The sequence below is a fragment of the Actinia tenebrosa genome, unplaced genomic scaffold (assembly GCF_029948245.1).
Source record: "Actinia tenebrosa isolate PJP-AT-01 unplaced genomic scaffold, QUT_ActTen_1.0 PGA_scaffold4__44_contigs__length_22323623, whole genome shotgun sequence".
Taxonomy (NCBI): Eukaryota; Metazoa; Cnidaria; class Anthozoa; order Actiniaria; family Actiniidae; genus Actinia; species Actinia tenebrosa.
In genome coordinates, this window is record NW_028292581.1 from 15,791,698 (window position 1) to 15,863,527 (window position 71,830).

The 71,830-nt window shown below is 40.9% G+C and overlaps 4 protein-coding genes and 1 non-coding gene across 5 annotated transcripts; 1 reads left to right on the forward strand and 4 right to left on the reverse strand.

Annotated features, from left to right (window-relative positions):
• Nucleotides 1-3,497: 3,497 nt before the first annotated feature.
• Nucleotides 3,498-6,033, reverse strand: LOC148907239 (E3 ubiquitin-protein ligase TRIM45-like). The gene has a single exon (XM_089037080.1). It carries the CDS (start codon nt 5,828-5,830, stop codon nt 3,692-3,694), a length of 2,139 nt encoding a protein of 712 aa, XP_088893206.1. The 5' UTR covers nt 5,831-6,033; the 3' UTR covers nt 3,498-3,691.
• Nucleotides 6,034-7,616: 1,583 nt separating this feature from the next.
• On the reverse strand, nt 7,617-31,428 carry LOC116298171 (structural maintenance of chromosomes protein 2). The gene is made up of 33 exons (XM_089037072.1): nt 31,195-31,428; nt 30,163-30,312; nt 29,806-29,928; nt 28,745-28,783; nt 27,704-27,814; nt 27,129-27,173; nt 26,588-26,680; nt 26,420-26,497; nt 25,902-25,964; nt 24,818-24,871; nt 23,613-23,708; nt 22,790-22,979; nt 22,153-22,207; nt 21,932-22,052; nt 21,358-21,416; nt 20,982-21,041; nt 20,820-20,877; nt 20,439-20,519; nt 19,920-20,066; nt 19,671-19,793; nt 19,124-19,205; nt 18,451-18,586; nt 17,203-17,327; nt 16,740-16,825; nt 16,119-16,226; nt 15,609-15,674; nt 14,944-15,021; nt 14,354-14,419; nt 13,672-13,800; nt 12,443-12,643; nt 11,544-11,669; nt 10,784-10,935; nt 7,617-8,926 (listed from the first exon to the last, which is right to left on the reverse strand). The coding sequence occupies exons 1-33, from the start codon at nt 31,360-31,362 to the stop codon at nt 8,542-8,544; spliced, it is 3,654 nt and encodes a 1,217-aa protein (XP_088893198.1). The 5' UTR covers nt 31,363-31,428; the 3' UTR covers nt 7,617-8,541.
• A 482-nt stretch (nt 31,429-31,910) lies between these two features.
• Nucleotides 31,911-31,983, forward strand: Trnat-agu (transfer RNA threonine (anticodon AGU)). The gene has a single exon. It is a non-coding gene; the product is annotated as a tRNA-Thr (tRNA).
• A 3,742-nt stretch (nt 31,984-35,725) lies between these two features.
• Nucleotides 35,726-36,804, reverse strand: LOC148907240 (uncharacterized). Its single transcript, XM_089036827.1, has one exon. It carries the CDS (start codon nt 36,245-36,247, stop codon nt 35,726-35,728), a length of 522 nt encoding a protein of 173 aa, XP_088892953.1. The 5' UTR covers nt 36,248-36,804.
• Nucleotides 36,805-64,562: 27,758 nt separating this feature from the next.
• Nucleotides 64,563-65,822, reverse strand: LOC148907241 (uncharacterized). Its single transcript, XM_089036828.1, has 3 exons — nt 65,649-65,822; nt 65,088-65,348; nt 64,563-64,958 (listed from the first exon to the last, which is right to left on the reverse strand). Exons 1-3 carry the CDS (start codon nt 65,820-65,822, stop codon nt 64,563-64,565), a joined length of 831 nt encoding a protein of 276 aa, XP_088892954.1.
• Nucleotides 65,823-71,830: the final 6,008 nt, after the last annotated feature.

Genomic DNA, 71,830 nt, shown 5'->3' on the forward strand with positions numbered 1-71,830 from the left:
GTTTTGCCCGTTGTATGGTCACCTCCACGGCTTGATGGATTCTGCGCATAGCGAGTTACTGTAGAGACGCCATCGACGAACTTGGTCTTGAAGAGAACGTTGGCATTGTTGAACATGCCGTCTTTGAGTGAGACTACGATAAACTGGGAATGTTTGAAGTGGGATTTCACCATTTGACCGATGTTCTGGGTGTGTGAGAGATCGAGGGCTGCGTCTACCTCGTCTAGGATGTACAGTGGTGCGGGTTTGAAAAGTAGAAGAGAGAGAAAAAGAAAAAGAGCGACCAGCGATCTGAAAGAAAATGGAAATGAAAGAATGGAAAGCGGGAAGGTTTTTCCTATTCAATAGACATTCGTCTTTTTTGACGGTTGTGCACGAGAAGACACATAAATATGGTTACGACTGAAACAAAGAAACTTATTCTGAAGGGAATGGCATGTCGTCGGAAATTGGAAAACATTAAACCGAAGCTTTAAGAGTCTATTACCTACAGCTTTTGCCATGCTCTGTGCAGTAATACCGCACGCTAAAGGTGATGAAAGCGCGAAAGAATAAACCATTTATAATGATACGGCGGCCATCTTGAATTATGGAATGCCGAGGGGGCAAGCACGTGGATTATTTATAAAGTATAGAGTGGCGTGGTTATGTTTTCAAATAATTTGATGTCTTGTTCAATTGGTTCTTAGATGTGCTTCTCATTAAAAAGCGTAAAGTCTTATAAAAAGACACCCTGACAGCTTAATTTAAACAATAAAATTCAAGATGGCCGCCCTATCAGAAAAAAGGTATACTACAGAGAGAAAAACTCCAGAAAGCCCGGCTTCGTGCTAGGGAATGAAGTCAGCACCGCGCATTGCATTACTTGGATGCAACCGCCCCAATTTTAGAAATTCCAAATGAATGAAGTATTTGAGGATAATATGACACAATTATGATCATGAAAACTAGATTAAAGAAATATTTTAGCCTGGGAACCACTTGCAGATGAGAAATTGTGGTTTAAAATTACAAAGAACAATAGGGTTGAGTAAATGACGTCATTTTCTCACAATTTAGATGTTGAATAAAACTGATAATTTTTATCCGTAACGTTTTACTGTTAAGATAATAAACCAATCGTAGCAATGTGACCAAATGATACACAGAGATTATCACATGTTAAGAGCTCGATATGGCTTTGAACTCGTATACTAACACTTACAAACTTCTTGTTCAATAAAGGGTTGAATCAGCTATTTATATCAGGGCATGAAATCTCACTGTTCGATGTGGGATGATGTGTAGCACTGAGCGTGCTCACTTTAGCACATAGCTTTACCTTCGGATTATGTATATCGAAAGAATAAAGGAAAGATCGATGCAGATGGCATCAGATAAAACGGAAAATAGACTCCTTAACTAGAGAAGAATACTATAAATAAACATAAGAAAAGGTAAGTTTAAATTTCTTGAGAACGAACTGAGAGAAATTCAGTAAATATGGTATTAGGAAATGATAATGATGGGCTACAAGCAGGCTGCACACAGGTATTCTCTAACTTTTCTCAAAGACATTTCAAGGAGCTTTACAATATTTTCAAGGACAGCAAAAGCCCCTTTTGTCCAAGTTTCATCGGGAAACGGACCACTGAGCAGAAACACTCAGGAAAATACTAAATATTCTATTCACGTCGCAATCTCGTACCCAGAGCCTTTATGCATGCGCAGTAAGAGATAAAGGCTCTGAGTACCAGATTGTCCACGTCGCTGGAGCACGCGTATTGAGCCTGCATTACTCCCGGTCTGCGGTTTCACGTAAAACTCATTTTCAGTCTCCATTGATATACTAATAATAGTAATATTATCAAATTTATTATTTAGTAACATTATCAAATGTATTATAAATGAATGAAGAAATAGAGAACGCGCATGCGTGCTGTGTGTAGTTATAAAGTACGCGGGGGTTGGCAGAACACGAGAGAAGTGTTAGGAGAAGCACGACGCGTAGCGGACTACTTAACGACACTTCTCGAGTGTTCTGTCAATACCCAAGTCCTTTATAACTCCACACAGCACAGCAAGTTTATTATTTCTTTCATAAAATACAAATTACAATAACTGTTATTTCAGATAGGAGTGACGCAAATGAAAGTACGTGCACGTGCTGTGTGCTCTCATAAAGCATGAGCTCCCAACCAATCACAACACAAAATTTAGAGCAGTTATTTTCAAGTATGTTATAAGTCTTTACTAAACTTCATTAGCTATTCGTAAACTGGCTATCTATACACCTATCGATAAAAATTCGAAGCTCGACTCTTCTCTACGATAAAGCCGCTATTTCTTGTTTTTAAAATCTTTCCAAAACAACATTAGGGAATAGAAATGGAAGATCTGATTATATATAATCTTTTGTATCCTTTCATTCTACACTTTTTTGTTATTTATTTATTTAGTTTCCTTTTCTTTTTTCTTTTCGTATTCGATATATGAATACAGTAAAGACCCGCGTATAAGAACCTGGGTTTTAAGAACCTGTTAGGCTAAAATTTTCATTTTAAGCCCCTTCCACATAAGAACCTATTACAGCTATTATAGTACACTCAACAAAATTACTCGACTCTGATTGGTCGAAAGGAGTACAATTATAGCGTTAATTGTACTCCGTAGGAGTACCGAATTAAGTCGCTATGGCAACAAGGCCAAAACAATTATAAAACAATTATTTTCTATCATTTTGTACTTAAAAAACATATAAACAAAATTTTAAAGCCGTAAGAACTAATCTTTTTTATGCATTTCAGTTGCGCGATGGACTGAAAATCGGCCGCCAAATAGACAAAGATGAACGGCCTCGCTACGTATTTTTACTGAAATTTTGTTGAGTGAACTATTAACAAAAAATCGCACGATCTTCTCGTACAATTTGGAATTAATAGACACTCGTAATGTTTTGAAATTTGTTTAATTGCACTCGCCTAAAGGCTCTTGCAATTACAAGAACTTTCAAAACATTACTCGTGTCTATTGATTTCCAAATTGTACTCAAGATTGTACGATTTCCTATACAAATTTCAAGTTAGGTTCTTATCAGTGGAGTTACTGTAAAAGTGTATATGATAATGGTAGAGAAACTGAATTAAGATCATCATCTGATTATATTTAAACTAACTGTAACTATAACTTTACATGACATTTTTTTTTTTTTTTGCTTTCAAGCCAAAATACTGTGTTGATGTCTATTGTGTTAGCCATTCAAATAATGTACTACTAAGAGTATAGAGTACAAATATGAATATAAATTATTTATATTGTATTATGAGATTATACTTATAAAATATTTCAATGAAATTCATATGGAAATACGAAAACCTATTTTAAGAACCTTGTTAGCCTAAATTTGATTTAAGTACCATTTCTCTAAGAACGTTTTTACTGTATTCGATTAAGAAGCTAAACTGAAGAAAAGAAAAAAAAAAAACCAAAAACAAAAAAAAAACAAAAGAAAACGAAAAGGACAAAACAGCAATAACAGAAAAGTGAAGCAGTGAAAGGAGACAAAAGAAACTAAACGGAAACAAAAGTAAAAAAGAATAAAAACCGATATCAAATGTATAAACTGTGAATGGTCATATTTTAGCACATGTCAAACTCAGTGATATCACTCAATATGTCATATCGATCAAATATTGAAAATTATTAGCCAATTCTACTTTATATACCAGAAACCAGAACCATACGTACTAACTAATAACTGACCATCCTTTAAAACAGTTATATGTGTAGGGTTCTTGATTACGTCACAAGTCCTTCCTATAAAACGACCATCTAATGTGAATTTTTGTACGCGGTTATTACCAAAATCACACACCAGTAGATGATGGTCATTATCAATAGCCAGGCCCCATGGTCCATTCAGCTGACCACCAGCACTGCCTTTACCACCAATCGTCGATATTCTAGTCGGTACGTAACCTTTCTTCTCAAATACATGAATGACGTGATTATTATAATCACTGACGTAAAACAGTCCATCATGTGTTATCACATCTCGTGGATCAAACTTGTCCTGTGTTGTCAAACCAAACTGATATTGATAGTCACCGTCTCTTGTGAAGACTTGAACACGATGATTATCACGATCACACACAATGATGTTACCATCGTCATCAACGTGTACACCCCATGGATGATAAAACTGTCCATCCCCGTTACCATGGTTACCAAAGGTTTTTACCAATGTCCCTGTTGTAGTGTTCACTATACATATTCTATCATTAACACAGTCTGCTATGACTAAATCTGTATCATTCAGAAATGCTAAACCTTGAGGACCATACAACTGTCCCTGTGCACTACCGTGACTACCATACGTGAATAAGAGATCTCCATCAGTGGTGAACACATGGACACAGTCGGAAGAATCATTTGAAACAGCGATCCTGCTGTTGTCTCTGTTTACTGCTATACCACTTAAATGACTAGATGCTATATTTATACCTTTCACATTAAACTGTCCTGTTGTTCTCATCTCTTGTGGCTTGACATTCACCACTAGTGGACTGTTAGATACATGATTCCCATTCACTTGAACCTCTGCTGTCAACTGACCAGCTACTTTAGCCATGAATTTAACTTCTACTTTACCATCAGTTCTCACATGTTTCTTTTCTATTTTCACATTTTCTTCAGGCTTGATTTGAACGTCTATAACATCCCTTGGATCATGATTGAGTTCTCCTGCCAAGGTTTTAGTCGTAACTATCAGCTTTTCTTTCTTTAAAGCTTCCGTCCCAGATTTCACCTGAATAGTGCTCTTAGTATGGTCTGTTTCTAAAGTGTGTATTTCTCCCAGCCCTGAATTCACTTGTCGCATCAGCTCTGCATTAGCAACATATTTAATTCTAGAGTATGGTGGAATATGGTTGAAGATGAAGTTCTGAGAGCATTGTGTCTGTTGGATGTTCATCATTTCACTTGGCAGTCCTCTTTCCATCACATTCTTGATGTATTCCTTGACGGCTGGAATATGATGAATTATATTCAAGTTGGTTGTGGCTGTGTTCAACTTCTCATCGATTTGTCTCAGCAATTCTCGTTCGTTGTCTTGTAGTATTTGGATGATCTTCTTGGTTTTGTCTTTGACTTCTTTTTTTGCCTTTTCTCCTTGTTGTTTGATAGTGTTAGCAATCTTTTCTTGTTGCTGCTTTTTCTTGTCATCTAATCTCAACTGCTCTAGTACCTGCAGATGCTGTGACAATTCAGCTTTCTTGATCGAAGCAAACTTATCTAATAACATTGTCTTGTGATCCTTGTGATCTATCAAGCATGTTCTGCAAATCATTGCATCACAATCGTCGCAGAAGAACTCTAGCCTGTGATGAGGGTGACTTGTACAAGGATTTTCTCTTGATATTACGAACTGAATATCTTCTTTCTTCAAATCAGCGAAACGGACGACCTTGTGATCTTTAATGAAGAACGAATGACTCTTCTCGCATTCTTGACACAGTGAATGATCACAATCAAAACAATACCAAGAAGCCGAGGAATGACTCTCAGAAGCAGAACAAGCCTTTTCTCCTTCTACCAACGTCAGACCATTCGCGATTCTTGAATGTAGTAGACTTGGCTGTAGATCTTCAACGCTGCTTAGTTCTGGTAGAGAAGTCTGTGATTTGCATCGAGGACATTTGAAGATGTTGATTTGGTGGACTTGCTCGGCGTGTCGTTTGACGCAAGGCTTACAAAATGTGTGGAAACAAGACAAGATCTTTGGTTCAGTGAAAGTATCATTACACAGGGAACATTGGAGTTCCTTCTTAAGATCTTCAACAAACGATTCCATGTCTTCAGGAGTTGAGACGAGATAAGGGAGTTGTCTGAATAATGTTGTTTGTCAGTCTTTGGTCAGGCGATTCTTGGAAATGAGCGTGACCTTACTTCCTTGAAATGATGTCACGCCATGAATGCATATTTTTTTCGGTTTCTTAATAGTTAAGCTATTGAGCGATTCTTGGAAATGAGCGTGACCTTAAGCTGATGTTACACGGAACGATTCGCATGACGATTTTTCGCAATACGACTTGTCGATTTTTGTTATACACAAGTCAACTACTCGCGCAAAGTACGTATTAGAGCATTGAACTGCAATTTAGAGGTTGTGCGAAAAATCGTTGATGAAGCTCTTACACGAATCAACTTTCAAAGAGTTCGCTATTCTCTATGCGTTGCGAGTTTTCGGAGCTGAATCAAGAACTTCCAACATGTTGCCGAATCTTTTTTGTTGCGGAGCATTTAATGTAGAGATATTCGCTTGTTTAAGGTAGTACCGGATCTTCAAAATTCTTCTATAAACTTTTTTTTTTAAATTCTGTCATTTGAAGTTTATTGTTAGGGCATTCAAACAATAAAAAAAGAAGGGGGTCCCCGTATTGGTTATCGAGATATAAGGCGTCAAGAAGGTGTGATTTTTCAGTTTTCCGCGCGTTTTTGCCGAAAATCTGTCCCCGCCAATGAATTCGAATTGCTCGATTGGATTTAATAAAGAAAAACAGGAAACTGTTTAAACGATAGCTGTTGAATCTAGGAAACATACCTTGATAAAAAAAAACCATGCAATCTTTTGAAAGTGGCGTGAAAATTAAATTCTAGAAGCGAAATTGCTTGCAATTCGGCGCAGTTATATGCGTGTGTGGTTGTAAAAATGTTGAAAATTCATGACAATTTTAACTATGAATTTTTTCTTCCCGCACTAAATCCAAAGAAAATATCTAGGTTTAAATAAAAAGAAAAAAATTGGGGGTCAACGTACTAATAGACGAGCTATGAGCGACTAAATCCAAGGTTTTTGGTGAAAAAAACACAAATCTTGTCCGCGCGGGACTGGGTTCTTGTACATTAACCTGTCCGAAACGTGTCAAATCGTCTTTGTAACCTCCAGAGAATCTAAGACGTATTTCGAAGTGATTTTGAGAATAACATGTCAAATTCAGTTTTTGTTACTTCATTTTCATAAAGTTATAAAGTTATATTGTTTTGAATCAAGAGTGATCAAGTCAAGCAATGAAAATCTAAGCATGTTTTGAAAACATTTCATTTTTGCCTCAAAACTTCCATGAATTAGCGAAATACTTTGTTAAGTTATAGAAAAGGATTCAACTTCTGACATTATTTAAATCAATTTTCAACGCAGCGAAAGTAAAGAGTAAAAAACGAGATGCGCGAAATAGATGCGCAGTAGGAAGGGTCCGGAACTACCTTGATAGCAAAGGAAAATTTTCTAGGACATAGAAATTTTTGTGGCGACATAAGGAGCTCAGAGAATTTTCTAATTATCGAATTTTGAAAGTTTTTCGAAAGATTTCGTGTGCAAATGGTGGATGACAATGCAATCTACCATCGTTGTCTAATCCATTAAACGGTCGTTTTTTTTGCCCTTTACTTTTGGATTTATTAAAAACCCGTGTTAGAAGATAAAGAAAGGAAAGCAAAGGGGCAAAAAGTAAGCAAGAAAGGAAAAGAGACGAAAGGACGAGAAACGAAGGGAAAAGAGAAAGAGGAAAACTTTGATCTTATGAAAATGTTTATTCTAAAAGTACCACAATACAAAAGAAAATACTGAAACACCAACATAACATGATATATATACAAGTTGTACTGTATCTTTAGATTTTGTAAGGTAAGGAATTGTTTATAAAGAAATCCTAGCTCGTTTAGACACAAGTGACTGAATTACTTTGGATTAGAAAAGGAACCCATCTCTGGAAAGCGCTTTAAAAAAAAAAATTCTTTATCAGGCTAATATGACTTATCGGACATTATAAAATAACTGTTATGAATGTCGCGTTTTGATTGGTTTGGAGCGCGTGCTTTATGAGAACACATTGCACGCGCGCGCACTTTCCGTTGCGTCATTTCTATCTATTATTGTATTTTATAAAAGAAATAAAAAACTTGCTTGCCGTGCTGTGTGCTGTCATAAAGCACTTGGGGATTGGCAGAGCACTCGAGAAGTGTCCAGAAGCACTCCGCTACGCGTCGTGCTTCTCCTAACACTTCTCTCGTGTTCTGCCAACCCCCGCGTGCTTTATGACAGCACACAGCACGCGCGCGCGTTTTCTATTTCTTCAATTGTTTACAATCAATATTCTTACATATGTTTGTGATATATTCCAAGAAAAAGGTATTTTATATATTATGACATCTCCTAGCCTCTAAGTTCTCTGTTAGAGCAGGGCATTATATGTTACTCGTATGATGGTGGGGATTTCCACGTGCCTAGAGAAACAGATTAATGGCGAGTCACGAAAAAATGTATCAAATAAATGAGACATTGTTAATCACGCGCCCAAAGAACTCGATCGCACACTCCTGATATGACATCATAGTCGCCATGTTGGATCGGAGGTATCTTCCAACATGGCTGCCGAGTCTCATTTCCTACCGGAAGTGTTTTACAACCCAAGAACTTAACCAACTCAAACCATGCTTAGCGGGTTTTTTACAATATATTTTAAGACATTATAGATCTTTGTATACGGTCGCAAAGAAGTAGATCTAGGAAGACGTTAAAGACTGAGTGGTGGTCAGCGGTTGTGGCGTCGTATCTATCCTAACTCTCTTAGATCTATCTTGACCCTTCTTGGCTGTGGTTTTGCCCGTTGTATGGTCACCTCCACGGCTTGATGGATTCTGCGCGTAGCGAGTTACTGTGGAGACGCCATCAACGAACTTGGTCTTGAAGAGAACGTTGGCATTGTTGAACATGCCGTCTTTGAGTGAGACTACGATAAACTGGGAATGTTTGAAGTGGGATTTCACCATTTGACCGATGTTCTGGGTGTGTGAGAGATCGAGGGCTGCGTCTACCTCGTCTAGGATGTACAGTGGTGCGGGTTTGAAAAGTAGAAGGGAGAGAATGAGAGAAAGAGCGACCAGTGATCTGAAAGAAAATGGAATTGAAAGAGTGAATAGTGGGAAGGTTTTTCCGATCCAATAGAACCATTTATATTTGGCTTAATGTTTTCCCATTTCAGACCACATCTCATTCCCTAGATTATCATTTCTTCGTTGAACGGTTGTATATGCGAAGACACATGAATATGGTTACGACTCAAACAAATAATTTTATTTTACATTTTTCAAAGTGAGGTGTACCTAAAGAGCTCACCCCGCTAGAAATAATTAATTAAATATTGGTCGACAACAACGCTCTCGGACATTCCACAATGTTAACTTCGGGACAGGTTCGGCAGAATATCTGCATAAACACAATGACATTGAAGATGTCGTTATGCAAATATTCTCCTGAACTTAACCGTGTGGAACGACCGAGAGCGTTGTTGTCGACCGACGAGGTGAGCTCTTTAGGGACACCTCACTTTAAAAAATGTTTTCTCCAAAATTTGGATAGGACGAGCAGTAGAAATTTCACTGCCATCTAGATAAAGCTCTGGTCTATTGATGTAGGAAGTTTGAAGGAAAAACTTGCAGCCGTTTTGAAGAAAACGGAGAAAATGTGATTTTTAGCAAAACTCTCATTTTTGAGGTTTACAGCGATAATTAGTAAAAAAACATTTATTCAATGAGTTTTTAAGATTTGATGCTGATTTTTCGTAAGGCTGATCCGCAATACTTGGAAATAAATATGTGAAAACATCAAGGCAATCCATTCAATGGTAATGTTTCTGCAGCGCGATGTTTCATATGCTTCAAATTTTGGATCGAATTTTCAAGCGGCGTCATAACTTTTTTTCTGCCCAAGACTTTCGATCCAAATTTATACACAGGCTGCAATAGTACTAGATGATAAGATTCTGAAACTTTCAGAAAAATCGTACCTGGGGATGAGGAGAAAAAAGCCAAAAACTAAAAATAGCACTGTTTGATTTTCGACCGTAATAGGCTAAACATTTAAAAAATCTTAAAATAAAATACACGGTTAGAATCTAGGATAATCCATTATATGAAAAATACAGTTAAATTGACGTAATAGCTTTGCGAAGGGAATAAAATTGTCCAAAATTCGCTCTGAATTAGTTTGGTTCCACTTTAAGCTGATGCTACACGGGACTATTCGCAACGGCGATTTTTCGCGATACGACTCGTCGATTTTTAATACAAGTTACAGGAGCCAACTTTTCGCGCAACGTTCGTTCGTAAATCAACCTGCTACAATGAAGAATCTTAAGCGATTTTTAAAAGTAACAACATCGTCCTCAGTCCTCGCGTAGTCTCTTTCAAAACCGCCATCTTATTTGTTGACATCGCCTCGCTTGTATTAGAGTATTGAACTGCAATTTGGGTATGCCTTGTGCGAAAAATCGTTGATGAAGCTGTTACACGAATCAACTTTCGAGGGATTCGCCATTCTGCATGCGTTGCGAGTTTTTGGAGCTGAATCTAAGACTTGCAACGCGTTGCCGAATCTTTTGCGAATACATAATATAGAGATTTCGTGTACAATGTGATCTATTGCCTTGTGACAGTTGTCAATCAATGTCACTACTAAATTATCAAAGTGATCGATTAGGGGTGTGGCTGCGTATCACTTGTGGAAAATTAATGTCTACGCATGCTCTTTCGCCGTTAGTTGCTGACATTCAAGGCTCAGCGCCGGATTAGGAATTAATCGGGTGGTATTAACAAGAAAGTTCAAGATGCCGCGAAAGATATTTCTTTTATTAACGAGTTCGCCAAAGGCAGTTTGATCATTGACGAGTTTCGAAATCATATCGCGAACAGCGATTCCGCGAGAGTTGGTCGCCCTAAAAACGCGTAATGAAATAATATATTGTACCTTTGTCCTCCACTGAGTTCATTCAAGCTTTCTTTCCATACTGTCCCAAACCCGACCTTGACCTCTAGACCGTCCAGTTCAGTCTGACCCTCGGGTGGAGCGAGTTTAGCCGTAGCACCGGGGAGTAGGGTGGAGAATATCGAACCAAAATCCTATAGAACACAATAACCAGCATTTTAATATAGAAAAGCCTTTTTTATATAGTGCATTTAGGAAAAGGAAGGGAGGAAATATCCGTTTGCATTATCGCGCCATTTTAATTTTGCCAAGAGCAAATGACGTCACTGAATGCCGCCATGTCGAATATTTGTCTTTTTTTTTTTATATTGACCGATATGGCGGCCATGTATTTTTTACTTTTATTCTCAAGATGCGCACTCCATTTTACGATTTTCACGATGCTCCGTGAATTTCTTACTTATTTACACGATTGTTGACTCATGACAATATTTTGACGAGGCTAAAATGAGGACAACCTTGAGTAAAAAGTCTGTAACTAATGAAACACAGCAGTATTTAACGAGTTATGGACTATTTCTAAATGTTTCGCGATTCAGAGGCTATTGCTTTCTTGATCCCCCCGCTCCTTTAACCCCCCTCCGCCACTTTGCTGGACATAGACCTTTTTTAAGATAGCGAACATGGTGCATGGTGGTCTAGCTTAGGTACAAACAGCTTGCCTTATATGGTTTTGCTTGTACCGAATCTAGACCACAATGCATCCTGTTTATCGAACTCAGAAAAGGCCTATGTAACTTACCTTGTTGACTTTAACCCAGGCATTTCGCAAAGCCTCGTTCTTTTTCTCGTCGAGTTCTTGAATGACCGCTGCGATCTTGTCTTTGTCGTTCAACACGATTCTTTTCTTCTTCATCAAGTCATTATACTGCACCGAAGGAGAAAATGAATATGAAATTCAAATGTTGTCTTGCAGTTCCAGTGAAGGCTTGGATTTTGGTTAACGTTTTATCAGAAAGTGAAAAAGATTACCAAATTCGATGGAGAAGTGAAGGCCGAAAAGCGAAGCATCGCGAATCGATAGACCCCTTGCACTCATTCGCAATCTGCGGGCCAAAATATTTTAAGCATTCCCTTCTCTTGAGGATTGAAATCTTTTATGATCTTAATATGTTCAATTGTTTTGACCCCCAGGTAGGGGTTTAGTGCAAGGAGTTTATACCGATATCTCAGTGAGGTATTCCATCACTTCTAAATTCTTAGTGTAAGTGAGACAATAGACATTCTTTATCCTTGGACGTCAAGTTTCTCCCATTTCCGACCACGTGTCATTTTGAGTTGTATCCATATTTATATGTCTTCTCATGCACAACCGTTAAACAAAGAAATGATACCTTAGGGAATGACAGGTGGTCTGAAATAGGAAAATATTACACCCAAGGTAGAGGTCTATGAAGTACCTTTCCTTCTGCTTTTTCCAGCAGGTTCATAGCTCTCATGGTTCTTACATTCACTTATTACAACAGCCCTAATCTGACCACTCGCCATTCCCTAGAGTATCATTTCTTTGTTTAACGGTTGCCCATGAGAAGACACATGAATATGGATACGACTCAAACAAAGAATCTTATTCTCCAGACAATGACACGTGTTCTGAAATGGGAAAACGCTACGCCCAAGGTCAAGAGGTCTATAAAGTACCTTTTCTTCTGCTTTTTCCAGCATGTTCATAGCTCTCATATTCACGTTCTTGCCCAGCTTGTCCTTAGTTTCTTGTAGCTTGGCCAAATGTTTGCCAACATCTTTCATGTCATTGGCAGCAAAGTCATAGAAAGTGTTGGGTTGTCCAAAGAACTGACGCTCGCTGGAGATCCATTCATACTTGGCTAACATGCTCTCCACCTATACAGTAACGATTTTTGAAATAAAAAGAAAAAAGAAAAGAATAAAATATTTTCAATAGCTGAATTCGAAAAACAAATACACCATGATCAGAAACTCATAAATCTTATTATTTCATAGTAAAATACAGGGTGAAAATTTGGCGGGAACACAAAGTTTTCAAGGGCACCTGGCTATGTGAATATCATTGAAAGGATATGAAGGAACGAGGAGAAAGGTTTTGTAAAGAGGGGTCAGTGTTAGTGCGGTATCAAAACGAATAGACCTTATTCGTCTTGGTGCAATTTCAGACACGTGTCATTCTCTAGAGTATCATTTTTTTGCTTAGTCGTTGCGCATGAGAAAACACATGGATATAGATACAACTCAAACAATGAATCTTATTCTCTAGGAAATGAGACGTGGTCTGAAATCGGTAAACATTGCACCAAGACAAATTAGGCCTATTTCCATTAAAGAACACCAACTGCAATTGACCGCTTTCTCAAGGTTGCGTGCGCATCCAAATTTAAGGAACTTGGCCGGCCACGATACAAGAACACGAGTATTATCATGCAGTGCTATGACATTTTTTAAGATAAAAATTCAAAATCGATTATTCACCTCTTTAAATATGAAACTGTATTCTCAATTTTACTGAATTTGCGTTTTTCAGTTTTGTGGCCCATCAAGTTGGATGCGCACGCAGCCTTGAGAAAAAGGTCTATTCAATCCAAAACGACAGGTCAACTCGTGACACATTTTTATCTCACACCAAGCTGCCATACATATGGATATGGTGCTGAGCAAAAAGGTATTCGAATTCCAAGGAATAAAGGAAAAACTAGGTCGAGTTGGCATTGCACTGCATTGTGGGATTGCTCAAGGGGTACATTTTCACGACGGCGTCTATTTTGTCCCTAAAACGTCCCACAATGCACTGCAATGCTAGCTCGGCCCATTTTTTTCATTGACCTTGGAAAATCTATTAGTGCTACGAAACGTTTTCTATTTTTGGTCGATTTTAAAATCTAACCAGTATCACCAACCTTGTGTGCAGCTTCTTTGCTTTCTTTCTGAAATTTCACGAGCTTGTGGTCCAACTCTTTGAGTTCTAGTTGTGCTTTAGAACTCCCTGCCTGGAGGTCTCTCTGGGCTGACACTTTCTCACTTATAGCCTGGGGGTATCAATATTTATAATATATTATAATATTACTCTATACTGCATGACGTAGTATACCAATACCGGTATAACAGTCTTGCCTTCATTCGATCACAGAGATCTTCTTTACGTTCCTCGTACAACCTCACATAAACATCGCAACTCCCCAAAAGGCAGACACTTTACAATGTTATGTAACCTTGAACCAGGACCAGATCCAGACCGCTTTAGCCTTTTTCCCGAAAATGACGATGATGATAATGACGATGATGATAATGATGATAGTGATGATGATGATGATGGTGATGCTGGTGGTGATGATGATGCTGGTGGTGATGGTGTTGATGACGATGATGGTGATGATGATGCTGGTGATGATGCTGGTGGTGATGGTGATAATGATAATAAATGATGATGATGATAAATGATGATGATAAATGAAGTTCTAAGACAATGATGATGATAAGGATGAAGATGATGATGGTCTTTATCTAAAGTGGGTACAACATATACAGTATAGACAACTAAAGCTGGTTATCGCTTTGGTGTTCAAGTATCGTAATGTCTACCTTGTTGTAAGTCTTGAGTGTCTCTTTTTGTTTATTCAGCTCTTCTTCAGCATCTTGGACAGCTTTCTGGAGACAAAACCACAAATGACAAAACCATTCAGTCATAACTTTATTTTCACCTATTAACGCCTGTTATTTGAGAACTTTATATATATAGATTATGAATTCTTTAAAGTGGTTTTAAGATGTATTTTAAATTCCAGGAGGTCCCTCTTAAATTTTCAAAATTTATCAATACCTGAAACAGCCTTTGGGCTGATCTAACTCAGGGAACGACTACTTCAAAGATCAAATTGGAATTTAGCTTGTAAGGTTTTACAGAGGGAGGAAAACTATAGACACCGGGGAAAACCCTCAAATCACGAGAAAGACCTAACAAACTCTACTCAGGGGTGTTGATAAGTCCAGGAATCGAACCAGAGACCCCAGAAGTGAGAGGTATGTGCACTACCGCTACGCCACCCATGATTCTTAAAGGTAATAACTATTTATACTCATTTGAATGTTTTACCCACAAATGGATGATTGTTGAGTAGATATAACATTGAATAATACAGGTAAAATCTTGTTATTAAACAGTGTATTAAAACCTTGGTCTGTTTGACATTCTCCTCAAGACTTGCTACTTGTTCTTCAATCTTCATTATGCCTTCATCGATTTTCTTCATCTTGAAAAAGTAATTTAAAGACATTAATAAGTACAACAGAATGATCTTCTATAAACCTTAATAGGGTACTCTTACCCGTTTAGGGTAGGGATGTGCTGCTGAGCCCTTGACCCTGCTCCAGAGTAAAATCGGTGAAAATCATACCCTTTTCCAGAGTAAGATCGCTGAAAACTATACCATGTTCCGGTATTACGAAAATAGATACCCTGTTCCAGAGAGGAGAGAGAGCGTGATTTCATATACCCTGTCCCAGAACGAGCACGATTTTATACACCCTGTTCCAGAGTAGAATCGCTGAAAACCATACCCTGTTTGGCAGCATGTACTTGTATAGCAAATATAGGGGAGTACCCCCCCCCCCCCCCCCCCAGATGTCATCAGGGTTTTCATTAAGGGTTGGAGATCGCACAATGATCTGGTAACTGAGCAAAATTCTCCGGCCATAATGAACCTCTTCTACTATATAAAACTTAATGAAAACCCTGCCAGGACTTTCCAGTTAGTTCATGATCTTCTCCTAGTATTTCAAAACTGGACAAAAACCGAGATTGAAAGCGGGACCTATATCAATATTTTAGTTTCTTTACCTGTTCCTCTGCATTTGAAGATTCTTTGACCATTTCATCCATTTCGAGTTTTAGTCCGTCAACTTCCTAAAAATCAATGAATTAAACAGTTATTATTTGAAGCTAACACAAATCCAAAGAATAGAGTATTGTTTGCTTTAGGTACGGACCATTAGATTCTTAGAGAGGGGAGGGTGGTGGGCAAAAACCAAAAAAAAAAAAAAAAAAACTTTTGAGCACAGCTTTAAAGAGTGAAAAAATGTTCTTAAGAAAAGTGACAGAAAAAAAATCCAAATTATTTCCAAAAAAAATCCTGCACAGCCATGAGGCATAAAAAAAATTCCTGCACAAAATAAATTGCCCAAACCCCCCCAAAAATCTGATGGTCCGTCCCTTAGATCAGGATGCAGAATATTGAAAGGGACTAAGACCACTATTTGTGTGAGCTTTATCAATATTTTCTTCTAAAGCATCTAAAGCAGAATGAACACCAAATGTTCAATGTAAACCATTCTAATATAATCTTCCAACCTGTTGTTTGGTCTTAGTTTCTTTGATTGACTGCTCTGCTTTCTTCTTGGCCTTGTTCAAGTCTTCCTCTGCTTTCTTGAGTTCTTTTTCTCTGTATGTCTTTGCTTCCTACATGTCGTTGAGTCAAAGAATAAAAATAACTTAAAAACCCAGTCACGGTGTCAAAATGGTGCAAAGTCCAGGGCAAGTCATGCAACGTTGTGCTTCTTTGGGGCTGATGTAATGGATCTACATCGTATGTTTAGATCATAATTTATATTTTTATATTTCTATTTCAGTTTGTAATGCGCGTGTGAGCATCTTCCTATGTAGCACGCGCAATATAAGTATCAATCTATTTATTATTATTTTTTACCCCAAATAGGGTCCCCAAAACTTTTTGTGGGTTCCTATATATTTTTGTAGGTGCCGAGTTTTTTGTGCAGACCCTTATGCATGAATTTAAAACAAAGTAAACGACCAGAAGATAAGTCTTAAAAATAACTAAAAGAATAAAAAAGTAAGTTGCTTGTGGGAGTGAACTTTTTATTGAAGAGTTTCAATGGTGGTCATAACTAGATCTGGTCACAAGGAGAGCTTTCACTAATAAATATATGAATAATTTTCTATTCATTACTTTACCTTCATCTTCTCTTCAATGTCTTTGCACTTTGCTGTAGCTGCAGCAATAGTTTCTTTACCTTTGGATATGATTTGTTGCTGTTCCTCTGCATTGCAAATATATATTAAATAAATCAAATTTTATCAAACTGTGAAACAACCTCACTCTACGCTGATCAAACTCAGGATACCTGTAGTTAACTTAAATGCAAATATTTTTGTATTAATCATTTGTTAAGTTTTGCAGAGGGAAGAAAGCCAGGGAACCTGGAGAAAAGTGTTGTAGGTTGGAGATCTGAAACTGAAATGAATTGTGGGATGAACTGTGCTAACACGTTGTTTGACTAAGTGTATTTTGATTTTTTAACAAGAAAAGACTTAGTCCCAACGACTCCAATCGGTCTCAGATTTCAGAACTCCGACGGACGTGTTTTTGAAATAGGTGTAATTATTTGATAATACTGTTGTCAATAGTATAACCAACCAATAGAGTTCTCCAAGGCTTTGATCTCCTCTAGTTGATGGTGGTGGGTGCTTTGTTTCATTCTTGTCTGTGCTAGTTCTGCTTCATGAACCTTTAAGTCATACTGTTGCTTCAGCTGTTGGTACCTAGGAAAAAAATCCATATTCAACAACGAAATTCAACTTTAGCATGTTATTTTTTGAGGAAAACTAAGAGAACAATCCTCGAATCAAGGTATAAAAAGTTGGCCGCACAATGACTAGGTGACCATGGACTGTTGTGGTACTGCTGAAGACTGTGGGGTTGTCCAAGAGGACATCTGTTCTTGTGTTTTACCGCAGGGAAGACACAAAAGACCTCTGCTCAAGTGTGAAGCCAAGCCTATCAGGGTTTTCATCAAGGTAGAATGCCCCAGAAACTTAGCCAAATTCCCCAACATAAACTATCATTTACTGCCAACCGGTTGGCTTAGTTGAGCATCAGACTTCTGTGCGGGAGGTTGGGGTCCGAGTCCCGGCCAGACTAACACTCAGGGTCTTAAAATAACTGAGGAGAAAGTGCTGCCTTTGTAATTACATCTGCAAATGGTCAAACTTTCAAGTGGCTCTAGATGACCACTTTAAATGGCCGTCTCATCTCTCCACACTCATCATTACTAACCAACATTGGAGGAACGTAAAAGAACCACTGAGGACGTAAAGAAACCCTGGCAGTGACTACCCTCATTGCCTACACTTCATACTAACCATCTCTCATGCTTGTAAAATTGCATAAAAGGAATCTGTCATTCACAACTCAATGTAAAGCACCTTTGATTATATCCACATAGAAAGTGTGTTATATAAATCACAAATCATTATCATTGGCAGCTTAGTAATTTGTAGTTGGACTCTCCAGCTAGTTAATGAACTTCTCTTATTATTTCAAAATCTCATGAAACCCCTGGTCCGTGGCTTAAACCTGAGGCCAACTGATATGATATGATTATGATATTTATATAGCGCTCTTTTCCATATGGATAAGTTCAAAGGCACTTTACAATGATTTATGAATGACAGATAGATAGTATGAGGTGTAGGCACTGAGGGTGGTCACTGCAAGGGTTTCTTTACGTCCTCATTGGTTCTTTTACATCCCTCCGATATTACATACCAAGTTTAGATAAAATTACAGTAATAAAAGTATGAAATTCCTAGAATTTTTCAATGACACACAAAGGATTTGCATCCTCCCTGATCAAATGATCCTAAACTTCAAAGTTCTTCTTACTTGTCAGCCACACTTTTACAGTTGTTTAGTTCCTTGACTACTTTCTCTAGTTCATTGGATTTCTCCTTCAGCTCGTCTTGTGCTTCTTTGAGCTCTTCAAGCTTGGCAAGGATGGAAACAGAGGAAGATCTGGCACCTGGAATCATTAATAGTAAAAATTACATACAATAACATACTTTTTTACATTGGAAAATTTGTAAATTCTTTACTTTAAATTTAAATTTAAAAAATAGAATTAAATATCTTTCAGTTAGTTATTGACTGTTTGTACAACTTGAGTTTTTTTACTGAATAAGGGAACAATCATTTTTTACGGGCGGAGGTGGTGGGGGGAGGGAGTGGTGGGATTGGGGAAGGGGGGGGGGGGCAAGTAAAAAATATGCCATTTGAGGGGGCAACCAAAAACAATTAGCTAAGTATAAAATTTAGTTTTAAAAATTATCCTATTCTAATAAGGGGTAAAGTAAAAGACATTCAGGCTGGGAAGGGGTTGTGACTGGCAGGTTGAGTGAGCGAGCAGCATACACCTTGGGGCTGTGTAACTAGCTGTCTAATGATTACTTTATGGGGGTATCATGTCTAATTGATTGCCGCATGGCCAATTTACTGTGTGATTGAATGATTCAACCAATTTACTGATTGATCTTACTAATGTGTATGACATTGAACATACCTCCAGTCAAGGTTCCTGCAGGATCAAATACATCCCCATCAAGAGTGACGGTTCTTGTCTTTACTTTAGGGTCAAATGTTACCTGATAAAATAATGAGAGTCTTCACTCACACTCTTTCTTATAATGGATCAAATGCTCTTCCACATAATGTTTTCCCAATTTAGACCAATTGTGTCATTCATTAGAGTATCATTTCTTTATTTCATATGGATACGACTCAAACAAAAAACTTTAGTCATTATCTAGGGAATGACATATGGTCTGAAATGGGTATTGTAAACATCACAACCAAGTTGCTAAATTGGTCTATTATGGGGGACAATTAGGATACAATAAACTGAGTAAGCCTGAGTATGCCTGAGGATGAGGATGACACAGGCAATTCCTTTTTTAGCTATGCTGATACATCTTTTTAAGGCGCAGACAGAGGGTGCAACATTACACGCAAGAAATTAGAATTGGGGTGACACATGTTGCAACAAAACCATGCAATATCGCTTTTGTCAGTCAGACAGGAAGTCCAAGTGATGATATAAATAAACCTACCTTTTTAGCATGATCTATGGTGTCGCACACTAATGTAGAACCAAAGACATAAGCAATGGCTGCCTTGACTTCACTCTCATAACCCACCAAAGAAAGAGCCGAGTTGACACTGTCTTTACCAACCTAAACATAACGTACAATAAATGAAGGAATAAGTGAGTAAATGAATCAACAATGGAGGACTTGAATAGATGAATGAGAGAAATTCAAACTAAGAAATGGTATCAATTGAAAGAATATTTGACATACCAAATCCTGAGCCCTGCTAACCACCTCATTAGGCAGTGTCTTGTGAGAGATCTTGTTCAATGGTATGATAGTGTATCGTCTCTTCAACTGTCCATTCTGAAGCAGTTTTTTTCCTGTTGTTTCTGAGTCTACTACAACATTGTACAGCTGTATGGAACAATGAAACAAGAAGAGATGTATCCATTCAGTAAACTTTAACTTCTATGCTAATCTAAGTCAGGGCATGGCTAACTCACAAATTGAACCCTAAAACAACCTCTGGACTGATCAACGTCAGTTCATGGCTAACTCACAGATCGAACCCTGGAACAACCCCTGGGCTGATCTAAGTCAGGGTATGGCTACATGTAACTCACAAATTGAACCCTGGAACAATCTTTGGGCTGATCTAAGTCAGGGTATGCCTAACTCACAGATCGAACCCTGAAACAACGTCTGGGCTGATCAAAAATTAAACCAAAAAAAAAAACAGAGTGAAATTTTTAAATAGATATTTTTGATACAAGATCCAATACTAACCCTTCCACCTGCTGCTACTTCTAGGCTTGTTGCATTCTTTACATCTTTAACTTTGATTAACTGTGCTACTAGACCCTTGACCTGAAAATACAGATGTCAAGCTTGTCACTTTTAAGATTAAAATTCAAAGTTACTTTCAAGATTTCAAAATTGAATGTAGCTTCAATGTGAATTTCATACAATAGTCCCCTTCACAGTTCCCTGCACCATCTTGAAAGGTAAGCCGTGACATTGCATCAAAGTGAGACGAATGGTGAGTTTGCAATGATAGAGACATGTGAATAATTGTCCAAGGTGTTGAAAAAAGGTCTCTATCATTGCGACTTTTATTTGTCTTGCTTCGACACAAAGGCACAGCTACCTTAATTATTTCAAATGTACCTTCTTTCTGTCAAATTTTGGTTCTGGATCTTTGTACTCAAACTGCAGGTTAGGAAATCTAAAAACAAATTCGAGACAATTATTTTCTAGCTTTGATTAAAGCTCAGCAGGCAGAATAAAATTTTTTTTTTTTTTGTAATTTGCTACTAACTACAAACTTACTTTGCTTCAAGAGTTTCCACTTTAGTCCTCAGGTTTGAAACTTCAGATTCTAGTTTTCGTCTAATGAAAATAAATAATTGAAAATTGTAAAATTAATATAACTGATAACTGTAAAAATACTCATCAAAACGAATTTCTGAAAATGTGCATCTTCTACATTACAAAAATTGAAATAAATAACAATTTGTTGAGAAACAATGTGTTATTTTCTGCCTTCTACTCACGCAACTGAACTTTCTGTTGCTAGCAATTGCTTGTGGACAAAATTGCTCCATGTAACACCCCCATGAAACTTGTCTTGCAATTGCTGCTGCACTCAAGTTTTAGCTAGTAAAATGTTCAACATGTAACAGTGCCTTACTTCAAGACTACTTACTTCTGAGCTACCAACTTTTCTTCTTTTCCATCTTCATAATTAAGTTTATTGAGTTCAGTCTAACAATGCAAAGATAATAAAATCAGATTACATTATGCAGAGCTAAAGCAACCAAACTACAAAAATATTTTTTCCAGTGGGTTACTAGAAGTTCGTAAAACCTTATGTAATACTGTACTTTCAGCTCATGCCTAATTATCTTTGACATTTACTGCAGTTTTCCATTGGTAAGGTAAGGCATTGGCTGGTAAGTCGTTGGCCATTAGTTTTAAATTAGTTTTTGCTCTTTCATACCTTGTTTTTGGCTCAACGCTACTGGTCAAAATGACTGGCAAGGCAAAGATTTGACCAGACAAGTTCCATTTCTGGACAGACATTATTCAATGTCTGGCTGTTATTTTAAGCCCTGCACGCTGAAATTTGGTTTTTCACTGCTGTCAATCGAAATCAATTTATCGGAACATTTTATATTCTTGGCTGGCGTCAGTGAAAAATCAATTCCACAACGAGCTGTTGAAATGTCAGAGTTCAAAGAATATCAAAAACCACAGTTATGGTTTTCAGTGTTTTTTACCTCTAACTTTGATTTACTCTTTTCAATGGTGTCAAAGGCCTTCTTGTCTTTCTCATATTCTTGTTCTGTGGCTTTTAATTCCGATTTCTTTTTCTTGAGTTCTGCTTGACAGTGCTTTATTCTACAAGATTAGTGCACACATTTAAAATGTGATTAATATAGTGAGGGAAAGAGAAATACAGTAATATTCATTCACTGACTATCAACGATGGAACTCTTACTTCATTTGTGCCTGTTTTGACTCTGTTTCTGCAGCACTGATGTCTTTCTTACTGGCTGAAAAATTATAAAGTGTATAAATATTTAGAAAGAAATAAAACAAGATTCAAACTTTCTGGAATAAAATGAAATAATGGAAGGAAGGAAGGAAGGAAGGAAGGAAGGAAGGAAGGAAGGAAGGAAGGAAGGAAGGAAGGAAGGAAGGAAGGAAGGAAGGAAGGAAGGAGAAAAGTAAGAAAAAACAAGGGTAAGAGTGGAAAATCAATTAAAAAGAGAGTGATTGAAGGCTGCAAATAAGTCATCAGACAAATGTCCAGTAAAAATGGCCACTTGACTGGTAAATGATATCCTTGGCCAGATATTTGATTGAACACATTTCTGACACCACAATACGAGAAAAAAATCGCGGACTGGGGTTACTTGATGTGGATATGTCTGATATCAAAAAAATGTTACATTTATACTTTGGCAGAAAAAAATTGCCTCTGGCCTGACAAATAAATTGCTTATCAAAATTATGGCTTATATATTTTATTTTACAACCTTTAATAGAACCAAAATAAAATTATTTAAAGGACAAATCTTATCAAATGAAGTTAAACCCAACCAACAAACACTTATTTGATTTGATTAACTTACTCATTATCTGATCAGCCAGTGTTTTTTCTTCGCCATCATCATTACTGGACAGACCAGCAGATACAGCATGGAAATGATCCTGTGCAGCCTGCACTGCATCTGAGTCTTTCTTGCTCTTGTCTTCAAGCTTGGCTAGGGAGTCTGTTAACTTTTGCAGTTCTTTTCCTTTGGATTTCAGTTGTTGCTGGTCCTAAAAATAAATATTGAAAAAGGAAAAGTTAAGTGAAAGAAGAAGAGAAAGAAAGGAAATGGAAAGGAAAGGAAAAGTGAAAAGGGGGAGACGGAGAAGAGAGGAAAATGAGAAACAATAGGAAAGGAAAAGAGTAAAACGGCGATAATGGAAGATAGGAGAGCAGAAGAACAGAAAAATAGGAGAGGAAAATAGCCAAAGGGAAAGAGAGTAAATGCTGAAAAGATGAAAAGTGGAGGGGAATTAATTTAAAGGAAAGAGTAAAAAACAAAGAAAAAAATTAAAAAATAAAAGAAAGCAGAAGAAATAAAAAGTGGGAGACAGAAAAGATGCAAAAGAGAAAGAGAAGCAAAGGGAAACAAAGTAAATAATGAAAAGAGGAAAAGTGAAAGGGAATAAATTTAAGGGAAAGAGTAAATAGAAAAGAGAAAAATGGAAATGTGTAGGAGAGGAAAGGGGAAGACAGGAAAAGTGGGAGAGAAGAAAGGACAAAATGGAGAAATAGGAAGGATTAGGGAGGTTTGTAAGGAAGAGATAATGTGGGGGAAAAAGTAGCAGTACAGTGTAATTGGAAGAATGAAATGCCAGAAAAAATGGTGGGAAAAAATATAAACAAAGAATCCATGATCTTACATCATTGTGGCTTTTCTCCATGTTTTTCTTCTTTCTCTTCTCTGCAGTCAAGGACTCTTTTGCATGTTTCCAGTCTGAATTGGCTTTGACATCAGCCTGTTAAGAAAAGAAATTCACAACAAAATGCACAGGGCCATATCTAGATCTTAAACACCTCTTTTATGTAAATGATCAAACACTGGAGTAAGTGCATTCTTAAAAACAAAGGCTGAGTACTTTATTTTTGAGGCCTCTCCTCTGTTTTTGATTGGATTTAATAACCAGCCCGATGCGATGCCATTGTTGATAATTGCACAGATCCATGATATAGGAACGATGGATTTGGATTTAATATTGATTTGATATGAATGTCCCCAGGACAGGTCTATATTTTTAAAATATAGACCTATACTGGGACATTATTGAGGATAACAGCCTCATTACACAATGGGATTTTGATTGTGGCTGGTTATTAATTAGCACAAATTTCCAAGACATACACTGTATACAGGTAGAGTGTTTTTGTGGCATTACAGCAGCCATGCTGGAGTACCAAAACAATACATTTTCTATCCTCCGGGATTTGAACTTTATTTTTTTAAGCAAAAACCGTGCAGACAGTTTCTATTGTTTGGTACACCAATATGACTGCCTTGTCATGTGAGTGAAATTCTCTATAATGATAGTGGCAACATTTTATCGCTTAACTATAAACTCTTTGAAAAGCAGTTTTCATAGTTTCAGGGTTATAGTTCCAGGGTTTGCACTAGGAGTTTCCAGTCCAGATCCAGGGTTCCTCATAACTGCTCACATAAGAGGCCCTAAGTATTTTGTGATAAGTGCCAATCAATAGTCCCCACCTGTGCCATCTTGAAAGGTAACTATGCCTGGGCATCAAAGCAAAAACAGCGGCGACCTTGCAACTATAGACCTTTGTTAACACCTTGGGCAAGTATTTACATGTCTCTGTATTGCAAGTTCACCGCCATTCTTGCTACCATGCAAAGGCATGGTTAACTTTTCAGATGGTGGAAGGGAACTGTGCGTGGGTCTATTGTCAACACAAGTGAAGTAAGTCATGGAATGCATAACATTTCTAGAAATATCATTCAGTCATATTTTAATTAAAATGCAGGAATCATTTCTGTGATAAAATACTGTCAAAACTTTGGGATTGTTTCGAAGCTTCCAGTAGATGAGAAATAAGACTAGAAATTGCATTATACCTTTGAAACCTCCTCAAATTTAACTTCCAGCTGCTTCATGATTTCTCCTGATTCCTGTAATGACAAAAAACATCAAATCAGGAAATCAAATTACTCAATACAATAGTGCTGGAATTCTAAAATCTACTTACTGTACATTACTTTATTCTAAAAAGCATGTGTGACATAATTTGTATAATTTGCATCACAATAAAATAGGGTTTTGGTTAAAGTCAGTCAAGGTGTTACTACAGTATGGGTAGCATGGGTGGTGTTCGCGGCTAACGCGTTGTCTTTCACCGCTGTGAGTCCAACGGGTCGGGTTGCTGGTTCAAGCCCTGCGGTCGCCACATGTGAATTGAGTTTGTTTGATGTGTTGCTCTCTCCTATGCTACAAGGGTTTTCTCCGGATACTCCAGTTTCCTCCCTCCATAAAAATCAACATGTGAGTTGAGTGTTGTATATTGTAAATATAGAATGTGGAGTGAACCACCGGAGAGTGCGATGACAAGGGCAGTGGCCATGCCCATGGAATGTCATGAACATGTCTTGATTCACATCCATTAAAACCTACAGATACACGTTCTTTGTCACGGGGATGACATTGTGTATTTCTACAGTATGGCATGGTTTGATGACAAGTTTTCAAGGGCAGTGGCCATGCCCATGGAATGTAATGAACATGTCTTGATTCACATCCATTAAAACCTACAGATACACGTTCCTTGTCATGGGGATGACATTGTGTGTTTCTACAGTATGACATGGTTTGATGACAAGTTTTCAAGAGCAGTCACCATGCTTATATGTCATGAACATGCCTTGATTCACATCCACCAAAACCTGCAGATACACGTCCCTTGTCATGGGGATGACATTGTGTGTTTTTACAGTATGACATGGTTTGATGACAAGTTTTCAAGGGCAGTCAACATGACTATATGTCATGAACATGTCTTGATTCACATCCACCAAAACCTACATGTACAGGTACAGTACGTTTCTTGTCATGATAACGACATTGTGTGTGCTATTTGGGAAAACACTATAGTGTAAGAAAGCAAAAGGCATTAAAAGGCAGATGTTTTAATTAGATGTGACATACAGCATTTCGTTTCTTCTCCAGCTCAACAATCTCAGCAGTGACCTTTTCAACCTGTTTCTCGATCTAAAAATAGAATCAAAATACAGTAAAAGTTATTTAATAATTCTTGAACCTAACATTTGAACCAAGTTGCCGTGGGATGGATTAGTGATGTCAAATATTTGCTGGTCCAAAAAGAAATATCAATTTCAAGTTTGTTGTTTTTATCAATTCCTGAAATAATCTCTGGGCTGATGAAAGTCAACGCATGGCTAACTAACAGTTTCAATCCTGAAACAACCTCTAAGTCAGGGCACGGCTAACTCACAGATTGAACCCTGAAACAACCTCTGGGAGGTTGCATAGGGAGGAAAACCAGAGGCCTTAAGAATAAGGGAGACCTAATTCACACCACCTAGATAAGGTTTATGTTTATTCATTCTAGTAACCAAGTTGAATTTTACTTATTTAGTAAAAAAAAAAAACAGATCTTAATATTATAATTCTTTAAAAATGTTTAAATAATCATGTCAGCAAACCTCAACCATCTTTTCCTGCAGTTTCCTTATTCCATCTTTCATGCTTTCTAGCTCTGTTGCTGAAGTGGCTTGCATTTTCTATCCAACGACAACAAAACAATAATATTCAGTGATAAAGTTGGAATCAAAGCATTCCACTCGTACAATAACAAGTATAGTTGTCTTTACCTCAGCCATGACAAATTGATGTGCAACGTACAGTCTTGTAAAATGCTCTAATTCTCGCATAACCTTCTGATATTCAAGGTATGATGCTCTTTCCTAAGGAGAAAAAAAATTTAGAAACAGAGTCAAATGTCGCCATATTCAACTCTATATACATAACCTAACTACATCATTTGTACATATACATACCAGCCGAGTTAATTGTGCCCCCCCTCCCCCCGAGAAATGAATAATGGGCCAATTAAATTTTGGTTAGCTTCTTACATAGCAATATTGAAAAAATATATCATTATAATAATAATTTGCAATTCTCTGTTTCTTCTGTAATGCCAGACGCTCGCAATAATTAAGAGTTGTCCACTTTTTTTCATTGTCATGACAGTGAGAGGTGCGCAAAATCTTGAGAAATGCCGATTGAATACATCATGTCAAATTCTCAATTGAGATTGGTTGACCTTGAGTTTGTCCTGAAGGTCAACACAGCTGATTAAAGAATCTTAAGTCCTAATCTGTGAACATAACAATCTTCAAGACATTTATTTACCTCTTTGAGCTTCTTGAGAGTAGGGGTAATTTCTTCATTCAATATCTTCAGAATTAGTAAACAAAATGAAAATGTTAGTAAAGAATTCAAATGTTCAATCATTGACTGGAACCCAGAGACACTAATAGAGTTTTTTTTTGGTTCTTGACCCAGTGTTACTAGTCAAAATGGCCGACAAGGCAAAGTTTTGAATAAACAAGTTCTTATTGTGGGCCAGGTTGTTCAAAGCTGGATTAGCACTAATCCAGGATTAACTCTATAGGTCTTATTAAGAGTTAACCTAGGATTAGCACTAATTGAGCTTTGAACAACTGGGCCATGGCTTGACATTTTGAAATGGCTGCCCTTTATCACACATCTGGGCTCGGTTGTACAAATGTACGAAGCCTGGATAGGGCTATCCAGCAGATAAATTCTTATCCAGTGGATAAGGCGATGCTGTTTTCCAATAAATTTATCGTCTGGATGAGACTTATCTGTCGGATAGCACTATCCAGGCTTTGTACAACCAGGCCCTGTAAGCCCTGGCTTGCTGTAAATGCACAGCATGCACACTGGATGACGGGATGACTTACTGTTTCGATCTCTTGTAGTTTACTGTCTTTCTTCTCAATGGTTCTCATGGCTGACTGCTTCTTGCTCTCATACATACGAGTACCAGCAGCTTCTTCTATCATTGACAGAATCTAAAAATCAATATCAAATTGAAATTGAAAATATAAATAATTATCATACAATTATCCATAAAATACCTATATTTATCCTTTTCGAAAAACTGATATTTTCACATGTGATATCATTACCATGTGTATTTAAGCTATTAGTTTATAAATAAAAACTTTTTATAATAATAAAAAGCTTGTTAAGTTGATTTTATGAATAATTATATAAGAAACAGAATATTACGTGGGCGCTTGTGAGAGATCTTTTCGACACTCGAAGATAAATTTTGTATCTCCGCGCGCCCATGTAATATCCTCTATTTATCATATTAACCCTTTCACTACTAGAGGCTAAAAGTGTCCAAGACAGTCTCTTCCTGGAACATTATTAGGGTGTTTTTTATTTCTCAATATCAAAATGAAAAACACATGCTCAGTAGATATTGAGGCCTTATAACACACATCAAAGCAGTTGATACTGTAGAATCTGATTAGTTGATGATCCAAAAAACAATAGCCCACGTGTTTCAACACTTAGAAATGTCCTACACTATAGGGGATAGGTAATTGAAGAGCAAAAACGTCTTTCCGCTGGCCGCTTTTGACCATTCTACATGTAAAAAAAATTCCAGTTGGCTGTCTTTGGCCGCTCTAGTAGTGAAAGGGTTAATAATCATAATGAAATATACTGTAAACTTAATAAATATCAATATTGTGTATTTTAAGACCCCCTATACTGTAGGTAATAAATATCAATATTGTGTATTTTAAGACCCCCCTACCCCCAGAACTTCCAATTTTCTTCCATACAAACCCTGTAATTTTCTACTTCCTCTAAAACCCCCGCCAATCGGAAATTCAAAATTCCTCGTGCTTGGGGAGGGGAGGAGGGAGGTACAGATAATTTCTGGAACTACACAATATAAAAATACTGTATTACACAGCAAAAATTACCTCGGGTGGCTTCATATTCAGTACTTTTGTTATACGACCCTAAAAAATAATAATAATAGAATACTGTATTTCTTTGCTTCTGTGTTATTTAATATTGAATAGATATGTTAGACTTGAAAGAATAATCTTTTGTAGAAGAACAAGACTTAGTGATAAATTATTGTTGTTGTTGTTGTTGTATGTAACTTTGAGAAAAGCTTCAATCAAGTTACTGCGGTTTTTGATATTCTGCGATTTCGGTAGTTATAAAATTATAAAATGGTTTTAGCTGCTGTCAATCAAAAATAATCAACAGTAAAAAAACAATCTCACAACAAGCCATTGAAATGTCTGAGTTTGCAGAATATTGAAACACACAGTAAAAGCCCAAAGAAAGATCACAGGGCTTTCAGAATGTTTTGTAGTATGTGGTCATAAGTTTGAAGCTGGCTGTGATCCTGTAGATCAAGATCATCTTTTTTAATAGAAAAGAAAAAAGTACATGTAGCTAGCACTGAGCAGTTAACGTTGAAGCAACTGCTCCAGCAGCAGCTGGCTTATTCTTAAAGCCCTGGAGCAGAGGTTGATGTTTTTATGGAGGCTAGTGCTTCTGCTGTAAAAATTAGGTCATTCTTTCTTATGCCCTATCACAATATCCTACTTTTATCATCAATACAGTAAACCACGGGTGGTGTAGCAAAAGACCCTTTGCAGCACTTTGGAATGCAGCTCAATCTGGGGGACAAAACAATAGGTTCTAATTCTCTGGAGATTGTTTTGTCCTCCAGATTGAGCTGCTTTGACCTCACATGCAAGAGGTCTATAGTACACTTGCCTCTAAACTCTCAGGTTTGATTCCTAGAATTTGCATCACATGTGAATAGAGTTATCTTTGTATGTTTCTCCTTCAATTTCAGACTTTTTCTGTTTTTTTTTTTTTTGTTTTTGTTGTTGTCCCTCCACAAAACCTAACATGCTATAAATTCCAATCCAATCTGCGGGTTAGATCACTTGACTTAGATCACCCCAGAAATCATTGAGTATTGATCAATGAAATTTGAAGTAATCGAGTTTTACAGTACCTGCATGATAAGAAAATGTGGGTTGTTGATGTTAAGCTGAACTGAACGGAACAAATCCTGTACACGAGTGTTATTAGCATTACACCCATTGATAAGGTATTTATTTCTACCTCCAATGACGACCTGCAACAAATAAAACTATATTATCATTCAAATTAAGACAACTGTAAATAACTTTCTACAAATAATATTCTGCTTATGCACATTATGATAATGGGTAATTGTGTACTTCGTGACCAGCCGACACGTGTCAGCCAACTATTGCCTGATTGTTGGTCGACATTCTCCAGACTGTTGACCAACGCTTGCCCAAAACTTGACCGTCACTTCTTTGCTAATCTACTGAAATCAAATTACCTGTCTGGATACTGTTATTTCATCAAATGTTTCATATCCCAGTGGACTCTGTTTCTTGTCAGTATTATCAAAGGCGATGGTAACAGTTGCTTTTGTTACTCCAGCCTGTCCTCCCTTGTAAACAAGCTCTTGTAGACTGCCTGCTCTGACCTACAATGGTTTAAAATTGAGTTAGCCTTCTAAAACCATACTCCTCACACTTACATGCTTGCACGCAGTAATACGGCAATATTTTACAACTATCACTCCTCATAAGAGACTGTCATATGCTTTTCTCCATGCACTACCGCTACATTCAGTCATGATTTTTATGGAGGAAAAATTGGGGAACCTGGAGAAAAATCCTTCTGCCATGGTAGAGAAAGCCAATGGTGACAAGAGAGCAACACATCAAACATACTTCACTGGCATATGAAGTTTTAATAGCCAAAAACTTGTGAATTCATATTTGACCTAACAGTATGCTGAGATAGGCAGCGTCTGAGCAGCAGATGATACTCATTGCTTTTAGCTGAAGTTTTTTGATTTCTTTACATGGCATTCTTGTACGATGCCAAAATAATACCCCATGGCCAGCTGGCTAGGCAAAGCTATAAGAGAGTAACACCTTTGGAATACTAGGGTAAGCAGAGTGAAATCTAGTAAAGGTCCCAATAAAAAGTTTGGTTATACTGGTGTACAGTGCTATGAACTATGTGAAAAACAACTTTATATTGTTTCTGTGAGCCAAGATATCCCCAGAAAAAGCGAAATTCCTCATGTCTTGGCTTCCATCTATCAAATTTATGACGATACAGTATGAGTTAAACTGCCAGCTGAGGGAGTCCAAAATCTAGACATCTAGTAAATTGTGGAAATACAGCATGTAAGCTTACATGGATATAATACGTTAAAGAAAAGCGAGTTAGTTTTTCTTTCCATGCTTATCTATGCTACAGAGGTTTTGTTTATTAGTTAATCAATCCTGAGAAGGCAATATTTCAAAAAATAAGCGACAAAATCTCAGTTAAAATGGAAAAAAAGAGGTCTTACCTGAGAAAGGTTTGAGATTCCCAGAAGAAAACAAATCGAATCTAAGATATTTGATTTTCCACTGCCGTTTAGTCCTGTAATGGCGTTGAACAATGGATCAAACCCTGAAATAGTCGTTCTCTGTGCATAGGACTTAAAACCGTCGATAATTATTTGTTTAATATACATTTTTGGGGATAAAACGAGTCCAGCTTGGATATCTTTTGGTCTTTGGACGAAGAAACGATTTCTTGTTTTTGGCGCCTAAAATACAAATAGACCAGCATGCAATGCAATATACACAGGAAGCCCAAAATATAATCCTGGCACGAAAGAAGTCCAAAAAAAATATCCAATATCTTTTTCTTACTTTTTCTTTATGACAAAAATTTTTTTGTACAAGTTTTTATTGTTTCAGGCAGAGTCAAATCATTGCGAACATTTTTCGTTTCGGTTTTTTTTAGCGGTTTTTATGTGCATTTGAAACCAGATATGCCACAGGCAGACCAAACAAGGTTCCTGTGTACAGGAATGTATGTATATGGGAGTTATGATGAATGTAACACAAATAAATTGTTTCACTCACCATTTTGGCTTAAAACTTGCTGCAGTCGTTGCTTTACCTTAGTCAGCGTACTGGCGAAGTTTCGGCGCAATGTGAGGCCGTTCAGTGTTTTTCCCCAAAAATATCCTTAATAATTGGAAGCCTTCCCTAGTGTTAAAGAAAAAAAAGAATTGCCTTCGTAGCTCAGTGGTTAGAGCACTGGTCTAGTAAACCAGGGGTCGAGAGTTCGAGTCTCTCCAAAGGCTAGCTGATAGAGTTCGAATTCAGACTTTTTTGCGTGGCTACCGAACTATTTTAAGAGCGACTGTCTGTAAAAATCAAACAAAATCAGAAATATGTGGAAAGGCTCAAATTTTCGAATTCGCTCTACTTTTGGATTTTAGTAGTGCATGATGAAGGAAGAAACGCTGTGTGGTTAGTTTTGAAAAATACTTTTTTGTTTTCGAGAAATAGGGAAAAATCGGTTTGAGCTCCAGAGACGATTTTCGCTGCCAAAAGATGGCTGAAAATTGCTTACTTTCGCTTGGTCCGTGTATCAAAACTATTAATCCAAATAGCCTTCTAATACTTTCTGCCAAAAGTACAACTCTTATTTGCTCAATTAAGAGTAGTTTCATAAAAATCGAACGACTCAGAATTATTTTACACAATAAAAAGCAATGGGCACTGAGTTACAATGCTGGTCAGTGCATCTCGAAAACTGCGAGTTTCCCTATGTGCCATCCTTCCAAATCTTATGAAATTATAGTCAACAACTATTGGGAAACTACTCTTTTGAAAAATGTATTTTTTATTTTGGGGAAATAATTGTGCGCTTTTTGCGAGAGCTTTTATTTTGACTCATTAAATATGCAGAAATCATTGTTTGGCGAACTAAAGACTTCTCGAAATAAATTCCCTTGAAACATCATTGTTTTTCAAATCTAGTCTATACAAATAAAAGAAAACATTAACATACTAACCTTCAACACGAAAAGGTCTTTTCCGTTGCTCCATTCATCGGAGTTATCAAGAAATTAGAATTGGCAACCGTGGCGTTGGCTTGTTTTATGCAACCGATTTCCGAAAATACCATCTATCAGTACCAGTCGACATGCACAGTTCGTGTTTCTTTACAAACAACTAGTCAGATTTCAATAAGAAATATACAGAATAGAGTACTAAATTCGATTCCTACAGAGTCCAGTAGGTTATTCTAGCTTCACTGGCAAGTTGTTTAGTTGTTACAGTTGGCGCGAGAAAAGAGCGTACCGTAGTTTCTTCCGGTTCTGTCCATACCCTACTAGTGGTCTTGGAATCTTATGTATTATCCTTGGCAAGAAAAAGAGTCGAGATATACATTATTATGCCATTTTAACATTAAAAGCCCTTTGTGAGCAATTTTAAAAGTGGTTCTCTCAATAGATTATGGTGGAGTCGGCTAGGGGCACCTGTGCGAACTACTATGCCATACTGCTCCGTTTTGATATATTTCATTAAATAATTTTGTTTCCTGTGATTAGTTCCTGCACTAGATTTCTCTTTAAGAAGCCAGCTTGTTGCAAGAGAAATTCCTGTTTTCTTTCTTTCTCCTTCGTTAAAGAACAGTGGTCGGTGCACTATGGTCCCACAACACGATCTGCACGCTGGAATGCTGTCTCGGTATAAGTTTATGACGACAGTTACTCGCAAACAATTGCCGATCGATCTGTTAAATATTACAGACCAATTTATCAACGCGCTACTGACTAGTAGTTCTTGGAAGAAATAGCCAAAGGTGGATCCCTGGCCTTATACTGTTCTGTATATTTCTTATTGAAATCTGACAAGTTACTGATAGATGGTATTTTCGGAAATCGGTTGCATAAAACAAGCCAACGCCACGGTTGCCAATTCTAATTTCTTGATAACTCCGATGAATGGAGCAACGGAAAAGACCTTTTCGTGTTGAAGGTTAGTATGTTAATGTTTTCTTTTATTTGTATAGACTAGATTTGAAAAACAATGATGTTTCAAGGGAATTTATTTCGAGAAGTCTTTAGTTCGCCAAACAATGATTTCTGCATATTTAATGAGTCAAAATAAAAGCTCTCGCAAAAAGCGCACAATTATTTCCCCAAAATAAAAAATACATTTTTCAAAAGAGTAGTTTCCCAATAGTTGTTGACTATAATTTCATAAGATTTGGAAGGATGGCACATAGGGAAACTCGCAGTTTTCGAGATGCACTGACCAGCATTGTAACTCAGTGCCCATTGCTTTTTATTGTGTAAAATAATTCTGAGTCGTTCGATTTTTATGAAACTACTCTTAATTGAGCAAATAAGAGTTGTACTTTTGGCAGAAAGTATTAGAAGGCTATTTGGATTAATAGTTTTGATACACGGACCAAGCGAAAGTAAGCAATTTTCAGCCATCTTTTGGCAGCGAAAATCGTCTCTGGAGCTCAAACCGATTTTTCCCTATTTCTCGAAAACAAAAAAGTATTTTTCAAAACTAACCACACAGCGTTTCTTCCTTCATCATGCACTACTAAAATCCAAAAGTAGAGCGAATTCGAAAATTTGAGCCTTTCCACATATTTCTGATTTTGTTTGATTTTTACAGACAGTCGGTCTTAAGCAGTGAAAACTGTTTGAAATTGTTGCCAATTTTGTATAAGAGCTACAACATTGCAACCCAGGGACGGCGGAGCGGTTTTTTGATTTCACAAAAAATGGGGGGGGGGGGGGGGGGACTAAATCCCCCCCAGCACCACCGGTTCCGCCGTCCCTGCAACCACGTGCACATTAGCCAAAAAACAATTTTTGACGCTGAACTTACTACATGATTGGGACGAATTTAGTTGATCACTCCTAATCGTTCGTACACACACGCATAAAGTAGAATATATGCTCTTAAAGAGGAAAATGTGAAATTTTGAGCATTTTAATTTATTGTTTAAATACCAAGAGAATATGAAGTAATAAGAGAGCACATCCCTGTGACTCATAAAAGTTTTTTGAAAATCTATTTTTAGCTCCGCGCGCAAGCCTGAACTATCTTAGCATGCAATTCCTGATTGGTCAGATTGTAGTGACGTCATGGGTACAAGAGTTCGGCAGTGACAAGCAAGCTTCATGCAGTTGACAAACCAAACTTTATTCAATTTTTACGAGAAAATGTTATGATTGCAGTCATGGATGAGACTGTAAGTTATCCCACAATTCTCCACCTAAACTGAAATACAGTAAATATTGCTGTATCCCATGAACACGTACTTCTGACCTGAACTTCAATGTTTTCAAAATGACAAGTTGTCTAATGGACATCTAAAATGATGGTAGATTATTGGACTCGTTTACGAAAGAGCCGGATTTTCGATGAACAAACTTGTTGACTTTACTGAGTCAAAAGTTTAAAAAACTTTAAGCTCGAGAGAAAATTTAGCATTTACTGTTGGAACCAGTTGTTTACCAGTAAAAAGAAGAGGTTTTAAGATAGCTGAAAACAGTCAAGCTGCTCAGAATAGAAGAATTAAACATAAAGGCACAAATACGCCGAACAGAGAGCATCTGGCGGAAAAAATCGCAAGTAAAATGCCCTTCAAGCAGGTAAAAATAATCTCTTTTTCATAAGTTTGAATCCTTAATTACTAAGTTTGATTCACTTTTTGTACTTAGCCGATACTGTGATTGTATTTCTATTGTCTGTTCGGGACTTTAGAAGTTGAAAAGTTATGAAAAAAAATACCTGAACATTGAGGCGGAGCGAAAGAGAAAGTTCTAGTTTTAGTAGTCAAACTTTTTAATTAATTCACTTTTTCTCAATGGGCAATGTCTTTTGCATCAAGTGACATACTGTATTTTGGCAAGCTAAACATATTAAATAATTGTGAAAAATCATTTCAATGCCTTTTAGTAATAATAATAATAATAATAATAATAATAATGTCTTTATTAAAGAAATGATAAAATACATATCATTAACGTGATTACAATCATAAAACTAAAAACTGATAAAAAGATACTAATTACTAAAGATTATTCTATTTACAAATGAGTTTTTAAAACGTTGAGAATTAACTCTAGGTCTAATAAAATATGATTTCCTTAAATTATATTTGGACGTTTGTATTTTAGGCGCTATGCTATGCAAAGGATGGTCACTACTAACCGATTTCTTATATAACCTTGTGTCAAATTTATTTAAAAGATCCTGGATATTATAATGGTATGTTGTATAATTTCGTTTGTAACAGCGATCTAAAAAGTTTTGTACGGTGGTAAGCTCCGGAGGTGATGCTCCATAAACACTAAGACCATAAATTAGTTTTGATATAACAATTGTTGAAAATAAATGGTCAACTTCTTTTTGTATATATCCTTCCTTCCTAAGGGATCTTATAACAAATAAAGATTTGTTTATAGCTATAATGGTATCTTTTACATGAAGGTCAAATCTACTATCACTCTGGAAAGTAATACCTAAGATTTTAAGACTGCTACACTGAGGAATATTAGAAATAGGCTGAAAACTAAATTGGTCCATTCCTTAGTAGTATAGGGAATGGGGGTTCCAGCGCAATCTCGACACGGGCAAGACCCGTGTCAAAAATCCACCTACGGAAACAACCCACTCCAAGTGTGGTTGGGGGCAACAGCGCAAATATGTTAGTCTATATATGGAGTGCGAAGAATGTAAAGAGTTTGTTTATGATTTCTGTGTAAAGTGCTTGAAACCCAAGTTTGTACCTACTAAACCAAATAAGTATATTTGTTGTGGTAAGAAAATGCAAATAGAAGACGACACGTCAGCACAGTGTTACGAGTGCGGTAAAAATATTCGTAATGCCGTGCCTTGTGCTACCAGGGAACAATATTATTCCAACGGAGGTCGTAAGAAGACGCCATACAAAAGAATAAAATACTTCCGAGACTGGATGAGTCATATCCAAGGTTTACATCCGATATATTTAAGCGACGAAGTAAGGAAGAAAATCATAGACCATTTAGAAGAGCCAACCCCACAAAGTCTACGGAAAACGTTGAAAAAATTAAAGCTAGGGAAATATTACAAAGCTATTCCCTATCTTTTGTCTGAAATTACCGGTAAGTCTATTCCCGAGGTTTCTGATATGACAAAAGCCGAGTGGATGTTTTGTCGGCTGGATAAGGATATTCCTTATTACCCCGACGTAATCTACGAAATATTTTACAAAATAGACCCCAACCACCCACTGTTAGGATGGATTCCAAGAAGATAGTGGATCTTATGCCATAAGATGAGAAATTAGCATAAATCTTACGCGTAATTTCCAGACTGTCGTTCGATATGTAAACGAAATCCTGTCACGCTTTTTTCAAAGCAGATGTTTACTGAGCAAGCTTTCTTTGAAGCTCTTCTTTCGCTTCTTGATAGATCTTTTTGCGAGATTCCTCGGAAAGATCTCTTACGACTGTTTTTTTATTCCTTATGTCCGACTTTAGTTTCTCGTATTTGTCTTCTTCAGCTAAGATAAGCGAGAATTCTGCGTTGTCTATCTTTCTGTCACGCAAAGCCTTTGAGACAAGGTCAATGATCGTATTTACTTTAGCCCTTGACAGAGCTATTGTCGTGTCATGCTTGGATATTTTCGTGGATAGCTTTTTCATAATACCCGTAGCAACAGCAGAAATAATACCACAGGCTGCCCCAACGCCGGCCAAAGGAACTCCAACGATTATTCCCGGCCCAGTAAGCGAAGTAGCAACGCCGGAGCCCGTTAACACAACGGATATGGATCCTGAAGTTATCGCAATCTTATGTAGCGTACTCCGGGCTCTGACGTATTTTTTTCTAACTTTTTCGTAGTGTTTTGTCTGCCCTTCCAAGTAAGCCAGGATTAAGTTTGCTTTATTCAGACGAAAGTTTTCGGCGTTTAGTTCATTAGGTGTAGTATAGGGAACATCTGGGTACAACTGAGGTGCTGATGGTATAACATCCATTATATATACTAATGTACGACGCTTTTGGGAATGATATTGAGGAGCAGCCACATCACGACAACCGGGATTATGCCAACTGGAGAGCCTTTAGGAAGATGTTTCCGCATGCAGACCCTAGTAAGTTCGAAAGGAGACCCGATGGGATTTACTATAACGGCTCCAGAATGTACAGCAACGAGGATTTGAAGCCTACGCTGGTTAATCAAATAGACGGTCAGCTGAAGCATCCAACACCTACCATACAGCATCCCACGCCTACTGTACAGCATAAGCCGGTACAAGGTTGGTCAAAGGAATTATTGCTGGGTACCAGTACTTATCCGATACCCGCGGTTACGTTTAATGAACATCCAAGCTTGGACCTAACGTTGAACATGCGGATCTCTAACAACCATTCCTTTCCGTTAAAGGTGCGAGATATCTTCAAAAACGTGCCCATTGTTCATACCACCGCTAAGGAATCTCATGAATGGTTAAGTGGTCCTAACATGCGTTATTGGCCGCAGCAGCTGAACTTTGCGGTTTGGTGTGCCACTAGCGGCTGTGGTGTAAGTGCAAACTTGATGAAGAATTCAATATTTATGTTTCACTTCCACTTCACGGTTAGAAGAATACTACATGAAATGGGCGTTACTGCATTACCGGGAGATGCTGCGTTCTATCCAAGGGATAATAAATACAGTGTGCCGGCTTATGATAGACTTTGTAAGGAGTTTGGTGTTGTAGGGAAGGATTTCCGATGCACTACGGGCGCTAACAATGGGCTGGGACACGTTTGGGCTTATTGGGGGATTGGTGGACACGAGCTAAGTGATAAGGAAGTTCATGCGTTGAATCTACGATGGAACACTGGGTATCACAAAGAAACTCACGACAGTAGCACCTTCTTTGAACCAAACGCTAAGACCACTAAGGAAGTTAGAGACGGACCTCTGTTCAAAGACGAGGGTGGTAAGTATGCAGGGGCCAATCCACTGATTATTAAGATTACCAACGACGAGCAAACGAAGCAATATCTTAACTTTATACCCCCAGAAGGTAAAGGACTAACTAGAGCCGGCCTTGCCCGTTTGAACCGCAGCATAGAAGCTTACGTGTATTCCATCCTTGGAGCTCAGGTAAACACCCGATCAAGTATAATCGGAAATACTGGCGCCGCAGAAGAAACGCGAGCCGAAGCCTTGATCTTATTTGAAAGTTCGATCTTGGAGGGCGACATTAGCAAGGGCGTACAGCGTTACCAACTAGCCATACAAAATTCTAAGGCGAGGTTGGACTATGCAGTAGCCCCGGGTTGTTGGTTAATGCCCAGTAATTTATCTATAAATACTGGTTCCGTAGTAGGATACAACAACAAACTTCAACGAGCTACTAAGGATATGAAGTTTGGGGCGAATGACGTGAACTCTGACACTCTTAGGAACATCCCCCATTTCGTAGAGAAGCCAAAAAAGTCACACGAAACGAAGCTACCCGTAGTTAAGAAACCATCAAAGAAGGTCCTGCCTGCGATACCTGAGGAATATGACCATAACTTATTAAAAGCCGGTCTAGCAGCTGCAAGCATTGGTCTGAGCTATTATATATGGCGATGAACAACCCCTACGTAGCTGGAGTAGATTGTGTTTATACGACTTACACAGGCGAGAAAAAATACACCCAGGCATCTTGGGTTGATGTCACGGGCATGTCCGTGAATTTGAATTACTCAGGAAAGAAATTGATATTATGCAGCATTTCTTTGGGGGCCGTTAGCAGTGCGAATGTAGGATTTCGTTTCTGTGACGACAGCGGGGCATTACAGCCCATGCGCGCGAAGACAAACAACAGGGAGCCTACGCATTTCTCAGTAGAGCCGCCAACGAATAGCTCTGAGAATCTTTCCGTTTGGACTTTCCACATGGTTGCTGATTGCCACGGGAAGGTAAAGCTGCAGATAAGAGTAGATGACACCGGGAGTGTTTGCATAAATAGCATAGAAAATCAAAGGAATACTGTCTATAACCACATGACCATCAGCACTTTGACGGTAATGAGCCTTTAAATATATGAATCCATACGTGAGGGAAACGCGTTATACCCACCGCTTAGATGAAGAGGGATATGACAACGGCGCTTGGCATGACGTTGGACTGTGGGTTGAGGTTGGGGGCACTGCATTGGTCATTTGCACTATTAGCATTAATGCAAATACGCATGCGAATGTGGGGTTTAGGCTTATCGATGAGAATAATAAGCCCCTGCTTCCTTATCGAACTTCAACGAACACCAGGAAAGTTACCCATTTTTCGATGGAGCCCTACACTAGGTCCTCTGAAGACCTAACGCCAGTGACTTTTCATATGCTAGCCAATTGTAAATATGCTAAGTTGCAAGTCACTTCTGATGACGGCAAGTTTGGAATAAATCGCGTAGGTCGCAGGCCCGCTAATGCAGTCTGGAGTCATAAGCCCATTTCTACCATGAGTGTGTTACCGTTGGTTCCAAATTACCAGGGCGGTGCTAATACCGTCTTTCATTATCCTCAAAGCAGGGCACCGCCCGATGAGAAGATCAAGCCTTCATCTTCTTCAGGAGGACCACCCCAATAGCTACAACTAATATCCAAATGTTATTCCCTACAAACTTCAACAGTTCGCCGCCGGCCCTAAGTGCCAAGGAAACAACCGAACCCAGCAGCCCGGGCAAGCCGGCTGCCATCTTTTTTCCCAAGTCCGTCAGCCCACTGCCTAATTTCTTTACGCCCGCGCCTGTAGCCTTAAGAGCGGATAGGATAACTCCTACTACGCTTGAAATAGCAACCGCGAATGCCAGCGGAAGACCATACTTCAAAAGGGCTCTTTTTACCTTTTCCTTGGTGGTAAGCCCCAATTCTCTTTCCAGGTTGTCCTTTTGCGCTTGTAATTCCGCGACTCTTTCCTGAAGGGTTTCTACTTCCCTTTGTGCTGCCTCCCTTTCCTCTTCGGGACGAGTTTGGTCATTGATTATTTCCTGCTGCCGCTCTATTTGCCCCTCCAGGTCTTCGATGGCCTGATCTCTTTGTCGGATTTGCTCCTCTTTAGTGTTGATTTCGGCAACCAACTGCCGCCGCTCCTCTAAAGAGCCTGCTATGGCGGTACGTAAGTTCTTAGCTTCTTCCTTGCTTATGTCTAGGTCTTGCAGGGCAAGTTCGAAGGCGTGTCGGGTTTGGTCTCTTTCACGTAAGGCATTTCCTTCTCGTTCTCTCATTTCCGTTATTCTTTGGTTTTTATCATCAAGTTCTCTCTTTCGAGCATCAAGGAGTAGTCGGGTTTGCCGCATGTAATCTGCTTCCCTTTCCTCCATCGCTTGCTTTAGCTCTTCTACTTCCCTTATCGCCTCAAGGCCTTTTTGTTGCCGCTGCATTGTGGTCTTAACTCTTTCGACGGCTTCATCAATATTCTCACTATTTTCTCTCATTCTTTCGGGTAAGTTGGGCTCTCCTAATGCCTTTCTAAGGGTTGAAGGAATATTTTTATCTGCGTAGTATTTACCATTTATGTCCCTGATGACATATGGATGAGCATTAGACCTATTTAACCTTGCTACTACGACTTCCCTGCCCCATTCGTTATCCGCGTCAAACATTACTTGGACTTTGTTTGGATCCCAGTTTGGGAATTCTTCCTTGATCCTATCAAAATCGTCTGGGGTTTCTTCCATGGATTCGTCCATTTGTTCCTGAACCCTACTAAGCCATGCAGCGCCGGGGGCTTCAGGAATGTCGCCGCCTGGGCCTACTACGTAATCCATTTGCAAAAATTCTGGAACGGTTTTGTATGGATTTTTTCGTGTGAACATACGATTTAATGTGGCCTTGACCCTCCTCCATCTACTACCAAACGTGTCTCTTAAGGCTGCGTCGTATATCAGGGGGTCGGTTTCCGCGCCTTTAGTCCATGCGTCGTATTCGTCGTCGTTAATATCTGCTTGACCTTCCTCAGTAAGGGGGTCGAAATCCGTTCCTTCTGCTTCCATTATATATGATAAGCTCAAAGTTAAATCCCAACATATTACCTAAGCAGGTTGGCGGACTGAAAGCAGAACGCACCTTTCACCGGGTCACCTTTACGCCTTCTAGCGCTAAGCCAGGTGAAACACTGTATGTAGGCGTGCCCCGCCTAACGGATAACCTAGTATTGGTTCCTGGTACCCTGGCTTTAAGGTTCGACCTAGCGGTGCAGCCAAGCACCACAGATGAAAGGATTATCGTTAACAACCTTGGTCGCAACATTGTTTCTAAGATGCGCGTAAAGTTCGCCGGGGAATCCCTCTTAGACTTAAACAACTATGACCTGTACACCACCTACAAAGATCTGTGGCTGACTGCATTCGAAAGGGCACAAAAAATAGAGCAGGGTATCGGTAGCGCAATATTACGTAAGGTTAGGACTCCCACCAAGACACAACCTACTGATTCTGGCGACGCAACTGACGTGGCAGATGCAAAGGCCATCAAGACAGCCTATGGTACTAAATACGTAATACCATTGGACTTTGAGGCTATTACCAGCCACGGGGTTTATTATCCTAGACAGTTGAGTGAGTTGCAGTTTGAAGTGACCTTAGCCAACATGACTAACATCATTGGCGGGTTAAGCACTGCGTTGTCGGGAAGTATTCATCCATACGCCATTACCAACCTGGAATTGCAGTATGAAACCATACACTCCGAAGATCTAGCACGTAGCGCTGGCATGGAATACAGTGCTGGAAAGGCTTTCTTGTACGACCACGCGGTAATGTACAAAACCTTTAGTTTCCTGGATAAGACAGACGCGGTAATTACTCAGAGCATTAATTTACCACGTCGTAGTCTTACGGGGCTGATGTTGGTATTTATTAAGCCTTATGAAGCCGGTAAGCGCGACTCTGAAGCCTTTCATAACCCCGGCATCACCAACGTCGGGATTAGCATCAATGGAGTTCCAAATAAGGTGTATTCGCAGGGAATGAAGCCCTCAGACATCTACAGGGAAATAAAAAGAAAGTTTGGGGATCAAATTGCACCCGGTGAGTTCTTTACCAATAAGTATGCACTGTGGATTGACATGCGAACCACCAACGACGAGGATTTACATGGGCAGGGATTGCGTCTGGTAAATACCCAGGACGGCATTACCCTGGAAATCAAGCGTGACTTAAACGCTAGCGCAGGCGACTCAGACAAGATCAACGCATACATCTTCGTGGTGTCTGACGCCCAGTTGAGCGTAGAAATGAATCAGCTAAAGAGCGTTGCCTACTAAAGTATAATGGAAGTTTCCAATCCCCACGTAAACAAGCTAGAAACAACTATTGTTACGGTGTCCATACCACACATTTCCGTGCTAACGACACCAGTAACGAACATCCTTAGTCAAAGTCAAACCACAGCGGTAAGTCAACCCACGACGGATTTCGATTTTTGTCATGTTAAGGTGTGGCTGCGTGACATAAAGCGACATATGCAGCACTTTTTTCCCTTTGAACAAGAACAATGGGCAACCATAGAATTTCCCGGAGACCATTACGTTAAGCTGTATTTTACCAAAGGAGCAGTCGAAATGAAAAAGACGTACTGGCTGCAAATCAAACAAATTACCTTAATTCGTTTTTCGTAAAAAAATATGGTATATATACGATGCTCCGCGTATTCGAAAACAACGAAACTAAACTGCAATGCATAGTGCAAGGCGATAAGCTGTACTTTAAAGCAAAGGAGGTAGCAAAGGCATTAGGTTATGCAGACACCAAAGATGCTATTAAAGCTCACGTGCGGAACAAGCATAAGAAGAGACTTAACGAATTGGAGGTGAATCGCCTCCCTTCTGGTTCGCACCCCCAATCCCTGTATGTGACGGAGGCTGGTTTGTATCAATTGATATTCAGCTCCAAACTGCCAACGGCAGAGTCGTTCCAAGATTGGGTCTTTGAAGACGTTCTACCTACGTTAAGGAAGAAGGGGAAATACTCGTTGGATGGTCCAAATAAGTTGACCTTCAAGATCGAGGATGAGTTCGACTTACATAAGAAGGTCATCGATAAGATACGCAGGTTTTACCCTACGCTGATATTAGCGCCTGGACTCGGGGAATTGCAAGATACCACCAGTAAAAGGATAAAGTGCTGGCAAAAGGGCTACCAGGCAGGTCAACCCGACATCCTAATTCTTAACTCCCATAAGAAATACAATGGGTTCTGTCTGGAACTGAAGACGCCAAAGGGTAACGGCGTATTGTCCGACAAACAAAAAGCGGTATTGACGCAATATGAAATGAATGGATACTTAACGATGGTAAGCAACGATTACGATCTGATCTGCAGGGAAATCGACCGTTACGTCGACGGCATTCGCATACCTTGCCCTTGGTGTGTTAAGGCTTTCAAATCGCATGAGAACTTACGAACGCACCAAAAGATATTTCATAGATATAATGATTCTTGAACAAACTCACTGGCGCGACTTGCTACATGGCATTTCATACGAAATAAAAAATTACGTCGTCTTCGAGGACATTAACCGTTTAAGGTTGGTCCTCTTAGACGGCAGCCAAGAGTACAGTTTATGGGCTCCCGACTGCGTACGGTACGTACTGCAAGGTGAAGAATATACACACCTGCGTACCTATGGTAAGGTTAACGGCCGATGGAAGTTTGACATCGAACGTCGCCCGGAAGCTAATCCATTATGTGATTGATTAGATAATGGTCTGCTTCGGCGGACCTCATTTTTTCTGTTATCTGGTAAGCGGATACGGTAATCAAGGCTCCTCCTATGAACGCTGCGATTTGAGGAATCATATATCTTTCTCATTTTTCCAAGCCTTTCGTACCGCCAGGTAATGGTCTAAAGGACGTGGTCCGTCGTACAGGCAGCACCAAATATGTTGACCGCTGCGTTGACAGCCACATTTATCGCAGATGCCGTCCCAGTGTTCTCGGTTCTCCCATTTTACTCCTTCGTAGTCGTCAAAGCATACGAAATCTTGGTCTATTTCCTTCTTACGTCGCGTGAGCGCCCGGCTGGTTTCAAGGGGGCAACATCGCTCTGCTAAATCGCCGTGGGTTTCACAGACGACTTCTTCGAGGTGGTAACGCCGGCAGCGGTATTTATGCCAGTTCTCCTCGAAGTGAGGTTCATCGCAACGGAGACAACGGTCTTTGAGGCAGACTCTGTTCTCGCGGTGATATCGTAGGGCCTGTACAGTGGACAGTTCCTTACCGCAGTCACCGCAAAGGGTACTTACGGTCTTCTGACAGACTTTCTTGGAAAGATGGTATTGCAGTCGCTGCTTGCTACTAAAAGCTCTATCACATTGCACGCACTTCATTATATATACCTTATTGTTATTTTGTTAAATGCTGCAAAGAGGTCTCAAGTAAGGGTCTATCTTTTATTGTTATTTTGTTAAGCCCCCATTAAAAGATGAGGTATCATTCTTTCTCATTGTTGAAACCAGCAAAAAGATAATCATGTTAACCATTCTTCGATCGTGATGATTTAACAAAATAACAATAAAAGATAGACCCTTACTTGAGACCTCTTTGCAGCATTTAACAAAATAACGATAAAAAAAGAAAGACCTATGCTAATTCCTCTTGCTGGGGCTTAGTAAGATCTTCTTTGCGACCTCTTACTCTTCTCGAACGTCGTCTAAAGTCCTTTGTGCTTTAGTATCCGCAGGACACCAATGTCCAACGAAGTCTTCTTCAGAGAATACCTTATTACAGTGACAGCAGCTGTGTTTCTTACGAGGCGTCGGAGGGGTAACGATGATGCAGTCAGCAGGTAGTTCGCACGTAATGCAGTCCATATATCTATGGGGGATATCGAATGAAGTCCTTAATGGACTCCTTAGCCCAGCCCGCCATTGTCAAAAGCGCGCCAAACCGTTCTGCACGCTTCAGACCACACATTTCATCGTACAATTCCTGTACGCGCTCTTTTAACCGGTCTATCTCTTCCCTTTGCATTTCTATGGTGTCTCTTTTATCCTTTGCGTCGGCGGTAATCCTTCTTACTGCTTCCACTGGTTCCATCTATATATGAACCCAGATCACATGCCTTGTAACGCTCTGATAGTAGGACCCACCGGCTGCGGAAAGACCCAGTTCATCGTGGAGCAGCTATTAGGATCCTTTAGATACCGCTTTGACTACATAGTGCTGCTTTGTCCCACCTACGTGAATAACCGCACCTGGGAAGGCATAGGAGTGAAAGATGACGACTTCTTCGTAGATATCTTAGACCCCAACGAGTTATCCAGCCATCTTAAGTTCTGGCACAAGCAATTCCCTAAAGATACACAGACGCTCCTCATACTGGATGACATTGCCTGCGGGGACGACGTAAAAAGGCGCACCTCCGAATTAGTGAAGCTCGCCTTTAGCGGCAGACATGACAACATTAGCGTTTGGTTGCTTTCCCAGCAGCTTACCAGCGTCTCTAAGCCCTTTAGGGAAAACATAGGCTCTCTCGTAGTATTTTATACTCCGAGCAAGTCTGACCTGGAAACCATTTTAAGCGACTACGGCGGTGAGATATCCAAGGAACAGTTACACGAATACATGCGGCATTTAAAAACGCACCAACATTCCAAGATGATCTTCTCTTTGAGGTTTCCGTATGACGTTAACATATATGGACATTGAGCAGCTCATAGATGAAGTCCCCACACAGTTAGATGAAAGTAACCTTAAGGAACAACTTAACATCCTTGTGTCTTCGGGGAAGTGTAAAGAAATGATAGGCAAGGAACTTACCCATGAGCAAGTTAACAAGTTGTCAGAAGAGGAGGTTAAGAAGTTCCATAAGAGGTACGAGGCTGCCCTCGCAAGTAAGACCACGGACGCCGTAGCAGACTCCGCTATCCGACTTGCAACTAAATTGCTTGGACTTGCGCTGCCCATAGACGACGTGGAGCAACTACAGAAGGACATAAGAGATGACTATGTCATATCCCAAGAACTTAAGATAACCTGTGGGTGGTTGTCTTTGAAGTGCGGTAAGTTAATGGCAGTCGCCTCTGCGGCACTTCACGTAGCTCAGCACGTCGACTTGAAGGAGGTACTAGGTTCCTTTGGAACATCTTGGAAGGACTTCAAGAAGGACAGAGAAGTCGAAAAGGTCTTCCAGGCAGCACTTGCTGATGATCAAGTCACCTCAAGTACTTAGTCAAGTCGTTGTCAAGTCACCTCAAGTACTTAGTCAAGTCGTCCTTAAGTCATTCTCAAGTACTTAGTCAAGTCGTTGTCAAGTCATTGCCAAGTCATTGTCAAGTCGTCATCAAGTTACTTGTCAAGTCCTTCAAGTCCCTTAATATAAGATGAGTGACACCGAAGAACAACCACCCGTAGAAGATACCAAGATTACCAAGGCTAAATCTCCGGGCAGAGTCGCTGCCGGAAAGAAGCTCGCGGAGATGAATAAAAAGAACAAAGCAAAGAAGGAGGAAAAGGTGGAGGAAAGAGAAGAGGAATCCTTCATTAATCCCGGCTACGTCATTGGCGCGTTAGGAGTCGCTATAGCAGCAGGCAGCCTCTACTTACAATGGCGGGCTACGAAGCCAAAAGTAAAGTGGGAGGCCGCAACATATCACGCACCTGTGGAGGTTAGAAAGAGTAAAATCCCTGAAATGGAGTAGATTTATCACCACGTACCGTGGCGACCTAGATTTTCCTTCTCGCTTTGTAATATAATGTCGACCGCGTTGTTGAAAACTGTTGAAGAGGCAGCTATCATTACTTCCATCGTTGCGGGTATTGGTTGGGTAGGTAAGAAAGTGCTCAAAGAAGACTTTACTGAAGACCCAAGCAAGAGCTTCGCTAACTTTGCTAAGATGACCGCTGCCGTAGGCGGGGCTATCATGGTAAAGGATTACCTACGAAAGGAAAAGTACCTACCTAATGTATAATGGTTAGCTTAGTCGCAGGTGGAGTCATTGCAGCTTTAGCATTTACAGGGGCTAATTATGGTGGTCAATATTTGGATAGATTAGTTAGAGGCGACAAAAGCGGTGCCGCTGAGAGGAAGAGACACGACTTAGCGCTGGAGAAATATCAAAGGGATGTGGCGGCTTGGAATGAAAAAAGACAAGCTTACAGGGATTGGTTGGACAAGAACTACCAAGACAAGATGCAGGCGGATAAGAACTTTGAAAATACAGACTACGCCTTTAAGCTCTATGCGCAGGCGCATCCCGACTTTAGAATGAGAAAGCCTCAGTTCAAGAATTACTACCAGCCTTCTAAGAAACAAAAAGACAATGAATTGGTCTTTGTAGGAGTCGCAGGGCTGGCGGGAGGCGTGGCCTTGGCGTATCTAATATAATGATCGTCTTTTTGGAAAGCGACAAGAATAACTTTACCACTTATTTGAATCCTCCCATCCGCGCGGAAAGGGTTAGGCTGGTTAGTTGCTCTTTGTACAATTCTTGGTATAATTTGATTGGCGGCTTTGTCGTTGTGAATTCCCAAAAGCCAAAAATACCAGATTCCCATTACACCCCTATAACACTGGCTAAGGAGCTAGCAAAGCATGGATATACTCTTACCACAGGATTACCCCATGAAATGAAATTCAAGAAAAATAATGGGAGCGCCAATCTAAAGGACAGTTCATTGGTAGAACTCCTGGGCCTTACTAGTACCACGATAAATAGCGGCAGTACATATGATGTGAAATGGAAAGTCGCATCCTCTTACGAAGTCTATTGCGACTTGGTTCATAGTTACAACAATGGAGAAAAGTCTTCTCTTATGTCCAAGTTTCTGCCCCAAGGTAATCCATTTGACCCAGTAGAATACACTCCCATTTCTTTGAGCTATGACTTGTCTAATTTGGTAGAAAGCATAAACATCACCATTAAAGTGGACGGAAAGACGGTGGATTTCAACGGACGTAAGATCAATCTCATCCTGGAATTCATATAATGGGCCGCGTAGAGGACAAACTTAAGAGGATTTACTATGGGCCTGAAGGCTATTGGAAAGGAGCGTCAGCTATCAAGAAACTCGCGACCGCGGCCAGGGTATCAGAAGAAACGGCTAAGAACTGGTTGAAAAAACAAACCCTCTGGCAGGTTTATCTTCCCGTGCCCAAGTACATTCCCAGGCCCAGCTTTACCGTAAATACCCCTAATGAAGTTCATCAGGCGGATTTGCTCTTCTTACCACATGACAAGGTGAGAAGAAAGACCTATAGGTACGCTTTGACCGTAGTTGATATCGCAAGCAGATACAAGGACGCCGAACCTATAACCAGCAAGGATTCTGGGGAAGTCGCAGAAGCCCTAGGTAGGATTTGTAAGCGCGTCTTGAAATGGCCTAAGCTGCTGCAAGTGGATGCGGGGACAGAGTTCATGGGCGTGGTTACCAAGACCCTGAAAGACCACGACACTAAGATTAGGAGAGCCAAAGCTGAGTACCACAGGGGTCAGAGCATCGTCGAAAGATTTAATAAAACCTTGGCTGAGCGTCTCTTTGGGTACCAGTATTGGAAAGAGCTGGAAGATCCCTCCAAACGCAATAGGGAATGGACTCAGAGGCTCCCCCAGGTCGTCGCGGCTTTGAACAACGAGGCGGCCAGGGCTACGGGAATGAAACCCAGGGATGCCATAAAAAAGAAACACGTGGAACACAAGTCCTTCATCAGAAGTTCGAGGGCGGTCTTCCCCCATGAAAAGAAATTAGGTAATGTCACAGTCCGATATCTCTACGGACCGGGTGAATTAGAAGGAGGATCCAAAAGAGCTACGGATCCTAATTGGTCTTTGGAAACTTACCAGATCCGAAGCGTAATAGCTAAGAAGGGTCAGCCCATCTTGTATTATCTTCACGATGGCCCCACGCGTGGGTTCGTCAAAGAAGAACTGCTTATCGTGTGATGTCCGAATGCTATCGTATGCACTCCGTCATCACACATCCATCGCTTACCGTCAAATGCAGACAGTGACACCTTCTCCTGCGTGACGTTATGTATCTGATGACCATAGCTGCGCAGGCTGTTCATCTTATGCCGCTGTTCCTTGCGTGTTCGTAATACGTTGAGGTAGGACTCGTGCGTAATGTCCTTCTTAACCACATACTTTTTTACGCCTTTAGCTTTCTTTTCTACGCCGTCTAACTTTAGCACGCTGTACATCTTTGGTTTCAGACCCACGTATTCCACGATGGGTTTTCCTAACATTTCGTCTTTCATCTTCCCAATTACCTTCTTATTCTTCGCAGAGTAAAGGAAGTGCTCCTTCGGGTAACCGCTGGTGTCGTACTCGTCTATGTCGGGGAGGCAGTCTTTGTAAACGTCTTCCGTTTGCACTTCTAGAATTAGGGAGTCGGTGTCTGTGTACAGGAGGCGACAGCGGTCTCCGTACTTTGGCTTAAGCTTATCGTAGTAGAACTCGTACATAAGCAGCTTCGATAGATCCAGCACCGTAAAGCCTGTGTAAACGGGCTTGTTTAGTAAGAGGTTTGCCCTTTTCATGTGAATCACGTAGAAGTTCAGCATTTCTACGTATCTAACGAAGCCTGGCTGTGACACGTATGCTTCTGCTTCCTCTTTGGTGCTGACTATTTTTACGCTTACGCGCTTGCGGATGTTCTCCATTGTCTTTCCGAACACGCTGTTGTTCATCAGTTTGAAGAGATTTTTCTCGAAGTCATTTTTCGCTGCGGTACGCTTTTGCGTGTTAAAGTCAATGTAGGGGCGCATCCAGGGTTCCTGCGTGAATTTTAGGACTCTGTGGATCTTCTCTACGCGCATTCCGTGTCGCACGTAGAACTGCAGGTTGCGGTAATGTACCACATACTTCTTCTTATCCATCAGGTTCATAGTTAGTTTCCTGTACGGTTTGTAACCAGGGCACATTTGCTTTTGCAGCGGACTTAGCTGCTTAAATGGTATCTCTATCGCTTCTGGTGCTAAGGGGAACTCATTGTGTTCGTCGTGCAGGCGCTCTGGGTACTCCAGATCCACTTCTAAGACGTAACCCTTGTCTTCCTCCTTTCCTACCTGCATGTAGAAGTCTATCGGCTTCACTGGATCCCATTCGAAGTCTCTCACAGGTAGGTACTGTGACATTGCCCAACCATAAAGGTTATTCGCATCCAGGTAGTAAATGTATGTGGTTGGTTTCTCTGGGTCGTGCTCTACTAAGGGGTTGTTTGCGCGGGCGTAACGTCGGCTGGGTCCGCATACGCCGCCACGAATACCGTCTTCCATAAACCGATACATGTCGTACTCCGTTAGGAGATCCAACTGCGCATTTGTCTTCTTTAACAAAGCACTCCAGCTGAGCCCAGGAGCCGTGTAGAAATTAGCGGGATCCAATCCGTAATATTCCATAGCCATCTTTCTGAAGCTTTGGAAAACATCTGCAAGCAGCACTACGTCAGACCTTAGGTAGATGTCGTGGTAGTCCCCCATGTTCTCACAGGAGTACTTTTCCCACACGTCTAAAGCATGCTGGTACTCCTCATCCTTTATGCCGGACTCGTTTAGGGTGCTGTAGAAGCGATCTTTGGGTGGTAGGGACTCTTTGAATCGATCCCAGGAATCCATGTATTCGTATGGGTAGACTCCTTTCCTTTCCGCGCCATATTGACTGGAAATGGGAAAGTTGGTGTTATACTTTACGAGGTTTGCTAAGGAGTCCGCCATAAACTGCTGCGAATCTAAGAACTTTAGCTTACCCACAGTTACGGCCATGTAGCGCTCTTTGTTGTTGGGTATGCATTTGACGTCGGAGCCGTCTGTTCCTTGTAGTAGCAAATGGGAGTCGTAACCGCGGAGGTTGTGAAAGAACACCGGAATCTCCATGTCTGGATTTACTTTGAAGTTTATATTGCATTTCCAATGAGCCGCTCCTCTGTATTTACCCGTGATGTGGCAGTGATCCCTAACCTTATCCACATAGAAATCCTCAACAAATGCTTTGTGGCAGTGAATGCAGTGCGTGGAGGGCTTTCCCGGCTTCTCACCTTTCTTAGCATACTTCCCGCATTTAAAATGAGCTTCTCCTAGATACTTTCCATCTTCATCCCACGCTTTCTTGGCTCGTCTTCCAAACTGAAGAAGCGTATGTTGGCAAATGTGGCATTTTTTTGCCTTGTTAAAAGCCTCCTGGTTCTCTTTGGTAAATTCCATCTTCTTTGGACGTCTTAATTGTTCTCTAATCTCCCCCTCCTCTTCTCGCAATGCTTCTAGAAACTCATTAGCTGCGTTCTTACCTCGGTAAATCACAGGAGGGTTTGCTTTACCGTCTGATCTGACTACTATGTAACCAAAGGAGCAGATCTCGTGTAATCCTACCTTATTCGTGGCGCCACGTTTCTGCTCTTCCTTAGTTATCAACGCTTCGAAGTCTGCATATATCACGTAAGGCACTTGCATCTGCTTTTGATGGTCTGCGTATGAAAGCTCTTTGTTGGTGGGCATCTGGATCCGTTGCGCCACTTCTTCGACTCCGCGGCAGATCTCATCGTGTTTCTTTAGGGTATTTAAGGATGTAAATGACAGCAAGCAGCAGTCGCAGAAGTACTTTTTACCTTTGTGCTTAGTATGTCTGTAGAATAGTCTGCTAATGTGTTTAACCCATGAGTAGTGTCCGCCGTGGTAGAATAAATGTACGCGCTCTCCTTTACTTTTTGACAGAACTAACGGTACTATCGTCTGCTCTCTGACTCCGTAAACGTTAATTGCTAGATCGTTTATTTCCTCAAATATGGGGATGTCTATCAACTGCATGGGAAATTCCACACCATCCCACTCTAAATCATCTGTGGGATACTTGTCCTACAGGGATCCTTCTCTGCTGGATACAGTGCAGACCTGATTGCCCACATAAAGCATCGATTGTCTTCATTCTTCACGTTTACAATAGCCTTCTTCCTTTCTACCCACGTTGGTAGCGGTACGTAACTCCCCCCTCGTATGGGTACGTACCTGGCTATACTTATCTCTATTCCTTCAACCTCCTCTACTGTCCAACCCGATCCTTCTTTCGTGTAGTTAGACAGCGACTCCATTATCGCTTCTAAGGCTTCACTGAGTGACCTATCCAGATTCGTGGATTCTAATATCACTAACGACTTTGATCGCAACATTGCTGTCGTCATTACCTCGTCTTTTGACAAACTTACTTCTACCATTATGCTCGCTTTCAGGGCTCCTAATTCTTCTATACCTTTTCGGAGAGTCCTTTTAACCTTCCTTTCTGACTGACGCCAAAACTGTCTAACGTCAATCTCACCGTTACCGGGTATTGGCACCGTGCTGAAGTTGCTTTGGGATTCCATCTATATAATAGGAAATATTTTATACCTAATACCAAGCACTTTTTAAGTCGTCGTAGTCGTACTCACAGTCCTGACAATGCCAAAACAATTTAACCTTAGTCTCAAACTTCTTACCACATCCACAATCATAACTGCTCATACACTTCGTCTTCATTTTCAAATGCTTTTTCAAATCCGCTTCTTTCTTAAAAGTTCTCTTACAATCTTCGCACTCCATATATAGACTAACATATTTGCGCTGTTGCCCCCAACCACACTTGGAGTGGGTTGTTTCCGTAGGTGGATTTTTGACACGGGTCTTGCCCGTGTTGAGATTGCGCTGGAACCCCCATTCCCTATACTACTTTCCTTTCTTAGTAAAAATTATTTCTTTGCACTTAGTAGGATTGCATGACATACTATTATTTGGGGACCATAACATGAAAGAATTAACATAACTGACTGAATTATCAGTTAGATTTCCATTAACACAGAAAACAGGAAATACAATAGTACTATCGTCTGCATATTTGATTAACACTTCCTCATCAGGACTGGAGGAATCAAATATCTCTAAATCATTAATAAAAATACTGAATAGATATGGTCCACTAACTGTTCCTTGTAATGTCCCTCTATTTATGTTTTTCCAAACTGTTAAATGATTGTTACATATAGTTCGCTGTTTCCGATTATATAAGAAATTTATAAACCAGTTGATTAAGTATGGGTTCAGCGGCATTTGTTTGAGTTTTTCAGAAAGTTTATGATGATTAACGTAATCAAAGGCTTTGGAAAAGTCCATACTAAAGACTCTCACAGCTTTACATGTTGTATCATCTAAGGCAGCTAAGGCACGATGTTGTAATTTAATCAAAGCGTTAATACAATTTCCTCCTCTCCTGTAAGCAAATTGGTTATTATTCAGATATTCTTCAAATGTATCTCTGCAAAATTTTCTGTAAACCGCTTTTTCAAACTGTCTTGCAATGACAGGGGTAATGTTGATGCCTCTGTAGTCTGCATTACTGGTAGGGATGTCTACTTTAGGTAGCGGATAGCAGCAGTAAGGGGGACACGCGAAGCGCCGGCACGACCAAAAAAAAATACAAAGAAATGTATGGGGTGACGAGGCCCTACAGGGGGTCTTGCGCGATCCGTCGGCAGCCGCGCGACAAGTCCTTACTGCTGCTGTGTTGGGAATCGCAAACGGAGGTTAAAATATCCTTTATATATAGATGGATACCATCAAAAGCATTAGAAATAAAACTGTGCGCAAGCTCAGAACTCGGGTGCTGGACCGCTTAGACGCCGACTTTGCCTTCACGACATTTATGGAGGGAGATACAGACGAGACGATGACAGAAGAAAGAGCAGAAAGAATAATTAACTTAATACCCGAAGGTAACTACCGGTTGGAGCTAACGTTCATAAAGTATTTAGACGGCGAGTGGATGATAGAAAAGGGGCGCAATCCTATCAGGGCGTCTGGTAAGAAGGACCTGTTTGTCTTAAACGAAAACACGCGACCGGGAGCACTTGAGGGAATAGACATGCTGTTCTACGAAGTTGCTTACCCGGTTACCGTGGTTATTTACGGTGCGTACAAGATAAAGACGCCGGATATTAAAAAGTTAAAACCAATGCGCCATCCAGGTAACTGCGTAGGGAAGCTGGTTAGAGAGTTCTTCGAAGATTCCTCCCGCGGTGGTAAACTGACTTTAAAGAGAAGAGAAGCCATCAGGAAATGGGGAAAAGATACTAATAGGACCGGAGGGTCGATAGACAACATCAAGAAGTTGGAAACCGCGTTAGAAAGGCGCATACACGTCAAGGATATCACCGACGGTTTTATCTACTCTGGGACGCACAAGTATGGGGGCCGGGGTGCTCCTATCGTAATTTATCAGCACAACGCACATGCGTGGAGGGAGTTAAGGTTCCCTAAAAAGAAGGAGACGCGCGTTTACAAGAAGTCACCGCTTGCAGAACTAATGCGCGAGAATTCTATTTGGTTAATGGATGCGGAGGGGTGTCAGTTTATGACGCAAGATGGTACTTTATACCGACCGGAAATGGAACACCTGCGCATACAAAGTGCATGTGAGACCTTAGGGGAAGACTTCTCCGACGAAGTGCTTAGCTCCCGCAGTTTGGACTTCTTAGCCGCAAAGAAAAGAAACGGGTGGAAATCCACACCGGAGGAGTTCAAAGATATAGCTAAAGCTTGTGTAGAGCATGGTCACGGTGGTCTTTGGAACATGGAGTACGATGAAGACGAATACGTGTCGCTGGATATGAAACATTGTTACCCCGCAAGCTTCAAAGGCCTAGGAGATTGTAAGGAATATTACGACCGTTACGGACATCCAGATTCACAGTTCTTTCGTGTTGCGTTGGATGGTCACTACGACGCCCCAGCAACGGGGTTCGTACGGTTAACCAGCTGGAAATTTACAAAAGACTTACATCCAATAATCTATGCGTGGTACGGGAAGCACCTGCAGGAGAAAGAATGGATACCCATACCCCTATTGAAGTTCTTCGAAGAGCGTAAACTCCTGAAATACACAGCGCATGAAGCCATACTTTGTCACAGCGCCTTTACGCAGTGGTTACCGGAGCATAACCCCACGGCGCGTGTGGTCATAGGTAAATTCACGCAGGGCGCAAAAGAAGGCGAAAAACATATGCAGCGGCGCTTGATAACGGACGAAGGTGAGCTAAGCTTCCTCATCAAGCGTGCCCACGATCAAGGAACGATGGTGTCTGTAGAGAAATGGGATTACCTCGTAGATGATAAACTACACAAATGGAATGCTTTGTGTTACTACCAAGACCATCGACCGCAGTATTATCATCTGCGTGCGAGTATGTTAGCATATGCGCATATTAACCTACTTGCGATGTTACTGCGGTTTGACAAAGAGGACATCCCGCGCGTAGCTACGGATTCCTTGTACGTAAAGCCCGAAGTGTTAGAGAAGATGAAGGAATTCTACACCGAAGATGAGTTGGCGGAAAGTGGTCAATGGCGCGTTAAAGATGAGGAGATAAAAGCCTGGAGAGCACGCGTGGAATATCGTGGCGAAAATACTTGGGGCGTCGTAATGCCCACAATGAGGCCCATGCCAACCGTAAAGGACCCCATTTCCTACCAACGCTTCTCTTACCTTTACGGTACGGGAGGCAGCGGTAAGACTACGCGCGTCTTGGAACTCTTTCCTAAGATAAAAGTGCTAACTCCAACGCACCGTTTGGAAAGGGAACTATGCAGTCAGGGCCACGACGCGCAGACCTACCACAGCTTCTTCCGTTGGAATGGTCAAAAGTGGGTACCTGAAGCCATCCACGACATACCACCAGTAATACTTTGGGATGAGATTTGCACCGTTCCTTTAGAAATCCTGCAGGAGTTCGTAGACTTCCTCCGCGGGAAATGTCAAGTAATATTCGCCGGAGATCCCTGCCAGCCTTCTCCAATAGCCGGAGAGATGCCCCACGAATGGCTAAAAGAAATGATAGACCATGCGGAGGAAATCAACACCGACTACCGCAGTAAGGATCAAGTAAGAAACCTGAAAGCAGAACTTCGGGGCCTTAGTGACGCCGACCAATGCAAGACGCTGCGCAAACGCGTACGAGCGAAGTCCTACGAGGACTTTCTATACACGTGGCATCCAAAGGATCTGGTGCTGAGCAGCAAGCGCGCAGCACAGTCTCGCATACAAAAGGATTTGCTAAATATACACCGAGAGCGCTTCCTTAGTCATTTGGTACCTGTTTGCTACAAACCCCACGACACCCGCATGCAAAAAAGAGACGTCTGGGTACCTGGTACCGACATCCAACTGCAGAACGCAGTTACCCACGATAAAGCCTGGGTACCCATAGAAAAGGTGAAAAAAATAACCTCCCATCCAGATTGGCGCTTGGGCTATTGCATGACAGTCCACAGCGCGCAAGGGCTTACCATAAAAGAAACCTTATGGATCATAGACCAGCGGCTGTGTTGGAGCAACCTTATCTACACCGCCGTAAGTCGTGTGGAGTATGCCAAACAGTTGAAAAAAAGCTGGGGTCCGCAATTGCGCTACGATAAGACGCCAGAGGACGTAGCCAAAGAGAACATTGCTAAGAAACTCCTTCGCTACAAGCGGCACGACGAAGAAAAAAATATGACGTTCGACCTATGCGTGGACGACGTCTATAAGAAAGGGGCAAGGTGTGCCAAGTGTAACATACCTCTACTATGGAGGTTTGACCCGAATGACGATCAACAGTTCTCCGTGGATCGTATAAATAACAAACGCGGGCATTGCAGAGGTAACGTAAGACTGACATGCCTAGAGTGTAATCGGGCGCGCGGTGCTGCGCTACTTTGAGTCTTTGGGAACTATGAGCAGCTCTTCCATGACAAATCCACGACTTGGGCCATCTAGGTAATACAACACAGGTTGCCCTTCCTTGGTGACGGACTTCGAAATCTCATACGTTTCCAGAGACCAGTTAGGATCCGTGGCTCTCTTACTGCCACCTTCGAGTTCCCCCGGCTGATAGAGGTATCTGACCACTATGTTGCGGGGTAGCTTTTTTCCTTCAGTCCGACCGCCCTCGAACTTCTGACGTAGGACTTGTGTTCCACGTGTTTCTTTTTTATGGCATCCTTGGGTTTCATTCCCGTAGACCTGGCCGCCTCGTTGTTCAAAGCCGCGACGACCTGGGGGAGCCGCTGTGTCCATTCCCTGTTGCGTTTGGAGGGATCTTCCAGCTCTTTCCAATACTGGTACCCAAAGAGGCGCTCGGCCAGAGTCTTATTGAATCTTTCGACGATGCTCTGACCCCTGTGGTACTCTGCCTCGGCTCTCCTAATTTTGGTGTCGTGGTCTTTCAGGGTTTTGGTAACCACGCCCATGAACTCTGTCCCCGCATCCACTTGCAGCAGCTTAGGCCATTTCAAAACGCGCTTATAAATCCTACCTAGGGTTTCTGCGACTTCCCCAGAATCCTTGCTGGTTATGGGTTCGGCGTCCTTATATCTGCTTGCGATATCAACTACGGTCAAAGCGTACCTATAGGTCTTTCTTCTTACCTTATCGTGCGGTAAGAAAAGCAAATCCGCCTAATGAACTTCATTGGGGGCATTTACGGTGAAGCTGGGCCTGGGAATGTACTTCGGCACGGGAAGATAAACCTGCCAGAGGGTTTGTTTTCTTAGCCAGTTCTTAGCCGTTTCTTCTGATACCCTGGCCGCGGTCGCGAGTTTCTTGATAGCTGACGCTCCTTTCCAATAGCCTTCAGGTCCATAGTAAATCCTTTTGAGTTTGTCCTCTACGCGGCCCATTATATGAATTCCAAAACGAGATTGATCTTGCGTCCGTTAAAATCCACCGTCTTTCCGTCCACTTTAATGGTGATGTTTATGCTTTCTACCAAATTAGACAAGTCATAGCTCAAAGAAATGGGGGTGTATTCTACCAGGTCAAATGGATTACCTTTGGGTGGAAACTTGGACATTAGATTACTGGGTCCTTCATTAAAGTACGAGCTTACTAGGCTGCAGTAAACTTCGTAGTTAGCGGGAACTTTCCATTTCACGTCAAGTTGACCATTTATCGTGGTACTAGTAAGGCCCAGGAGTTCTACCAATGAACTGTCCTTTAAATTAGCGCTTCCACTATTTTTCTTGAATTTCATTTCATGGGGCAATCCTGTGGTAAGAGTATATCCATGCTTTGCTAGCTCCTTAGCCAGTGTTATAGGGGTGTAATGGGAATCTGGTATTTTTGGTTTGGTGGAAGTCACGACGACAAAGCCATTAATTAAATTATACCAAGAATTGTACAAAGAGCAACTAACCAACCGAACCTTACAGGCTTTGATGGGGGGATTCAGATAAGTGGTAAAGTTATTCTTGTCGCTTTCCAAAAAGACGATCATTATATTAGATACGCCAAGGCCACGCCTCCGGCCAGCCCCGCGACTCCTACGAAGACCAATTCGCTATCTTTTTGTTTTTTAGACGGTTGGTAGTAATCCTCGAACTGAGGCTTTCTTAACCTAAAGTCGGGGTGTGCTTGCGCATAGAGCTTAAAGGCGTAGTCTGTATTTTCGAAGTTCTTATCCGCCTGCATTTTGTCTTGGTAGTTCTTATCCAACCAATCCCTGTAAGCTTGTCTTTTTTCATTCCAAGATGCCACGTCCCGCTGATATTTCTCCAGCGCTAAATCATGCCTTTTCCTTTCGGCGGCTAATTCTCCGCTTTTGTCACCTCTAACTAATCTATCCAAATACTGACCACCATAATTAGCTCCAGTGAATGCTAAAGCTGCAACAATTCCGCCTACGACCACGCTAGCCATTATATATTACGCCGTAGGCAGGTACTTTTCCTTTCGTAGGTAATCCTTTAGCATGATAGCCCCGCCTACGGCAGCGGTCATCTTAGCAAAATTAGCGAAGCTCTTGCTTGGGTCTTCAGTAAAGCCTTCTTTGAGCTCTTTCTTGCCTACCCAACCAATACCCGCAACGATGGAAGTAATGATAGCTGCTTCTTCAACAGTTTTCAACAACGCGGTCGACATTATATTACAAAGCGAGAAGGTTATTCCATTTCAGGGATCTTACTTTTTCTAACAGCCTGTTCCACAGGTGCGCGATATGTTGCGGCCTCCCACTTTACTTTTGGCTTTGCTGCCCGCCATTGTAAGTAGAGGCTGCCTGCTGCTATAGCAATTCCTATCGCGCCAATGACGTACCCAGGATTCCAAAAGGATTCGCTTTCGTCCTCCACCTTTTCTTCTTTTTTGGCTTTGTTCTTCTTGTTCATCTCTGCGAGCGTCTTCCCCGCGGCAACTCTGCCTGGAGATTTAGCCTTGGTAATCTTGGTATCTTCTACGGGTGGTTGTTCTTCGGTGCCACTCATCTTATATCTAAGGACTTGAAGGACTTGACAAGTAACTTAATAATGACTTAATAATGACTTAACGGCGACTTGACTAAGTACTTGAGAATGACTTAAGTAAGTACTTGATGACGACTTGACAATGACTTGACTAAGTACTTGAGAATGACTTAAGTAAGTACTTGAGAATGACTTAAGTAAGTACTTGAGGTGACTTGATTAAGTACTTGAGGCGACTTGATCAGGTACCTCAGTAAGTGCTGCCTGGAAGACCTTTTCGACTTCTCTGTCCTTCTTGAAGTCCTTCCAAGATGTTCCAAAGGAACCTAGTACCTCCTTCAAGTCGACGTGCTGAGCTACGTGAAGTGCCGCAGAGGCGACTGCCATTAACTTACCGCACTTCAAAGACAACCACCCACAGGTTATCTTAAGTTCTTGGGATATGACATAGTCATCTCTTATGTCCTTCTGTAGTTGCTCCACGTCGTCTATGGGCAGCGCAAGTCCGAGGAGCTTGGTGGCAAGTCGGATAGCGGAGTCTGCTACGGCGTCCGTGGTCTTACTTGCAAGGGCGGCCTCATACCTCTTATGGAACTTCTTAACCTCCTCTTCCGACAACTTATTAACCTGCTCATGGGTAAGTTCCTTGCCTATCATTTCTTTGCACTTTCCCGAAGACACAAGGACGTTGAGTTGTTCCTTAAGGTTACTTTCATCTAGCTGTGTGGGGACTTCATCTAAGAGCTGCTCAATATCCATATATGTTAATGGAATACGGAAACCTCAAAGAGAAGATCATCTTGGAATGTTGGTGCGTTTTTAAATGCCGCATGTATTCATGCAACTGTTCCTTGGATATCTCGCCTCCGTAGTCGCTTAAGATGGTTTCCAGATCACTCCGGCTCGGAGTATAAAATACGACAAGTGAACCTACGTTTTCCCTAAAAGGCTTAGAGACGCTGGTAAGCTGCTGCGAGAGCAACCAAACGCTGATATTGTCGTGTCTGCCGCTAAAGGCGAGTTTAACGAGCTCTGACGTGCGCCTTTTTACGTCATCCCCACAGGCAATGTCATCCAATATGAGGAGTGTTTGCGTGTCCTTGGGGAATTGTTTGTGCCAAAACTTAAGATGGCTGGATAACTCGTTAGGGTCTAAGATATCCACAAAGAAGTCGTCATCTTTCACTCCTATGCCTTCCCAGGTGCGGTTATTCACATAGGTGGGGCATAATAGCACAATATAGTCGAAGCGGTATCTAAAGGGTCCTAATAGCTGCTCCACGATGAATTGGGTCTTTCCGCAGCCGGTGGGTCCTACTATCAGAGCATTGCAGGGAATATGGTTCGGATCCATTATATATACGATGGACCCAGTGGACGCAGTAAGAAGGATTGCCGGCGACGCAAAAGATAAAAGAGACACCATAGAAATGCAAAGGGAAGAGATCGATCGGTTAAGAGAGCGCGTGCAGGAATTGTACGATGAAATGTGCAGTCTGAAGCGCGCGGAGAGGTTTGGCGCGCTTTTGACGATGGCCGGTTGGGCAAAAGAAAGCGTTAAGGACTTTATGCGATATCCGCTGTAGAGTCGTTTAAAAGACACCTAAGAATGTTGAGTATAAGGTTGTTAAATTGTTAAAGATATGCTGCATGTGCTGTTTAAAAGACACCTTAGAATGTTGAGTATAAGGTTGTTAAATTGTTAAAGATATGCTGCATGCTGCTTTTAAACAGCACTTCAGAATGTTAAAGATAAGGTTGTTAAATTGTTAAAGATATATGCATGCTGCTTTTAAACAGCACTTCAGAATGTTGAGTATAAGGTTGTTAAATTGTTAAAGATATCTTATATGAGTCGTTTAAAAGACACCTTAGAATGTTGAGTATAAGGTTGTTAAATTGTTAAAGATATATGCATGCTGCTTTTAAACAGCACTTCAGAATGTTGAGTATAAGGTTGTTAAATTGTTAAAGATATCTTATATGAGTCGTTTAAAAGACACCTTAGAATGTTGAGTATAAGGTTGTTAAATTGTTAAAGATATCTTATATGAGTCGTTTAAAAGACACCTTAGAATGTTGAGTATAAGGTTGTTAAATTGTTAAAGATATCTTATATGAGTCGTTTAAAAGACACCTTAGAATGTTGAGTATAAGGTTGTTAAATTGTTAAAGATGTGCTGTTTTCATTAATGGGATTTACACAAACCTTATTCTGAGACATCTCTTAAAATAGTAGTCTTAACAATATAACAACCTTATACTCAACATTCTAAGGTATCTTTTTTTTTCTTTTAAACAGCATCCTTAACAATATAATAACCTTATCTTTAACATTCTTAGGTGTCTTTTAAATGACTCACGCATATATCTTTAACAATTTAACAACCTTATCTTTAACATTCTAAGACATCTTTTAAATGACTCGTGCATATATCTTTAACAATTTAACAACCATACACTCAACATTCTAAGACATCTTTTAAAGCAGCATACACACATCCTTAACAATTTAACAACCTTATACTTAACATTCTAAGACATCTTTTAAACGCAGCTGTATGCTCCTGCAGACCTATTTTAAAAGACACTTCATAATGTTAACAATAAAGTTAAAAATACGTTATATTGTGGTTAAGGTACACTTAAGTGTAAATGAACTGTTCGATGTGTAAAAAGGTGTTCAGCACCAAGCAAAGACTACAATACCACGTTCGTCGTGGCGTTTGCACAAAGAAACCAATTAGTAAAGTTTGTGAGGATCGTGGTAAAGAATTCAGCACCGTTCAAAAGATGCGACAACATCAAGACAAACGCATTTGTGGGCTTTGTAAGGGCTGTAATAAGGAATTCCCTAACACCTCCGAGCACCTGAAAAGGGGCGTCTGTGAACAAAGCAGACAGTGTAGTTTCTGTAATAAGATACTAAGCAGTCGTCAACGTTTACAGACGCATCGGAAAACACATGAAGTCAACTATCGGTTTCTCTTTGGGAGCTACGACTTGGAAGGCGTGGATTGCTACCAATGTGCGGATTTGATGAGTCGCTGCCCGCACAAAGAGGATTACTTAAGGAATCGCATAGATTACCATAAGAAGATAGTCCGTACTTTCCCCTCTTTTGAACGCGCCGAAGGCGTTCCGTGGACTAAAAGGGAGTATTGGAGGCAAGAGTGCGATCGTTGTGGTTGCATCAGAGAAGAGGAACATATCTTCAACTGCCTCGACAAATAAACGTCCTTAACAATATAACAACCTTATACTCAACATTCTGAGACCCTTTTAGAATGGGGTTTGCGCAAAGAGTCTCAAATCCCATTCTTATTTTTCTTGTTGTTTGTTAAGTATCATCAAGACCCCCTTTAAAGGTATATGCTAGCCTACTTTGTGGCATGATTCCTAATCGCCCTTTCAATATATGGACTGTATTACGTGCGAACTACCAGCCGATTGCATTACGCCCCCAAAACCGCGTAAAAAATACACCTGCCTTCATTACGGCAAGGTATTTCTGGAAGGATCCTTCGTTGGTCATTGGTGCTCCGCGGATCCTAAAGCGCAGCGGACTTTAGCAGACATTACGAATGCAGAGGACTCTCAGGCTCATACTTAACCACGTCGAATACCCACCTGCCATCCTTTTTACCATGACTCATAACATGGGTAACGTCCTGCCCCTCAATGGCGTACCTTATCCTATCGGGCGCCCAAAGGGTGTATGTTCTTTTTTTATTCTTTAAGACCAAGCGCAGGCGGTCCAAGTCTTCAAAGACTACGTAATTCTTTATCTCGTAAATCTCCCCCACCTGCAAATCCCTCCAGTGCGTTTGTATGAACTTTAACTCGTTAAATTTATCCTTGTCCATATATTCTATGAAATATCTTTAAGTGTGTTGCCAAAGTCTCCGAGGTTTTAAAGACCTTACAACACCACCTGCAGGGAATTCGTAGGTGTTCAGCATACGTAGTGATCTCCCTGCAAATGACATCGTAGTCGCTGCTTATGAGCACCTTATAGCCGTTTTCTTCATACCTCTGTAAGAGTAGTTGCTGATCCTCAGATAACCTGCCGTTGCCTTTTGGGGTCTTTAGCTCTATACAGAAACCGCGGTAATGTGTGTGCGCATTCAAGATCATTAAGTCGGGTTGACCGCGTTGATATCCTTTCTGCCAGCACTTTATGCGTTTGCCGTCCGAATCCTGCAGTTCACCTAGACCGGGTGCTAAAAGTATCTTAGGGTAAAACTTGCGGATGTAGTCCACTACCTTTTTATGCAGGTCAAACTCATTTTCTATTTTGAATACCAACTTGTTTGGACCATCGAAGCGCCTTTCAATTTCATATTTACCTGTTTTCCTTAGCGTAGGAAGAACGTCACCTAACACCCATTTCCTAAACTCCTTAGCTACGGACTTTTCAGATCCGAATATTAACTCATAAAGACCCATTTCAGTGATGTAAACGGAATGTGGTTGCGCATTAAGGGTGTCGGTCAGATTGACACCCTTTATAGACCTCAAAGTTACCTTGTTTTCCTCTGAGACGTGCTCTCTTACTGCGTTTCTGGAGTTAGCGTACTCCAAGGCATCAGCCACGGACTTCGCTTTAAAGTACAGTTTGTCGCCTTGCACTATGCATTGCAGTTTGGTGTCGTTGTTTTCAAATACGCGAAGCATTGTATATCTAAGAAATATTTTAACCTTAATATGCAACACTTTTAAGTTGGTTCATTTCTACGCTCAGTTGCGCGTCTGAGACGACGAAGATGTACGCGTTTACTTTGAAGTCAGTAGCGGTTCCTTTAGTGCGTTTGATTTCCAATGTGATGCCGTCCTGCGTATTTACCAGCCGCAGACCTTGCCCGTGCATGGTTTCATCATTCGTCGTGCGCATGTCAATCCACAGCGCGTACTTATCCTTAAAGAATTCCTCAGGATTAATTTGATCGCCAAACGTACGCGCAACTTCCTGGTACATATCCGCGGGTTTTATTCCCTGGGAGTAAACCTTGTTTGGAACACCGTTTATGCTAATACCCACGTTGGTGATGTTAGGATTAAAGAACGCTTCGGAGTCGCGCTTACCGGCTTCGTATGTCTTCGCGAACACCAGCATTATACCCGTGAGACTTCTTCGGGGAATGTTAATGCTTTGGTTAATGACCTCGTCGCCGTTGTTTTGAAAGCTAAACGTCTTATACATCACCACGTGGTCGTAAAGGAATGCCTTTCCGGCGCTATATTCCATACCCGCACTTCGAGCCAACTCCTCAGAGTAGACTGTCTCGTACTGTAATTCCAAGTTAGTTATCTTGTAGGGATCAACAGCCCCGCTAATTGCGGTGTCCATGCCTCCAATGACGTTCGTAGTGTCCGCCAAGGTTACTTCAAACTGTAACTCGGATAACTGTCTGGGGTAGTACACGCCATGACTCGTAATCACTTCAAAGTCCAAAGGTATGACGTACTTGCTACCATAAGCGGTCTTTACCCTTGTTGCGTCTGCTACTGCGGTCGATCCGCTAGCTTCCGTAGGCGCCGGGTCGGTGTCGCTGCGAAGCTGACGTAGGATAACGCTTCCAATTCCCTGCTCTATTCTTTGTGCACGGTCAAAGGCTGTTAGCCACAGATCCTTATACGTGGTGTACAGGTCGTACCTATTCAAATCCAAGAGGGATTCCCCGGCGAACTTTACACGCAGCTTGGAAACCAAATTCCTGCCCACGTTATTGACGGTATAGCGCTTGTCTGCGGTATCTGGCTGCACCGCTAAGTCAAACCTTAGCGCCAAGGTACCGGGAACCAATACTAGGTTATCCGTTAGACGGGGCACGCCTACGTACAAGGTTTCTCCTGGCTTTGCGCTAGAAGGCGTAAAGGTGACCCGGTGAAAGGTGCGTTCTGCCTTTAGTCCGCCAACCTGCTTAGGTAATACGTTGGGATTTAACTTTGAGCTTATCATATATAATGGAAGTAGAAGGAACGGATTTCGATCCCCTTACCGAAGAAGGTCAAGTCGACATTAATGACGACGAATTCGACGCATGGACTCAGGGCGCGGAAACCGACCCCCTAGTTTACGACGCAGCCCTAGAAAATAAGTTTGGTAGTAGATGGAAAAGCGTCAAAGCCGCCTTAAGAGACATGTGGAGAACTAAGAAGCCTAATGAACCCGCCCCTGAGTACTTGGAAATGGGAAACGTGGAGCAGCCGGAGGCAGCCGCGCGGGAAACCGTAGAGTGGGCAACGCAAGAGCTAAATGAGCTTTATCCCCACCTTGACTACGACGAGATAAGGCTCACGGAAAAAGGAAACAAAGTCCTCATAAGCGTTAAAGACATGAGGTCTCCCGACAAAGACCGCTGGACAAAACCACAGACCCTCTTCGACGAAAATGGTGCAGTTAAGGTTAACGTGGAAAGGTTAAGGGGCTTTCAAGCGGCCACCCGAAGCATGTTAGATAGGTTGGAAGCCCTAACCGAAAGGGTCACGATAGAAAAACGCGCCGAGGAACTGCAAAAGGCGCTGGAAGAAAAAGAGGCGGCGTACGAAAAGCAAAGTCGACTACTTGCTAATGCTGAGAAAAAGTTTAGTCAACGAGACGTAAGAATGGAAGAAATGACGAAACACTTAGATCAGGCTTTACGTGATCGGGATAAAGCAGAAAGGGAGTTGGAGGAGGCTAAGAAATCACATGCTCCAACGGCGGCGTTAGAAAAAGCGCTAAAGGAAAAGGAGTTAAGCTATAAAAAGCAATTGCTGCGACTACGTCAAAGTAAAGACGAAAGCATATCAACGATCAGGCGAGAAGCTGAAAAGGCTTTAGATGAAAGGGATACAGCTCGACAGGCCTTCAGGCTTGCCTTAAAAGACCTAAACATGAGTCAGGAGGAAGTTAGGAAATTAGACACCATCATAGAGGGCTCTTTGGTGGAACAGCGGCAGTTGGTTGCCGAAATCAACATCAAAGAAGAGCAAATCCAGCAAAGAACTCAGGCCATCGAAGACCTGGAAAAAAACATATCCGAAAAACAGAAAATAATCGAGGACCTAACTCGCTCCGAAGAAGAAAGGGAAGCAGCTCAAAAGGAAATAGAAACGCTTGAGGTGCGCCGCGCAGAATTGCAGGCGCAAAAGGAAAAGCTGGAAAAGGAGCTGGGGCTTACCACCAAGGAAAAAGTATTAAGAGGTCTTTTAAAGTATGGCGTTCCGCTAGCATTTGCGGTTGCTATTTCCAGCGTGGTAGGCGTAATCCTTAGCACGCTTAATGCTGCAGGTAAAGCAGCAAAGGCGATGGGAAAGAAATTAGGCAGTGGGCTGACGGACTTGGGTAAAAAAATGGCAGCCGGCTTGCCTGGGCTGCTGGGTAGTGTTTTAAGCCTGGTATTAAGAACCGGCGGAGAACTGTTGAAGTTCGTGGGGAATAACATTTGGATATTAGTCGTCGCTATTGGGGTGGTACTCCTGAAGAAGATGAAGGGCTAATCTTGTCCTTGTGTATTACTGGTGGCTTATCATCGTCGTCAGACGCACGAGGTGTTCTCGATGAAGGCTTATCGACGTCAAACCTCTGAAGCCCCTTCTGCCGGGGATAAGTAAAGATAGTATTCGCGCCGCCTTGATAATGCGGAACTAGCGGCAGCACACTCATGGTGCTTATGGTCTTATGATTCCAAATAGCATCCGGCAAGCCACGATTTTGCGTTATGGCATTAAATACGACAAAGCCTTTACTCTTTGGATTACCTGGAAAGTTATCGCTGGGGCGAACTTGAAGCTTTGCATATTGACAATTAACTACTATGTGAAAAGTTACCGGCTGTTGGTTTTCCCTGGTAGCAAGCACACCTTCAAACGTAAAGTGTGATGGGTGCCTCTCATTTATCTTTTTCCTATATGGTAATAATGGGGTGTTGGTCTCATCTACGATCCTAAGCCCAAGATTACAGCTATTCCATAGGTTAACGTTAATGGTGCACATGACCAATCCCAAGCCCCCAACCTTTACCCACAACCCGGTATCGTACCACTCATCCCCCTGGTAATAAATCTCCCCTAAATAGTAATGAAAGCCTTCTTCCTTCGCGTGTGGGTTCATATATTTAAAGACTCATTACCGTAAGGGTGCTAATGGTAGCGTGATTATAAGCTGTATCCCTTTGATTTTCTATGCTATTTACCGTAACCTTTCCCGTATCGTCTACTCTTATCTGTAGCTTTACCTTCCCATGGCAATCGGCCACCATGTGGAAAGTCCAAACCGATAGATTTTCGGCGCTGGTTGGGTTGGGCTCTACGGAGAAATGCGCAGGCTCCCTGTTGTTTGTCTTATTTCTCATAGGCTGCAGTACGCCGTTGTCATCCAGGAACCTAAAGCCGACGTTGGCGTGGCTGCTCGTGCCAATGCAAATACTACAAAGGATTAACTTCTTTCCCGAGTAGTTCAAATTCACGGACATACCGGTGACATCAACCCAAGATGCTTGGGTATACTTTTTCTCGCCTGTGTAAGTCGTATAGACACAATCTACTCCAGCTACGTAGGGGTTGTTCATCGCCATATATAATAGCTCAAACCAATGCTTGCAGCTGCTAAGCCGGCCTTTAGTAAGTTATGGTCATATTCCTCAGGCGGCATAACCTTCTTTACTGGTTTCTTTGGTGGCTTTTCTACGTACGCCTTTTTTAATGGTTTTTCTACCTCTTTTTTTGGTTTCTCTACGAAGTGAGTAATGCCCTTGGTCATGTCAGAGTTCACGTCATTCACCCCAAACTTCATATCCTTAGTAGCTCGCTGCAGCTTGTTGTTATAACCCACGACGGAATTGGTGTTAATAACCAAATTACTTGGCATTAACCAACAACCAGGCGACAAAGCGTAATCCAGTCGCACTTTAGACTGCTGCACCGCTAATTGATATCTCTGCACCGATTTAGATATGTCATTTTCTATTATTGCGGACTCAAACAGGGTTAGGAATTCTTGTTGCGTTTCCTGTGAAGCGCCTTGGGATCCAACAATGGGGCTGCGGGTATTTACCTGCGCTCCCAGAATGCAGTACACGAATGCCTCTATGCTGCGGTTAATCCTAGAAAGGTTCCTTAGACCTTTTCCTTTCATTAACACAAACGGATCCCAAGTGCCGGGGTAGTTTGTTTGAATCCTAGTAATTAATGAATTATTACCCTTATCACCACCCATATCACCGAACTCTAACTCATTACTTGGGTATTCCTGATGCCCGTAGTCGGCTGGCTTCTCACCATTGGCACCCCAAACGTAAATTATACCCAGCCCATGCGTCTTACCCTCCTTATAACGAAAATCTTTTTGCTGTGGTTTGAACTCATTAATTAACCTTTCCAAAGCAGCGGAGTCATAGCGGTTATTCATTGGATCAAATGCCCCATCTCCTGGTAAAGGTACGTTAATCTCCTTCAACAACCTCCTTACCGTAAAGGCAACATGAAACCGCATAAATGAAATGTGAAACATGTCCGCGGCAACACCACAACCTTTGGTGGCAGCCCAAATAGCAAAGTTTAACTGCTGCGGCCAATACCGCATGTTGGGCCCTGCTAACCATTCCCTGGCCTCTTTACCTGACGTATGCTTCAACATCGTATTCTTATAGATATTTCTTAGTATTACGTTAAATGATTGTTTACCCACTGAAATCTTCAGGTGCGTTACCAATTTTTCGAAGTTGTTTACACCACCTTCAGCGTCATAAAATGGGTAATCTTCCTTGGTCATTAATAGATTCCTTGGAAAATTAGGTTTCTTTGTGGTAACTTCCTCATGTTTTTCCTTATCTGGGTGTAACTTTTTCAATCCCTCCTCCAAATCCTTATTGGTGTAAACTAAGTCATTAAACTCTTTAAAGTAAATCCCGTCAGGTCTGCTTTCAAACTTCGAGGTTACTGCTTTGGGATACAATTCCTTAAATGCTCTCCAATTCCAGCGGCTGTCATGATGTGGCTGCTCCTCTATGTTATTTCCAAAAGCGTCGTACATTAGTATATAATGGATGTTATACCATCAGCACCTCCACTTTATCCTGATTTACCTAGGGAGGGACCTAACGAATTAAACGCCGAGAACTTCCGCTTGAATAAAGCAAACTTAATCCTGGCTTACTTGGAAGGGCAAACGAAGCACTACGAAAAAGTTAGGAAGAAATACGTCAGAGCCCGGAGTACGCTACATAAGATTGCGATAACTTCCGGCTCCATGTCCGTGGCGTTAACAGGCACTGGCGTTGCTACCTCACTCACCGGACCTGGAATAGTCGTTGGCGTTCCTTTGGCCAGCGTTGGAGCCGTCTGTGGCATTATCTCGGCTGTTGCTACGGGTATTATGAAACGGTTGTCAAGCAAAATATCCAAGCACGACACGACAATAGCTCTGTCAAGGGCTAAAGTAAATACCATTACCGACCTTGTCTCAAAGGCTTTGCGTGACAGAAAGATAGACGATGTAGAATTCTCGCTCATTCTAGCCGAAGAGGAAAAGTACGAGAAATTAAAGTCGGACATAAGGAACAAAAAAACAGTCGTGAAAGATCTTTCCGAGGAATCTCGCAAAAAGATCTACCAGGAAGCGAAAGAAGAGCTTCAAAGAAAGCTTGCTCAGTAAACATCTGCTTTGAAAAGAGCGTGACAGGATTTCGTTTACATATCGAACGACAGTCTGGAAATTACGCGTAAGATTTATGCCATAAGATTCACTATCTTCTTGGAATCCATCCCAAGAGGGGGTGGTTGGGGTCTATTTTGTAAAATATTTCGTAAATTACGTCAGGGTAATAAGGAATATCCTTATCCAGCCGACAAAACATCCACTCGGCTTTTGTCATATCAGAAACCTCAGGAATAGACTTACCGGTAATTTCAGACAAAAGATAGGGAATAGCCTTGTAATATTTCCCTAGCTTTAATTTTTTCAACGTTTTCCGTAGACTTTGTGGGGTTGGCTCTTCTAAATGGTCTATGATTTTCTGCCTTACTTCATCGTCTAAATATACCGGGTGTAAACCTTGGATATGACTCATCCAGTCTCGGAAGTATTTTATTCTTTTGTATGGGGTCTTCGTGCGACCTCCATTGGCGTAATACTGCTCTTTGGTAGCATTCGGTACGGTATTACGAATATTCTTACCACACTCGTAACACTGTGCTGACGTGTCGTCTTCTATTTGCATTTTTTTACCACAACACCAGAAACCCTTGGGCTTGGGTATGTTAACTTTGAATCTTAGGCAAATCGCACAGAAGTCATTGGCGAACTTTTTACATTCATGCATCGTATATCCAACAAATATTTTAACCTCCGTTTACGATTCCCAACACAGCAGCAGTAAGGACTTGTCGCGCGGCTGCCGACGGATCGCGCAAGACCCCCTGTAGGGCCTCGTCACCCCATACATTTCTTTGTATTTTTTTTTGGTCGTGCCGGCGCTTCGCGTGTCCCCCTTACTGCTGCTCGGATTGATGTTCGCTTTTTTCCATATGTCCGGCCAAATAGATGTTTTTAATGATAGATTCCAGCATCTTGTTACCACAGGTGCAAATATATCTGCGAAATCTTTCCAGACCCAGAACGGAATTTGATCTGGCCCGGTTGCAGTTCGTTGTATGTTAGTTAAAGTTTTAAATACTTCCATAACAGATAAAGTTGGTGGTACTACCGCATGATTGCTAGTGTCATGTGATAAATTAGTTGGAACAACATAATCATCATCTGTGCAGAGATTACAGAAATACTCATTTAAGCTGTTAGTACTATCAGCGTCCAAGCAAGGTCGAGGATTTTGTTTCCTATTAGATAACATATCCACTCTCTTCCACCATGTCTTTGATCCTATCTTTCCAGAGCCAAGTTTCGTTTTGTTTTCCTTGATTAACTCAGAGATTCTGTTGTTTAAATTTTGTACGTCGCTGTTTGGATTTCTGCACATCTTTTTAGAT

Excerpts from the sequence above, each read along its gene's own strand:
- LOC148907239 (XM_089037080.1), bottom strand. The coding sequence starts at position 5,830 with ATGGAATCGTTTGTTGAAGATCTTAAGAAGGAACTCCAATGTTCCCTG.
- LOC116298171 (XM_089037072.1), bottom strand. The coding sequence starts at position 31,362 with ATGTATATTAAACAAATAATTATCGACGGTTTTAAGTCCTATGCACAG. Across the intron at positions 17,328-18,450 it reads TGTAAAAGTGTGGCTGACAA|GTACCAACAGCTGAAGCAAC; the intron begins GTAAGAAGAACT and ends TTTTTTTCCTAG. Across the intron at positions 13,801-14,353 it reads CACTCAAGACTTACAACAAG|GCTATAAGTGAGAAAGTGTC; the intron begins GTAGACATTACG and ends TGATACCCCCAG.
- LOC148907240 (XM_089036827.1), bottom strand. The coding sequence starts at position 36,247 with ATGGACCAATTTAGTTTTCAGCCTATTTCTAATATTCCTCAGTGTAGC.
- LOC148907241 (XM_089036828.1), bottom strand. The coding sequence starts at position 65,822 with ATGATAAGCTCAAAGTTAAATCCCAACGTATTACCTAAGCAGGTTGGC. Across the intron at positions 65,349-65,648 it reads TATTGGTTCCCGGTACCTTG|AAGACCGCTTATGGTAGCAA; the intron begins GCGCTAAGGTTT and ends GCAACAAGGGTA. Across the intron at positions 64,959-65,087 it reads TGGAATATAGCGCCGGAAAG|ACATACGAAGCCGGTAAGCG; the intron begins GCATTCCTTTAC and ends GTGTTCGCGAAG.